This window comes from Serinus canaria, chromosome 4 (genome assembly GCF_022539315.1).
Source record: "Serinus canaria isolate serCan28SL12 chromosome 4, serCan2020, whole genome shotgun sequence".
In the NCBI taxonomy this organism is placed as follows: domain Eukaryota; kingdom Metazoa; phylum Chordata; class Aves; order Passeriformes; family Fringillidae; genus Serinus; species Serinus canaria.
Genome location: NC_066317.1, coordinates 25579083 through 25651171, shown reverse-complemented (window position 1 = coordinate 25651171; position 72089 = coordinate 25579083). Strand labels below are relative to the sequence as shown.

The following is a 72089-nucleotide window of genomic DNA, read 5'->3' as shown; positions in this document are numbered from 1 at the left end:
ATCAGTTTGAGGCACTGCATAAAATACTGGCACAAGTCACTGATCTCTGCATTAAATACACACAAAGAGCTGCAGAATTGTTTTAATACAAATTATTTCAATAACTGAATTGATAGCCCATCAAGGCCCAAATTGCCTTTGATATTAACAGGATCGTGGCTTCATGATATGATGATGTGTGTTAATCTGTGATAAAGATGCATGTTTTAATGAAAGAGATCAGCTAAAGTAGTAACAGCTTATCTCTGCTCTCTAAAGATTCCTTAAATATGGGTCCCCAGATCCTTATTTTATGTGTTCTCACATAAAGAGCACTGAGCAATTTCACCTCCCTCTGCTTTAATCTTCTGACAGTCCCTGTAGTGCAGTACTGTGAGGTTTTGGGGTGAAGGGGTTGTCAGTGTTTGGGCTTTTAAATTAAATCTAAATAAACCTTTAATGTATTGCAACCTAGGAATGTCTAGAAAAGTTATTGAAATACAACAACTCAAGCTGCACCAAATTCAGACCCTCAGATTAAATCCAGAGAGATTCCAGGGAGAGTTTCAACTCCGACTGGTTCTGTGACCTGTTCTGCAGAGCAGGTCCCAAGCTCAGAGGTACAGGTTCTGTGTACCCCAGCACACCAGCTGGAGCAGCACCCCAAATACCCTGCAGATACTATTTCAGAAGTGAGCCAAACTCTAATGGAGGTTTGATGACATGTGCCCCAATCACAGAAAGATTAAACTGTGTCCCTTGGTCCAGCTCCAGAAGGAATGACCTTAGGTGCCTTACACCAACTGCTCCTGAACAGATAGACTGAAGATAAATGCGCACACTATTGAAATATTTTAACTGGTTTTCACTCTTTTACTTGTTAAAAATTTCTTTCTAAATTAGTGTTTAGGCAAACAGTTTTACATTTCCAGCTCTTTTTTTTTCTCCAAATCAGCAGGAAAGAACTTGATTTGAAACACAAGAAAAATTGTTTCATTTTCTCTTGCTTATGGCAGACTTATGTTGTCTTAGTCTCCTTCAAATTCACTCTTCAAATTTTCATTTCTTGAGAGTGAATTCTTCTGAAGGTACAAATATGTCTGTTTAGAGAAACAAAATCATAGAATACACTGAGTTGGAATCAGTCTTTTGCCTTTCTCTCTCTTTTTCCCATTCTTTCTTCTCAATAGGCCAAGCCCAACCCCTCACCTTAGGAGCCTGAACCTGCCTGCAGCACCAGTGAAGAAGCTGCTGGCAGCACCCAGAGCTGAGCACCCCCCTCTGCAAGGCTGGGGCTGAGCCCTCTGCAGCCCCTGGTGTTCCTCAGCCCAGCCTGGCACTGGAGTGATGGATGGGGGCTGCCTGCAGCACAGCCCTGGCACTGTCCTGGGGCTGAGCCCAGCTTCCAGCAGGATGCTCAGCACGGCTGTGCCCAGCCCCTTGGAGAGCTGGTTCTGCCAGCCAGGAGTCTCCCAGCTGAGCCATGCTTGGCTTTTAACACCTGTAACCCTAGAAAGTGCTTGTCAGCCCTCTCCTCACTCACAGCATTTCGTGCCTCACACTTTTCCTTCAGGATGTTTCTTGCTCCTTGTCACTGGTGGGAGGTGCAGCTGCATCGCTTCAAGAAACTGTTCACCAGGCACCACGGGGCAGTCTGGGGGAAAACCATGAAAATTTGATTTTTGTGGCTCAAGAGTAGATCTGTCCAACTAAAGCCTGATGGTAAGAGAGGACAAGGACATGCAAGTGTATATGCAATGTGACAGGGGGCTCACCTGTGGCTTTTCTCCAGTACTCCTTTCAGTTGCCACGGATCTTTGCAAAGCAGAAAGGAGATGGATCAGGCCTGAAGGTACCATCCTGGTGTAACAGGTCCAAATCTGGTTAACAGGAATTACCCACTTACAGCAGGACTACACCAGCACAAGGATATTCAGCCTGCCTCTTGGTGTATTTCCTATGATCTATAGATACACATTATATGCAGTTAATCATGCTTACAAGAGCTTCATATTCATTACTCAGTGATATACGAAATACATTTCTTTATCTGATAAATCTTCACTATCTGTAATTATTCCTCAGGGTACAATAGATAGTGAGTCAGCAGGCACAGGTTTAATTATCAGTTTTTACTGTAAGATGATGATGTTTATTGATATCACTATCAGACAGACACTGAAATGAAGCAGATGCTAATCTGAGGTTAAGCTCCAGGAGGCGCCTAGCAGTCTGACCAAAGGGACTGATGTTCATCAGATAATAAAAGAGACTTCCCTCCCTCCCTCCCTCCAGAGGCCTGCACAGAGCTCACAGATGTACAGTCTCGTGCTGCAAATTCCTCCTCACACCATTTCCAACCTCCTCTGACAAGCAGCTTGCCCCTTACTGCAAGGCTTTCAGCCAGCTCTAGCAGACAGTTTAACCCAGCATCTTATTTTGCTTGCACACGAACTTTGTGGTTGGATTTGGTTTGCTTTTCCCCAGTATATCCTGAAGGGTGATGCCAGAGAAGTTGAAAACAGAAGTGAAGTGGTGACAAAGCTGCTGTGACATCACAGTTATGAGCAGAGTCAGTCTGTCACTGATGCCCATCACACCAAGGTCTGCCTTAAATAAACCCATAGCAAGGTAAAACACAGCTCCCGAGTTCAAATGGTACAATGTCATGGAAAAGGACCTTCTGTGGGGGAGGACAGGATGACAAACAGCAGCTTTCCATGGGTCTCAGAATGCCATCACTTTCTAGTGTTGAGTGCAATAATGTGACAGCCTATAAACTAATGACAAATATGCTGGCAGCTGACACTCTTCGAAATATATTAATGTTTAATATTGGAACTTGCAAAATGACTGGTGAGCTGGTGCAAATGATCCTTTTATAGGTAAATTTCAGTGGTACACTTCTTTCCTAGCAAGAACATATCTGTCAGTTTCAGTGAAGATAACAAACCCCACATGATCTCTTTTCTACACAGACATTTGTGCTGCATTCTACAGCAACCCCATAATTTTTATTATTACCATTTGCGGATCAGCAAAGGAATTATTAGGCCATACCCAGTTGCATTCAGATCCTTCTGTTCTGCTTTCAGCCCAGAAAAGGCATGGCCCAGCCTCATGCCTTGCCTGCCACAGCAGCTGGGTGATCTCCCTCTGGCCCTGGCTCTGGGTGACATGGACAAGTCTCTGGGCACAGGACTGCAGGGCATGGCATAGGCAGGCTTTGCACCAGAGCTGATTATCTTGAGAGGTACAAACAAGAGAGACAGAACTAAAACAGCTCATTGACCAACATCAAAGAGCAGTTAAGTGGTGAACCTGGAACCAGAACAGAGAGTTGCTAGATCACATTGATTCATGCAGTCCCTCAGGTCATTTTTGCACTCTTAAGGTCAAAGTCAGGAAGAGTTTGGCAGAATGTGAAGGTCCTCTCCTGGAGGTCCTGCTCTTAACACCACCCCAGCTTGATACCTGGATTCAGAACCCTCAAATGTTGACAGTGGTATATGTGTAAGTTAATGTAAAAGGGTTGCATTAAATTACTAGGAAGAGAGACTTAATACCCTAGAGACTAGCAGAGTTTATGAGATGGGGGAGCAATGATATTTTTTTTCAATTAAAAAGATAAAAAAAGGAGAGAGACCAACCTCTGGAATTTCAACATACGAGAAAAGATCATTTGCAAAAGGGTCACACTCAATCTCTGTGCCTAGCTGAAAGGAATTTGTGGTTTCATTTCAGGCCCTTTTGGACTGTTTTTCATGTCAAAATTACATGTTTGCTGTACTTTGTCGTTCTTCCAAGACTTACTGAAACAAAGGAAACATTTGAATGAGATTTGAGACAACTTCTTTCTCACCTGTCAGGAAGGTAATCCCCAACCTTCAGATAAATCTGGGCATGTGGTTTCCAGTATTCTCACTCCATATGTCTTCACAAACACCAAATAGATCTAAAGTAAAAGGACAGGTTTTTCCCTCTGCAGATCAAAAGGTTAAAGTGATGGACCTCGCCCAGGATGATCCAGACTTTCTTCCAAATAATGCCTTCATTTTCACTCCCTATAGAAACACAGACTCCCTGGCACAGAAATTAGGAGAAAGATTGAAGACACCAACCCATTCCAGCACTACTGACCTCAGCCATATCAGCAATTACTGGGACCAAAGCATTCTGCCCAGTTTAGGAATCGATCCTTACAGGTGAACCACGGACACATTTTGACCACCGTAACTCTGAAATGAGGTAGACACTAAATTGTTGTTGTTTTCTCCTGACTCTCATCCCTAAAGAAAAATGATGCCTAATGTTTTGTGCCAGCTCTTCCTCCAGCATTTTGGAGTAAGCACTGTACACTAAACACTATAGCTCAAACATCTCCAGCTCACATGAAACCTTGTGGGTCTGAAATCTGCCTTCATGTGCTCATGTTCCCACTGGACTTGGGGAAATATCTATGAAGGTAGAGGGATGGGCTCCAGCAAAAAAGCAAAAATAAAAGGTGGACATAGAAAGCCATGCTTGAACCACACCACACCTCCATCCCCAGTTAAAGGAAAGCTTACTCTTCCCTCCTGGAATTTTTGCTTGTAGAGCTGTTACAGTCACAAATCACATCTCTTGGCACTCTGGCCACTGTTTATACAGTAGGTCCAGCCCTTGCCTTACCCCAGAGGCAAAAATTTCCTGTGCTATAAAATATAACACAGGGTTAGAACTTAAAGCAATGAGCTCAGGCAGCCTGGATGCAACCAAAGCCTCCTTGTTTCCAGTGTGAGCTGTTGGGTCTGGCACTGGCATGGTCAGGCCAGGCAGGGAAAGCAGCAGCTGGATTGACAGCTGCCCAGCTGGCTCCACCACTCACTGGCTGGGAGTGCATCTCTCAATACCTTTGCTTTTATTGCTACATGGCTGGACAGGTTTCCAGAACAAGGAAATAGAGGGAGAAAAAATAAAGGGGGGAAAAAAAAGTGCTTTACATGGGATTTTTTCTTTGGAGAAAGATGTGGATATGCAAATAGTTCTTTCCAAGAAGGCAAACACTGAGCTGGGCAAGACTTTATTCGAAACCCCATTAAAACACCAATACAACATTGAGCATGCAATATAGGAAAGGCTGTATGACACACTGTGGTGTTTCTTTCTGACATGAATGGACAGAAGTTATACATAATGCAAATCCCTAAATGCTGACAGACATTTGCAAGAATGTTTACATTTATTTTTCATTGGCCAAAGAAATCAATCTCTAAGGATATCCCATGAGAGACTGCATTTGGCCCTGAAATACTGTCCTGGGAGAGTGTGTTTCTGTCTTCCATCTGACACATTTTACAGAGGGTATCAGCCTAGGGATTTGCACCTCAGCTGTGTCATGAGCAAAGAACTGCAATTGTTTCAATATGCTACGCCGGGACATTTAAACATTGATATTGTGAGGCACTACTTTACAATTCCCATTAGGTTTGGTGTAAAGCACACATTTATGAAACAAAATATTTCTGTACTCACCCATAAAACTCTATGTTATAACAGTATTGAGCATCTGGTTTGAATCAGAAGTCAGGAAATTCACTGTTCTAGCTGGAACTCCATCCTTTCTTAAACTCATTGTGTTTAACTTCTGCAATTCTGATGTGAAAAAGTTCTTTAAAAGTCTCACTGCCCCTACTGAAAGATAAGCACTGCAGGCATAAGGGCTTGGAATTAAATGACATTACCAGGGACATTTCTGCTTTCTGGGTCTTTCTGAAGGAGCAGCTTGAACAGTGCTAGTAAAGCAGAACAAAAAGACCACACAGAACATCATTGCTAATAGTCTACACAACGTGTTAATGTTGTGAAGCAGGCACATTTGAAGTCAACTTTCAAATCTAAATTCTATCTGAAAATTATTTATTACATTTAAAGATTCTACTTAAATTAATTTAATGCTTCCTTTCTCTGAAATCTCATTAGGGAGTTTGCCAAGAAAACACAATCAGCATTAAGAACAAAAATAATCTTTTTTTAATGCAAATCTTTTCTAAATCATTTTGTTCATGAATGAATCAAAAATCCATAGATGGAAAGGAAATAAATTGGTTCAATGCCCATAAATGAAGTGGTAGAAATAATGTTGGACAAAGAGTTTGACTGCACCATTTAATAGTTTTCAATTGATCAGCTTTTCTAGTGAATAAATGAATTTTCATTTATGGGGTTTTTGTAAGTGTTGTGCAATATATCTGGTATTCTCTCATTGATTTCTGTCCTTCTTCTTGAAGTTTTCTCTTCTCCTACAGCTAAGTCATGCTGTCAGCTACAAGTTTGATTAAAAATTGGGCCCCAAAACCCTTCCTAAGAAAATAAATGGAGCATCTAAGTACAGTTGAACCTTCAAAGGTTCCTTTCAGCTGTGATGCTACACATTCACATAACTCTTCTCTGAAGCTTAGCCAAACTCTTGTGATCTGCAAAATTCTGTGAGAAAAAAAAATTCAGAAAAGCCTGAAGGGGCCAAAAAACCCCTGTAAAACCCCCCTGAACATCTCAGATGCTGCAGGACTGGAGCTGTGACTGGAAATCTAGCAGAAAATTAACCAGCCTCTCCACTTTTTTGATTACAGATATTTATCAAGAGGGAGATGCTACCTCAAGCTCACTATCACTTCTCAGTCCAGCAGCCAAGAAGGCAAATTGTACACTCACAATTATATTTACTTCTTGGAGTTTTAAAGAAATATGTATCATGCTGCTAAGAGCACTGGTTCATCTAACATCTGAAAAACTGAAGCAATCCACTGCTGTGCCCCTTTCACCTGATAGGACAGAAAACAGTGAGGTACACATTTAAACTAACTCACAGTGGGGTAATGGGAAGATAGGAACACAAAAACATACAGAAGAGCCTCAAAACCTTGTACTAGAAATGGTAGTTTCACAAATGGAGATAACAGGAAGGACCTGTAAAGAAAAGTTTACATTAATTTATGTCACATGAGATATGATCTTAGTTTGCCTCAGGAAAGGCTGTTCTGCTTAACCACTGCCTTTAACTACAGTTTCTTCATCCTCTCTGTCTCTTTGAGAGGATTTACGAATAAAAAAACCTCCTATTTAATTTTTATGATGAGGAGATTCAAAACCTGCCAGCCATTGTCATTTGTTTCCAGTCCTCGTGGGCATTTGTTTGGCTTTCATGTTTTTGGAGAAGCAGACTCCTGTTATCTGTGCACAGCATGCAGGATAAATGCACCAAATATGACCCTTTGATTTTGCAGAGGGGAAGCAGAGGAATGCTACCCGAGTTACTAAGCCATCTAAATGTAAGGCTGCATGACCTGTAACAGAACAATAGGTGGTGAAAAAAAACCTAACAAAAACCAAACCAGAAGAAAAAATACACATTAAACTGGAAAAAGGTGAAATGTGAAATCTATCCTTTTTCTATAAACACATGTGGAAAGAATAACACCTAGCCTTTTTTATTCTTGGCTTCCCCCCGCCACCTCCTTTGCATTCCAAGAGAAGATCTGCCAACTTTTGGCCATATCCCTTTCTCTGCTGTTTGCAGTATTAGTGCACTCTAGCACACATTCTTTCCTAAGACTTCAAACAGGAGCCATTTGTTAGGTCCAACTGTTTGAAGGACCCAGCCGCCCTTCCCTCCTGTGCCTGGAGCGAGCTGGGTGGTTCCCAGGCGAGCACATCCCCCCCAGGGCTGACATGCCTGGCTTTGGCTGGGACCCTGGCTGGAAGGGCTCCTGGACCAGACTCCACAGAGCGTGCCTTGTGTCTCTGGAGATCAGAAGACCTCTCCCCAGTACATCCAAATGCTTCTAATGCTCCCTTTGTCCCAAAGGACACACTTAGGCAGGCAAGGATACCTGTGCTCTGCTTATTGAAGCTGCTTGTGCAGGCCTCCAGGACTTCTGCTCTGTAAAGCATTTCCAAAATCTTAGATCTGGGTCTGCTTAGCATTACATATATAAATAGAGGGTGAATTCACCTCTGCACTATGGTTTAGCACTGTTTCAAGATTTGAGTTGGACTCTAAGGCTCTAAACAAAGGGCTGAGTTTTTACCAAGAGAGATTAATTAACATAATTTAAAAATAAAATATTGAGTAGGTTAGGGTGTACAGTACTCTCTCTTTGCACAGAATAATGTGAGAAGGGGGTAAGATTCAAATCTCATGTAAAATGTGCCAACACAACATTTCCAAAGCTGCATCCACTTCAAACAGGTTTTAGTGTGTCCCTGGAGAAGAAAGAAATATAAATCTCAATCAGCTTGATTCCAAGTACACTGCTTTGAATGTTAGCTTTGTTTATAAGAGTAGCCCTTCTGTTGGAATTTCTTTCAAAGATTAAAAAAAAACCAAAAACAACTATCATAGCAAGAGCTATTACAATATAGGCAACAATTCTTGTGTCCTGCTTTCTCTCCCTCCCTCCCCCTATCCCTCCCCTCTCTATCGTCCTCTCTTTCTCTCCCTCTCCTCCCATGACTTTTTTCTTCTAGTGGAGAGGAAGCTTGCAAGGAACCTGCTGAGTTGTTTGCCTGAAGTGATCCCTTGAGCAGTGGAATGAGGAACAGAACCAAGAGCTCCTGAGTGCCCGCAACCACTCTGGAAGGTAGCAGTATCCTCAGCCACACAGCCCTGGATTTCCATTTTGAGGGAACGTTGTACAGGATGCAGAAGGGGAGTAGTAAGCCACTGGCTGGACGAAGACTTTAGGCTTGATTTACTTTTACATTCAGCCACAAGGCCAGATCCAGATCCAGCTGCCTCAGCATTTGGTAGTGTTCAGCTCTGGGGTCAAGGTTGCCTCTCTATTATGAAAGTGGGCTCAGAGTGTGTTTTGATGTACTTCCTACAACTCGCACAGATTATTAGGTATGAGAAAAGAGAAAAGAACTATTATGATTACAACATACAATAAGCAGTAGGGAGTGTTTTGTTATAAACCTCTGTCTGCTGAAGGTGGTGTTTAGCACATTTCTGTGTTTAGGCCAACAAAACTCTCTTAGAGGTAAAAAACCATTGTGTAGTGATTAAAGACACTGACAATTCCCAAAAGTTAATACCATGTTTAGGCTCTCATTTAAGAGATTTTGCAGAGAAGAGTGTTACTTAAAACTAACTGCTGTTGACCATTGGAGAAATGAGGAAAGATACTATAATCTTATGCAATCCCAGTTTTGGTCTGTTCCCTTGACCTGGATTAACCTTTTTCCTTTTATCTGTATTTTAATTCCAAACACCTCACTTAAATGCAACTGTATCCAGGTTTCAGCTAAAAGCTTTAATGAGCAACACTAAGGTCAGCGGAAATGTTTGAACTTTATTATTATTTCATACAAATGCTGTAGGGATCCCTGAATCTCCCACAGTTATTAGTTATTTTGGTCTCCAGTGAGATGTTCAGCATCTGGCTGTATTAGTTTATTGATTTCTTTTTTTAAATGGTTGTCTTTCAAGAGCCATTTAAAATACACTTTTCTTCTTCTTAACAAACTTACAGGCACTCAACAAAGGCTGCATGGAACTGGGTCCAACTTTCTTTTGTAAAGAAGAAGTAAACAGCAAAATGCTCTTCATAATCCTAGTGTAAATATTTCTATTTCTTTCTTTAGTGGAGAAATTATAAATTTATATATAGCATACTTCCACTACTTTTACTACATCACGGTTAACTGCTGTTAATAGACTCATGAAATATCAACTGGGCATTCTTTCAATTTGTTACATCACAATCAAATTTATTATTTTGTGCAATCAATATTAACAAGGATCATGTCTGTTTAAGTGTGCACACTGTTTTGTAGACTGAATGCAGCACATAAAACTTGTTGTCTTTAATCAATAGAGATCCCAGAGCAGCTAATTCTTCTATAAATTATTAAGTATTCTTTTAATTTTCTGCATCCTACTAATACCTAGGGAACTTACTACTAGACCAGAACTCCAGCTGTTCTGTTTCCACTATCTGCTCACATAAAAGTGAGCAATTCCCTTACATGGTGTCTTTTGACTTTCTTTTATAACCAATCCAAATTGGTTTGGATAAAGACCACATGGGTGAGGTCAATATTGCAACGTGGATTGAAAACTGGCTGTCAGACAGGATCCCAAAACCCACGGTGGGCATACAGTGAGGGTCAGGCTGGTAGGGACTGATTAGGGGTAACACCTACAAGACTATCTGCAGACTGAAGCTCCAGCAATGTGTGTGGTATAAAGCTGGGTACTTGGAAAGGTAACAGTGTCATGCGGCAGTGAGTGCGAGCAGAAACAGTTCCAGGACTCGGATGTTCTTAAATTACTCTTGGAGATGCAATCCCAGCTTCTTACCTGGAAATCAGACAGCTGCCAGGCTACAGGATCTTGATCCATGAAGTCTAGATATTCCTTTTAGGCTTTGGGCTAGCTTCAGCTTGCACCTAAAAGAATTGGAGAGCCACAACCATCCTCTCCAAAGAGAGAGTGGGCAAGGAGAAGGTATTTTGGTGGTAACACCTACAAGTGTTAACCTGGAGGGGGAAGAGGTGACAGTGGCCAAAGACCCACTGTAAAAGGACTTCTGCATCTTTATACATGATTACTGCAGCAGTTGCCTCAAAAGTCAAGTTCCAAAGTCTTGGAGCTGCAGGGTATAAGGGATGCCTAGGTCTGGTTAGAAGGGACTAAGGCTTTCCACGGGTCTGATCCTAGTCCACCTTGGTACTGAGGAGTGTCTGAAAGTTAATCCCATGATGAATGGTCTTCACAAAGTTAGCTGGTTCTGGTCCACATCAAAACTGGCATTAAACAGCAGTCTCAATAAAAGATCAGAGAAACATAAGCCAAATTAGGCTATCATCCTGGCAGATTGTGTTTGGGGTGCATTCCTGGGCTTTGGGGGAGGCTTCTAATGCCACTAACTTCTTTCCTTTTCACATGCACAGAGATAAAGATGGCCAGTTATCAGAGACTGAAGCAATAACACCAAGTGTGTCCTGAAGACTAATGGAACTCTGTAGGCATCACCCTGAAGTAACATGAGATAAAATTACTCTCAATATGACAAAAACATGATATGTATTGAGAAGGCATAGGCTTCCCCTAATTAATCCCATTCTGAAAAACTTTACACTTTTTCCATAGATTTTTTTTTGGGGGGGGGGGGGGGGTAGGTTTTCATCCTGGAAGAGATCAGCAAGATGAAAAATTTTTCCCTGAACAGATAAACCTCCACAAAGCTGCAAGGGACTGAAATAGGTACGCAAAAGCAGAGGTGTCATGCAGTTCTATGACTAGGAAACATTGCATCCCCTGTGTCCCTTATGAAGGAGCATGAATCATTCCTCACTTGTTTACAGTGAAAAAATAGCTTTAGAGGATTGAAATGCTAATTTCAATGAAGACAAGATTTACTGAACTAAACGGAGTCACTTAACTCTTTAAAATTTTCTCACTTTGGACTTGTCAAGATTTTCACCCAATGCGTTTCTAAATTCCTCTTTTACAGCTTAATATAACACAGGATAATTTCATTTTAAAAAGTCAGAGTACACCAGTAGGATTTAAGATCAATACTAAGTTTGTTACCTAGACAGAAATTCTAATAATTTTAAAAAGCATTTTGGATGAAGGAAGTTTAATGAAAAAAACTGAGCAACCACTAGGATTCAACAATTTTACTTCAACTGACCTGCATGTAAAGTCTGAACAGAACATCTTGGCAACCAATTTGAAAACATATTCTGAAGCCATGGATAATATTTCCAGATGAATAAGCAGCAGCATTCCTAAGAGTCATTTAGATGTGAACAAAAAGGATTATATGGATTTTATTGGTTTATGGGAAGATAGAAATAAAATACAAATGAAAACTTACCATATTCAAGGTGGGATCAAGGTGTGAGGTGGGATCTGGGCAGAGAAGGAGAAACCCACGATACCTGCACGTGCTGCACCAACACATCATAGACAGTGGCTGTGTGAAACCAGTGGAGCTTTCAGCTTACCTGACAGAGTCAGCTGAAACCAGAACTGTGCATTCTCATCTCTTAAAACAAGAGGGACACCAGGGATTTTGTCTGGCATTTTTTAAAATTTTATTTTATAAATCAATAACTTTATAAACATACAAATAAACCAAATATATTATATTTGTATTGAAATATCATTTCAAGTTTTTACACTAAAGATTATTTTGAATTTAGAGCTGAGTTTAGGAAACATTTAAAACTCCAAACACTCTAATTACAAAAACATATCAGCTTGGTTTCCCTATCTTATTCTGTAAAGAATACTATTAAATTTAAACTTAGATCCTTGAAAGAAAAGCAAAGTAAACAAAAAATACCCAGGATAGAATAGCAAACTAATTTTTAAGGAGTCTGAAACATCTTTATTCAGGCAAGATTCAAAGTTACAAATCTTTATTTCCTTTGATTGGGGAATCTTCCAATGAAGTGTTGACTGTCATTCCACACAACACTTGCATTTTAAGCACACAAACATACTTCACCAGAGAAACTCAAAGTGCAGGGATCAAAGTCTTTTCCCTGGAAAGCTCTCATGGGAACAAAATGCTTTTTTGGACTGGGGCCTTTAGACCTGGACTCTCTTCACATTAAAATACAGAAGATCAGTAACTGAAAGACCAGGGAATCCAAACTAGATGCTTTGAACAATGTTAGTGAAATTAAACAACACCAAACTTAAATCTATCAAATCCTAATGACTCAACACAGTTGTTGCCTGCTCCTGAACACGGTTTAGTATGCCAACACCTCTCAACTATTTCCCTTTCTGTGGAGGTACCCTTGATACCATTCACACAAGAGAGTAGGTCTTCACTGCTAGTAGTTCCAACTAAGCTTTGGAAATGAGCAATTTACAAGTTCGTTCTGAATCCAGAACTGATGTGGTTAGAAAACAGACTCAACAATGCAAAATCACTTTAGAAGTTAAATAAGTGACAACCCTCTACAAAACCAGGACTCAGTGTCGTTACTGTTTCAACAACATAAAACAAAACTGACTTCACAAAGTTACTCCAGTGTGTAACTATTTTGAATAAGAGGTAAGAGTATTTCATTACTCTTTCCCTTATTGGCTTTCAGAGCTGGTTAAAAAAAAATTACAATATTCCATACCTTTCTGGCAGGATTCAACAAGTACCAAGAAAAGCAGAATGGTAAACACAGTAATATTTGCCACTACTATCCGTCTTATGAAGTACAAGGAACATTAGTGATGGGCACCATGGCAGAGTTTAAAGGTTACAACAGCAGGCTTTAAAAATGGAGGATTGAGAGATCCCCCACAAATAATAAAATCATTATTAGTAATTCAGCTGATGCTCAGGTATCTTCCATAATGTTCTGAAAACAGCCTTAGGAAGTCAAGACAAGTTGGTGAAAATCACTTGACATCACAGAATGCTTGGAGTGGGAAGGGACCCACAAGGATCATCAAGTTCAACTCTGAAGTGAAAGGCCCATCCAGGGATTGAAGCCACAACCTTGGTGTTACCAGCACCAGGCTCTCACCTACTGACCTCACCTCTGCATGCTGCAGAGCTTTGCAAGGGAGTAAATAACCTGATAGGTGTTAGAATTGCAGTTATGAGAAAAAAGGGTTCAGCTCTCCAAGGGTTCCCTCAGGTTCAACAGGCAGCACAGATCAGTTGAGTGGAAGTCAGTCCAAACTGAGGTGGCTTTTTTGTGTTTTTGTCCCACTCCTCCTGGTCTTTTGGAACAGCAATTGACTGGAGTTCTTTCCTCACACTGCATCCCATATAATGGACCAGGTTTTGGTGCCAGGCACTCCTCTGTAAGACAAGGAGAGCTCCAGCACGTGCCTCTCCGCAGGGCAGAGGGCAGACACAAACCCACTTCCTCAGCCCAGAAATAATCTTGTTATGCTCTGAAGGACCAGTGTAGGCTGGGAAAGAAATGGAGGAATCACCTTTGCCCTCAAATGCTGCCCATGATTAATAGCATGTGCCTGCAAACCATCCTCCAGTACACAAAACCTGAGCAATTCAAGATCCTATTTGGTGCTTGCTAGACACAAGAACATCTCAGGTGGCATCCAAGAAGTTGAACTGGTCTTCCAGCAGCACTGGGGAGAGGCATATAGTGTCCAGAAAAATCTTTTAATAGGAAGGTAATTTTGAACTAATTTTTCTGCATTATCCTCCATTCCTGTTTCTCTGTCCTTGTGTTCCATTTTCTTGGCAGTTTCTAAACTCTGTGTGTGTAAAGATCACTACTTGCAACAAGCTCCCTTAGAAAATATTTATCACTGGTAAACCATCCACTTGACTCTTTTCCTCCCAGTCAATGAGGAGGCAGTCAATGAAGTTAGCAGCAGTGATACTTAAAGAGGACTCACTGCCAACACGTTCCTCACAGTAATTCCTCCAAGCAGAGATGACGGAAGGAGTGGCAAAAACTTTGTTTTGTTCTGAACAATGGTGGGGTTTTTCTAAAGCAGATTTTAATGGGAAAAAAAAAAAAAAGTTGCTTCAATGTTTGTGAGTTCCCATCCTTTGCTGACTTCCTCCTTTTCCCATTCAAACACAGACTGCTTCTAGTCTGGCTGCATCAGCAAGCTGGCTGGGGCAAGATTGCAAGGATCCCTTTCTGGCAGGGGATTGGGATGGATGCTCCAGGCAGCCTGGGGAGGGCCCTTTGCCGCTGCCGTGGACTGGCACGATTTCTCACCAGCAGGACCCTCTTCTCGGTGGCCTTGCTCTTTCTCCTCTTCTGCCAAAGTCTCTGCTGCTCTGTCACGTGTTACAGGCTGCTCTTCCTCTGGAGAAAACAGATATGTATTACTGAAAGCCATGTGAAAAGATTCACAGCTGCTAAGCGGAAGGAAATGCAGTGGCAGCTTTGAGAGAAGAAAGCTGTGAAATAAAGCACAGAATCAGGCTCAATACCTGACAGAAGAACAAAAAAGCAGGCAAAGTCAAGAACTTGCATCACATTTTAAGAAAGTATTTGTCTTAGGCTAGATTCATGGTTTTCTATTATAATACATATCAGAGAAAGGCATGCCAAGACTACCTGCCTGGCAAAATTAGAATCTCAGCTTTAAAGTCAAAAGATCTTAGAATTATTTGCTGGCATGGCATAAGAACTTCCTTTAACATGTTAAAAAAAATACCAGATTATTTACTCATCTTGTTGTCCAAGGGAGTGGAATCACTTCTGCTAAAATGTTAATGAAAAAATCAGACACCTGTCATGGGAAATTTCTGTTCCATACCTGCATCTGATAAAGCTGTAAATGAAAACAGAGTCTCCTAATGGGAAACATCAGTCTTCCTTTGCTGGACAGTGAGGTTCTACACATGTTCCCAATATTAGTGCATCTAAGTAAATGTGAGGCACATTTTCTACTGATGAATAAAGTGACTACTCAGTGTATGTCTGAGGACAGGACTGGCAATTCTGAAAATCTTGCAAGATGCCTGGATGTTTGTATCCTCAAGCATTTGTATTTGCATATTTCTAAGTGGCCGAGGCAAACTGGCTTCTCTAGTAACTTCTGCAATTAGGAAGTATATATGGTAAATAAATCAAATGTCTTAGGGTATTAGTCTTTCTCCATCAGTTCTCACCATCTGAGCAGCTAACAGATCCAAATGCCACCTAGAAGGCAGTAGCTCCTAAAATTCAGAGTGGTTCAGCTGGTAATTTGAGGGCCATGAAAGCCCATTCTGTGCTTCTGAGCCACCTGCTGCCTTTGGACCAGTGAGGAAAGGTGCATCTTCTCCATTCATCTTGTCTTTGTTTAAGCACCAGACACTGCCCAAGCAGTCAAGCACCTTGTTTAGCACAAAAAGCAGAGCTGCAGTTGCTGCCACGGGGTGAAACTTGGACTCCTCACACCTTTCCAGTTATCTTGCCTGAACAAATAAGGACTGTCAAAGTGTACTGTTCCATGGACATCCATTCCCCAGCAGTAGGATGAGCATAACTTCACCTGCAAAGCTCTGAAGGTCTTTGTTAATGCAAACATCTGATATTACTCTATCACAAGAATCCTCTGGCTTGTTCTGTGTGAAAGCACTGTTGTAGTGTAGTTTCTAATGATTAATCTGCAAAATATAGGAGTGAGTGGTCTCTTCACATCAATACAAACATGGGCTCTGCCAGAAATAAAATCTGGATTTCTCTGTCTCCTCTAGCAGCCACTGCTCCTGCTGGCACAAGGTGAGGAGAGATCTAGTAAGGAAGGACATCCTACTCACCAGATCCTGAAGGACAGGCAGGATGAGGATCTGCTGTCTCACACTCAATTAGATCAACTGCTTTAGTCTCCAGAGAACTGTTACCCTCCTTAAAAACCGCAAACTGCAAACACATACAATATGCACAGAATATGCAGGGCCCAAATTAAAAAAAAATGAATTGGTTTTCTGAAACCCAAGAGACAAACTAAAAGGGCCACACACACCAACCACAGAACAGGGAAAAAGGTCATCCTGGCTTCTGGGATGACCCCCTCCCCCTGCAGGTAATTTGAGTTGATGACAGCCCCAATCTTTGGAAAGTGCACAGTCTCAGTCTAGCTAAGAACTACTCTCTTGCTTTGAAAATCAGCATTTCCAATGGCAAGGACAAAAGTTCATGAAAATCAACCCTCTCCATAGTACTGAGGGCCATTTTTAAAGTATTAAAGATATCTTCAGGAATCTAGACATCAGAAAACCCTGTCAAACACAGGGAAGGAAGCCAGCCTCCCTTCCTGGCTCTCAGCATCTCCTGCAGGATGTGGTTCCATCACGCCACAGTGACAGTGAAAGTCAGAAGATGAGACCCTCTGGGGGAACATGCTGAAAGGACCAGGGGTAAAACAGAAAAAAATGGGGTAGAGGAAAGCAATGTGAAGCACTATGATGAAATTGTACAGAGGGAAAGATGAAAAACCCTTAAAGGGGGGAGGTTTAAAGAGCAGAGACAGGGAAGAAAACATCTGTAAATAAGATGTTCCAACCAAAGGGCTGACAGATTCAGGGGTCCAGGTGGATAACTGGTGGATTTATGTGGATAGAATACACACCTAGCAGGTGCACCTATTTAGGCACCAGTTAATTTCTGTAAAACCTGAACTCTTACATCTGCTAACCCACATGAGACCAACCCCTGGCAGAGACACACACAGTTCTGCAAAATATATTTGACTGTGCAAAGCAAAATGGTTGGTGGATGAAAAGCCTCAGAATAGCATCAAAATCCAGGCACATGCAGAAGTTACCAAGGCTTACATATCAGTAGGACTAACCCAGCCTGGCTTATGGAACTCTAATATGAATGTAAAACAATATGTAAGAATACCCTCAGCTAATTGCACACCTGCCTGGCAGAGAAGATGTAAAGGGAAAAGTGAATGATGCTTGTTCAATTTGTAGATGCAGTTTCAGTATCATGATACCTAACTTTTGATGTGTGTGATAGCACAAAATCTTGCTATCCTCTGCATCAAGCCAGACAGGCAAGACCAAGCAAGTCTTCGCACTCTCTCTCAGCAGCCTCACAAATGAGCAGTGGCAGTGAGGACCATGAATGAGTGAAATTCATGAGCTCCTTACAATTACTGCATACACAAGATACAATCCCAATATGAAGTCCTTTGTTAAAATCATTAACATTGTGTAGCTCAATAGTACCCAAAAACCTTAAAAGTTGAGCAGCTACAGTTTTCTGTCCTTGATGTAGTATAACCTTCTTTTTTTTATTTTTTACATAAAGCTCTGCAATAACCTCCTTGAAGTGAACAGCACAAATGAACAACTTCCCACAGCTTTTTGGCAGCTCTAGATGTTCTAACCTGAGTGCATGCATGCATGAAGCCCTGGTGAGCTTAACGATCAATGGCTACATCAGCACAGAGAAAATCACATGCATGAAACCACAGCAATCGTTACTGAGTAAGCACCAGTAATTAGCACAGGGTCAGTGATTTCCTCTGCCAGTGTGTGCAACAAGCCATTGCAATAAATTCCTTTATTAATGTGTTCAATGTCTCCTGGTGCACAGTGAAATGTAACACAGATGTATAGTAGATGTAAAAGCTTGATTTGTTTTTTGTTGATTCAGTCCATTGCTTAGCTGTTTAATTACTTTATATACAAGCAAAAATGTCACTGGTGACCAGCATTAACTGCAGGGTCAGCAGGAGGTGGGGACAGAGCTGATGGGCTGCAGGCCACATGGAGCACTGCTCCCAGGCAGTGAACTGTTCTCAGTCCCAACAAATGTTTCTGCTTTTCTCAACTTCAGGTATTTTACAAACTGTGGATTTTACTTCTGCTCTGGACCAGTTATGGCATTGCCATGACTCAGCTCATTTGCTGTCCAACACCTGAAGGAAAGGTGCTGATAATAAAATGTGCATAAGAGTATGCAGTTGACCAGCTAAGGAACAATATGCCATAACCAGGGTCAAGTTCTACCAAGATATGTTTGACAGTGTGCTTCAGTGGCTACCCACTCACAAGTCCTGCCAGACACTCTCACTAAATCTCTTGCAAGGCCATTCTAAGAGTCTCAGACTGAGCACAGAAGCAGCCACAGATGCCAATTATGTCACTTGACAACTTCAAGTTCCAACTGCAATCACCCAGCTGTGTAATGTTATTCTAATGCCAGTCAGAGCTAGATCCTTCAACCAGATTTTATAGGGCTAAAAACAGCTTCAAAAATGACAACAGCCACAGGCCTGCACAACCAGACCATGTCGACATTCTTACCTACACCAGTGCAAAATTGGAACTTAATATATCCTACCAAGCTGCCTGATAAAATCCTTGTTGTTTTTCTTTACAAGGCAGCAGCTTCTAATACAAGACATTTAATTTCATCAAGCCTCAAAATAGAGTTCAACATCTCATGTAGCACACACAATGCTTGGCTTCCAAGGAGGCTTTTTTTCAGCGGGCATACTTTCCTGTGAAAATAACTGTGTGATATGCCATGTCATCACATTGCCATTTCCTTAATTTAGAACACAGTTCCCCAACTGTTGTGCTCAAAGCTAACAATAACACTGGCTAATGGTTGCAATACATCCAGGCAGCTGTGAACTTTGAGGGATAACAATGAGGTAAGATGAACTAGGGTTCACAGCAAAGCGCCTGATGACTCTAGCAGTTATTTAATGTATTTAAGATGTGAATTATTTGATGGATAATCTCAAGTGGATCCCTAACACTCTTTGATCCTTCCTGATTCCCTCTCCCCTCCATATTAATATGGTTACCAGAGAGTTGTTGCCAGTAGGTGTTACGCTCTCGTTGTCAGCACGGCTGCTGGCGGCTCTTATCACTTCTGCACAGAGATTCTTCTTATACAAATTCTGACTTCTGCAACAGAACAAAAGCTGAAGCCAATTATTTTGCTTTGAGAGGAACAGATGCTTTTTTCACACATTATCCTATCAGTATTCACAGAAGTACATATATTTTGTTTTCTCTCACTGGTTTGTGTATTGCTATCCATTACCACACAGTGGTTAAAACAAATAGCTTGTCAGAAAAAGAAGTCAGCAAGAAGTGCACAAATGCTTGTTCCGATGTGACGTCTGTAAAAGGTCATTCATTGGAATGAACAATAGCCCTCATAATTTTAACTAGACCCTTCCATTTTCTTACATTATTCTATTTATAATACATTTGTCTTACAAAGATTTGTTTCAGCCAATGCAATGAAGAGTGATTGTGGGTGAAGCTCAGAAATAAAAAGCTGACTGTATTTTTGTACACTGTTGGTAGCTACAATTATGAAAGTCACTTTTGTATTCATCTGCATCATTTATGCAAAGCAACAGTTTCAGAAGTTACTATGAAATAAACAAACTGAAAGTCTCAAAAAGCTTGGAAATGAGCTCTTCCAGGAAAAAATTCATGACCCACAGAATTGGCTTTAGGGAAAAAGCTATGAGCGCAATCTGGAGCTAGAAAAGGTACAAATAATCAGCTCTAAGAGGCTACTTCCATAAATTTAAAGACTGTAATTTTTGCAGTTAAACAGTCATCACTTATAAGGCAGTATTAAAAGCCCATATAGGTCCAAAGAAAAACAATTATTTTACTTCTCTTGAGATCCACATCAGCATATCTTTATTCACTTTACAAACACATTTTTGCCCTTCTAAGCATCAGCTAAAAAAATTAATGTTATAGTCTTCAAATTCCAGAAATCTGAGTTTATAACATCTTTTTGCTTGATCTATTTTATCTAAAATTTAACAGATATTTACCAACAAAAATAGGAATTTTCCTTTTACTTAGAAATTTTCCTTTTATTTCTACACAGCTTTTATATACTAACTGAGAAAGTTCACATGGCATAATTATCATGTATTGCTCCCTTCATGAAAATACAACATAAATAAATGTTGCTCTGTGTGGCCTTGGCCAATTGAGCTGGAGGAATTGTCGGTATTGAATCTATGATTCAGGTTTGGCTTTTTTTTGTGGAAAAGAGTTCTTTTCTTTCCAAGAAAGATAAGAAACTTGGCATACTATACAGTCAGACTGCATAAACCTAACATTAAGCATCACGCAGAGCTCTTCAGCAGACAACAGTGACTGAACAAACCAACACAACTCTGCAGCACACTCGGCCTTCAGTTCCCACATTTTCAAACTGGCAGGTGTAGACTTCCATCTTCATTTCCTTCAATTAAAAGGAGATTGGCATCTCCTTTTTGCAGGGGAAGGAACAGGACTATCAAAGACTTAATCGGTACATTTTGAAATACAGTAGATTATCTGAAAAAGTGGTATAGCAATTTCAACCCAAATACTGGTTCCCAGACTCCAGTTAAATAGGGATTTTAGACCAGCAGTTTAATTTTGATCTGGTTATACTAGTAATTGCTGCAGTTCAAACTCAGTCAAGTGTGTAATTGAAAACCTGTTGTTGTGGTAAATAGTTATATTGATCAAAAGCATTCAGCAAGAAAGAAACATAAATCTGGGAGAAATTACAAAAGAGAGAGGAAGGGAAGAAATTTAATTCTTTCATACCTTTAAACAAAATGATATTCTGTTTATTTTTCATAACACAACATATGAAATATATGAGAAATATAAGAATCTCAAATTTTTCTGTTCTTTATATATCCACGGATTGGAATCTGAACCCCAGGTTATAACAAAAAAACAGGGTGCACTTTGCTTTAATTCTGGGCCCCTATCACTAATTAATAGAAAATAAGAAATGTTGCTGCTTCTCTACTCTTGTGGACTAACTGTGCCAAGAACCATCAAATAAGAATGAAATATACTAGCTTCCATAGTTAAATTCTTTTGTAGCTTAACTTTTTATATCTAGGAGAGTCTAATTTTAAAATTGACCTAAACCACAAACAAAAATCCTGCATTTAAATCAGCCTCTGAGAACAGCTGTCTGCCAAGGTCATGACCAAAAGACTCTAGCTTAAATGCTTAATACTTTCCAGTCTAAGGGACACCGATGACATTTAATTTCACATCAGACTGGGTTCTTAAATAGTGACCATTGGAATTCTTTCTGCCCCAGGAAGAATCCCAAATCAGTGCAATTCATTACAGCCATGGAAAATGCCAGGGAGTACTTTTACAGCAGATGTGCTTAGACTCACTCCCCTGATTTTACTCTCTCTCCTGCCAGGAAAACTGTTTCCATGTTCACTGCTGGAAGCATCACTCTGTAAGTTTACCTTGGGAAGGTTAGTAGGCAAAGAAATTTTCAGGTGGAATTCTACACTGGGGAACAAAAACCAACTCATTGAATAGCTGGCAGAGAAGAGCCAACATCCACCATGAGAGTTTCAGACATCTAGAGGTGTGAAGGGAAACCCAGGAAGAAGTAAATGGCATCTCCCTGAGCTCTAGCAAGGTCTGCTCTCCATCCCTCCAGACACGTTTGCCCACTAACACCAAGGTGGGTTCTGCGGGCAGGGGACACGCCAGAACTTTCTCTGTTATTCCCAGAGCCAGTTACTGAAAAGGAATAGAAGAGGAGCTCCCATCAGCTGAGGGGTAGCTCACGTTCTGATCCCCCAGCCCTCGGTGAAAGCAGCAGCAGCAGCAGGGGCAGGAGCAGCAGGGCCCCGCGGTGCTGGCGGCAGTACCTGCGGCAGTAGGCGGCCAGGGCGGCCAGCAGCAGCAGCAGCAGCGCCAGCGCGGCGGCGCCCGCGGTGATGGCGATGCTCCGCACCTTGGCCCGGCCGGCGCGGTGCTGCTCCCACCACTCCAGGTCGCTGAACTGGCAGCGCTCGCCCACGTAGCCCGTCACACAGCTGCCGAGGAAAGAGGGACACGCTGAGCGGCGGCAAGGCACAGACCCAGCCCCTTCCATCCATCACCTCGCATAGATGCACCACTGACCACCACTACAGTAACGTCTGGCTCATTTTAGCATGGGGAAGACAAAATCGTTTTAAAGGTATGCGGTTGAAACCTGCAGAATCCAATATTAAAAGTCTTTTTATTTTTCTTTTTTTTTTTTTTCTGTACTGTTATTTTTTACTGGTATTGAATTGCCTACAGAATTATACAGAAAGGTTGTCATTACCAGATTCCTACGGGTTAAAAAGTAGGAAAAAAAGTTTCTTAAATCCTGTAAATCCTGCTGTGTGATTAGTGTTTCCCTAGGATTTTCCATTAAACTTCTTTCAGCAGCAAGCTTCCCTTTCTTTAAAGTAGGCAGGACAGGAATGACTTGTATTTTCAGAGTGATTCGATTAAGAGAATCAAATTTTAATCTGAATCTTTACTGAAAAATTAAAGAAGAATGTGTTTAAAAAACCCATGCGTAACAAATATCTTCATTTAGAAATATCTTCAAAACTTACTTTGAATATAAGCTTCTTCTGTATACAGTTTTTGTTTATTTGATTGGTTTTACCATTGTAAAACCCCAAACAGAAATACCCTATCGATGCATGAAACCCTCAAATCAAAATTACTAGAAAGTGAGAAATACATCAAAAAAATAATCTCAGCCTAGTTTTACTACACAAGGCAAGACATAAATAATAAATGGAAAAAAGGAGAAGTCTATTCAGTTCATAGCAATCCCTCAGCAATGTAGGCTCAACTCATCACAATTCTAATTAGTCTCATTTTACTCAAGTCCACGAGCTAGTCCAAAGAAGAAAATGAAGCAGGATTTGACCTGCAGCAGCTTTTACCCAATGTCATGAAAATATTATATGAGCTTTCATTATTAAGTCAGGCACAAGCACTCTCATTCTGTTAAAATTTAGAATGCATATGTGCATTCTAGCAGAAGGCAGAAAAAATGCTAATTTGTTAATGTTAAATTACAATGAATTTCAAACATGCTGGCAGATCTACTTTCTAGTGTAGGGTCTTTAATAAATTAAAATACAAATCACATTTGTTATGTGGTTTTTGCCGGATAACATTTTTCCATTCCTTCCCTTCTGTAGTTAATACATCAGAGCCTACATGAATGAATGCTGCCATCTAGTGAGGATTCAGCGGGGACAGAATCCAACAATGCCCACGCACAAATCCCAACACCATGGCTGAGCATGGTTGCTCTCAAATTTTTTGACTGATTCCACTTCCAAAACTGAAAAATATGTACATTTCAATTCTCATTTAGCACTAACACCTAACAAATAAAAGGTAAAAAAAAGTGATCCAATTTGAAAGTTCTGCAGGTTTAGAGTCTTCAAGAGAAGACACTTCTGAAGTGAAAAATGATAGTTTACTCTGACTCTAAAAGTTACAATAAAAATCCAAATCCAGAGATAGGTAATTCAAAAAGTACCAGAGACGACCATGAGTCTGTGTCCTGTAATGACTTTGCCCAAGGGCTTTGCTGAGCTCAAGTGATCCACAGCACAAAGCATTGATTTCATTCCCATATGTGCACATGAGACACATTCCATTCATATTCTTACAGGTACACAGGTCTGTAGGCAGGGGTGACCACTCATACTTTAAAAAAGGAAAGCCTGAGACACAGAGAGAGATTTTCCTACCCTGGAACAGCATCCACCCCCTGTACAGGTCTCACTTACCACCTGTGACCCTGGGGGAGGAGGCAGGCATTGGATTTGTCCTATTGTAAAGATCTTATGCTTGATTTCAGAGAAAGATTCTGAGTACAGCTCCAAATATAATCAGGTTACACACTTAAATGCCAGCACTAATTGTTTTGAAGAAATGATTACCCCATGGGACTAGGTTGTCACATTGACCAAGCCAAGGCTGACTTCTGGAGAGATGAGATTCTCCTTGCTTTTATCAGTACCTGCATTTGGGGAACCCAGAGTTAGGCTTCACAAAAATATTGACAGGGGAAGCAGGTCTCAATTTTGAGGTCTCATTGTAACTCTCCCTGGTTTTAAGAGGGCAAGTATATCCTACCCATTTCTGCCTTTCTGTAACAGAAGATGCTGACACTAGAAGATTGCTCCCTGGCCCCAGTCAGAGAAGACCAGACAGAGGTGTCCTCTTCCATCCCAGTGAATGCTACACATGAACAGCAAAGCCAACAGGGAGGTGCAAGTCAGCAGGACATGTACAGGAGACAGAGAAGGCACCTCTTTCAAGTAATTTAACAATTTACCTCCCATTTCCAAAGTAAAGAATCAAGTGCTCGGGGAACAAATCCAATCCTTGCAATATTGATGACAATGGGTGTGAATGGAGTGGCCATGCACCAAAAATTACTCTGATCACTTACAGGAAAGAGGAGATTCAAATGCTAATGAGTGACATGAGGGATGAACAGATCATTCATGGCCAAACTCTTCACTGCCTGCAGTAAACTGAGGGTAGCATTCCAAGGGTGCCATTGTTCAGCAGAGAAAATACAAATTTCTGTACTTACTTGCAGGCATAGTCTTGTAGGTCAGAAACATAATTGCACACTCCACCATGGAGGCAGTAGGACTCGTAGGAAGGAGGGCATCCCACAACATCACCTTGCACAGCCCTTGTAGGGTACTCACTGCTGACAGCAGCTGGGGGAACAGTAGATTCTGAAAGAGATGGTTTCACAAGGACATCTCAAACCTTTGGCCTCATTGGCAACATAATCTTACTAAGGAGTTCCAGAACTTCAAGGTACCAAACTAGATAAAAATATCCAATTTCTATTAATTACTTGGTTTTACCTATTTTATTATGTTGTTATCAAACTTAGGCAAGCAGAAATATGGATAAAATTACTAAATATAATACAATTATATGGAAGTATTATTTATAAATAGACCTTATTATTTATTATTATACTTCATTATTTAGAAAACTATAAATATTAATTGATCATATTATTAGCATGATACAATAATATCTTAACATCTTAATATATTAATACAATATATAAATATCTAAATATTTTAGATTTACAGTGAAAAACTGACAGTGATTGACTGAGTTCTGTGTGTTTAGATGTATGAGCCCAGCCCTGTAGAAAAACTGCACCAACTGTCTAGGAGCTTGCTCTGAAAATATTTTTGCAACTTATGCAGCTTGGTCATATGGTAGATCTCTACCATGCATAAACTAGCAGGTGAGAGGCAGAGGTGAAGGGTGACTGTATTTCATGCACTTGGATCTCACACTCAAAAGCTTTGACAAGAAACTTGTCATTCTTATGCAGATTGTTTCTACTCTGCTGCCATTCAGTTAATTGCACCTATGTGTGATGGCAGATCACATTTTTTACTGTTTCAGGCTAGCTTAGGTACAGATAAGATTATCACTGGGGGAGCAGGGAGCCTGTGGTTCTGCCAAAGCATTCTGCAGCCTGCTCTGAATCACACTTGCTCCCACCTACACACCTATCCAAACTTGCTAGTTTTAAAGGTGGCACTAATATCTCTGCACAGCATGAGCACAGTGCAGACATGCCCCCACAGAAAAGGAGTGCTTTCATGCCTACTTGGATGCCACAACAAACCTGTAGGTCAGAACAGAACAGCTACGTGGCAAAGAATTTCCGGCAGTATGGATTAGCAGAGACACACCCAATCATTCTCACACAATTACGGGGTCAGTTCTATGACTCACACCAGTTTTATTGCAACATGACCTTCAATGACATTTGGGTTTTAAAATTTCATTTGCAGGAGAACTGCCATGGCAAAGAGCCTGAATGGAAAGGGATGAGTGATTATAGTGAACCCCAGGTGTGCATGCATTCAGCAAAGAAAATTTCATCTCGCTAAAAGAGCTTATTAGGCAAAGAGCTATGTGTGTTAACATCTATAAAGACATGGGATCAGACTGACACGTGAGGGACCTAGGAAACATTACTTCCAGGTCATGCATCATTTAAAATCATCATTTCCTGAGTGACACCTGAAACTACTGAAAGATTAAGTGACTGAAATGGGAGTGGGAGTCCTGATAGGTACTCTATTCAAGAAAGCCATAATTTCCTTGTTTTTCTGAAGAAAGAGCTCTGTGACAATGTCCCTCCATCATCAGAAAGTCACTCAATCTTGAGTAAAATTCACCCTGACCAAGAAGGTTGATACAGAGTAAAAGAATGAGTCACTCTCATTTTCAGAGAATGCTGCTACCTCATTGAGGCACCAAAATGAAGGCCAAATAGTCACTAGTGCTGAACTTTTAGCAGTTCCCTTCAGTAAATTGATAATCAGATTTTCTAAGGAGTTTCAGAGCCCTTTTGAATAATTAGTGACTGGAACTGAAAGACAAGCTTATACTGAAGAATGAAATGGCACTTAAATCATGTGCATTTCCTCTGCTAGCCCTCTGCAAAGTAACAGAAGGCACGGAGAGTTTGGAAAATGGCACAGACTGAAATTACTCTCAAAAAATCTTACTTCCAAGGAGCATTAACTTCTGCTGTAGATTGTAAATGACATTTGATAGATTTGTTGGTACATTTAGATAGTGAAAAATTTACATTGAACCTTAATGTACATATTTCCTTACTAAACTTGGATCTGTTCTCCTTAGTTCACCACAAAACAGCTTCCTAAAGGCAATGCTAAATGGATCCACAATCTGGTCAGGATGTTACTATACATGGATGACTTAGTTTCCAGATATAACAATTTATCCAAGGACACAGCTCTTAATTTAGGGCCGCTTTGCTTTATTGGCTCACTCCATTTACTCACTGCAACCGTCGCCAGTTCCTGAAGCATGATCAGCACACGAGCAAGTGAAGTTTCCCTCTGTGTTTGTGCAGGTCATGTTCTCTCCACAGGTGTGGGACCCCGTCTTGCACTCATCAATATCTGTCAGCCAAAGAGTCTGCAGTTAGAAGAATGAAATGCCTCAGAGCATCGGCTAAAAGGGCAGCAGTAGCAGCACTGCTCTCCCCAGGCAGTGGGGAAAACACCAGAGACCTCTCCCTCTGCAAGTATGCCTTCATGGAAAGCCCAATGGAAAAGCAACCAGCCCACTTCCTATAGCAAAAGTATGCTGGGCTGCTGCAGAAACTCTCCTCAGGGAGAAGGAGGGTTACATTTCCCCATGAAATGTAACAAATACAGCAGAGTTGAAGAGGAGACTTATTTGTACCAGATGTATTCTCCTGGCATTGCTAGTCCTAGCATGCAGCCTGGATCCATATGTTGGCATTCTTGCAGAAGGGTTTGGGAGGGGAGAGCTGCCCACCCCTGTACCACCCACCTAGTTCAGCCTAACAAGAGTTTAGGCAGAAAAAAAGTGTCTAGAAACCTACATGTTTATTCAGTTTGTGTAAACACTTCAATGAGTGAGGTTTTGAGTGACTGTGAAGATGCTCCCTGACTACAAGGGTTTCCAGGCTCAGAGAACATGTTAGGTTCATGCACCTCTCTCACCCCCATTCTGCTGCACACCCTCCTCCTGCCCCCACATCTTCTCTCCAAAGCCCACGGCAGCAGCTCCTGCCAGGCTGGCCACCTGCACCTTGCTAAGTGCCAAAGCACCCCCTCAAAGGTGAAACCTTTGGTTCACACAGCAGAGTTTGAGAGCTTCTAATTCATTTTATGAACCATCAGCAGAATGAATGTGCCAGGTCTACTTCAGGGAATCCCAGATCTGCTACCCCAATTTTTGTGAAATGATTGCTTAAACTGCTTAGAATTTTTCTACAGCAAAATTAACACGATCTAGCTCAAAACAGCATAAAAAATTCAGAGCACTTAAAAAAAGGGGGGGTGGGAAGGGGAACACAACTGCTGCAGCATATTTCAAGAAATGTGATTTCACCAACACCACATGAACTCATTGTGTGTTATCACTGAACATACCACCACATTCCTGAACACTGTGCATGTATGTGGGTGCTTACAACTGAAGCACAAAATCACTTACCAATTTCTGGCTTTCACAGTACATTTCAAGTCATCAAACACAAAATTAATTTCAGTTATGTTTACATCTTAGTAATACTACATCGTTTATCTGCTGAGAGTCTATTTTCTGGACTTAAGGACTTCAGGAAAATAATAGACTATTTTTCAACGACAGTGGAAGCTACTACATCCTGAACAACTATTCCACAGTATAGTGGTAAGACAGTAAGAGCCCAGGGCTGCTTGAGGGCTTGCCTTCTAGTTTGTGCTGGGTCAGCAAGAGGACCTTGTCACTTCTGAGAGCACTTCCATCTGCACTTCCAAACACCCTCAAAGACATGAGCTCTGTCTCTGACCTCTGCAGGCAAAAGGCCTCAATTCTTCTGCCTCTGATACTTTCCACATTCTACCCATAATAATGATATTGTTTTTAATTTTTCAGTCATCCTAATCAGTGTTGAAGAACCAAGCCCAGTAAAGATTATGTAAGAATTAGTTCAAACGTACTGGGCTTTGAATTAGGCTATAAAGGAAAAAAGTAAAAGAAAAGGACAAAAGAGAAGGCAAGACTCTCATAAAGCTCTGCACAAACTGTGTGCTCATCAAATACTGGAGAGAAAAAGCTTCCTGTTCATATTTACCACTAAAATGGATTAAGAATTTAAGAGACGTAGGGAATGAACTAAAGACCTGGCATTACAGCTGGATGGGAAAATCAGTGGGTCTGATTATTAACAAGACTCTAAATGTACTCAAGTTGTCAGTGTCACACCTTGAACCTCATGCCTATTAAACAGACCTGGAATTATTTGATGAGTATTATGACACACTCAATACCTGCTTTCGTTTATATTCATGGCAACGATTTCCAATAAAGCCCTACTGCTTCACCTCCACTTCCCTCCCCCCTCTCTCCTTCTGCAGCCACTAAAAACAGTGCAAACACCGAGAGGAGATATTCACTGACAACTACAAGCTTTGCATATTGATCAACTGCTGATGTTACCACGCTTCAAACAGGGAGGATGGAACCACCGAGGCAGAAATGCCTTCCAGACAGGGCAGAGCCCTCTCACATGCCCCTACCATGGCAATGGACTCCATCTCCAGTGTAGCCCTCCAGGCACCGACAGACGTAGCCCCCTTCCGTGTTGATGCAGTCGGACACGCTTCGGTTGCAGCGGTCCGCGCGCACCGCGCACTCGTCCACGTCTGGGGACACAGCAAGGGACAGCACACGGGGGTCAGGAACCAGCACACTGCTCAGTACACTGAGGCATCTGCACCATGCATCTCCCTCACTCTGCTGTCACTGGGCATTTGGGCACATGAAGCAAATGGGAAGAGAAGGACTTTGTGGGGTTTTTGGTGTGAAGTTTGATGGGGGTGTTCTAAAATCCAAGTGAGTCAATGAAATGATATCACAAATATCATTTGCTTAAAAAAAAACTGTTCAGACGAAATTAGCTGATTCAAAAATACTTTCATGTTATAGAATCATATAATCTATTAAGTTGGAAAAGACCTCTAAGAGCATTTAGCAACTTTGTTTTATAAAAGAACACACAGGCTTAAAAAACGAAAAAGTACTACAGTGGAAAAAATGTGTGCCTATTTCAGCTTACAATTTTTCCCTTTCCATAGTAACACAGATTCTTCTGAGTCTCTTCATGCTTAGCCACGAAATGGTATTTTTTTTCTGTTTCTAACATCTTCCTCTCTTGACCTTTGTGAGAGCAAAACAGTTATTCCATTTATGTTGCAATCAGGACCAGAAACCTAAAACCACCCTAAGCAATGTTTCACATGGCTGTTGGAGTCTTTCTAGTGCTTGAAAGAATTAGAGCAGCACTTTATATAAATATTACATCAGGAATACTAATTTTGAAGAGCTTCCTTATGTTTAAATTATACATTAATTTTCATGTTTATGGACTGAGCTTTTATAGTTAGTCAATTTTTACAAATAAATACATTATACCTTCTATTATCCATGTTATTGCTTGTTAATATTAATAGGATTAACACTCATGGCTCAAAGGGAGAAAAAGGCATGTGATAATTGGCCATTTCATCTCACATGCTTTCTGCTCATCATCCTTTTCATACTATTGACCTTTCTCGGCCTCACACAGCAGAGCTGCCAATGTGAAAGGAGAAAGATTTTCTTCCTCCCCCCCAGTCTACAATTTTTGAAAAGTTATAATAATGTTTTTTATTACCATAGCATGATTTCCCCTTCCTGGTAAATCCTTTCAAACACTGGCACATAGCACCATCTTCCAGCAAAACACATTCTGCATTGACATAACATTCTAGTGCAGTGCAGTCATCTTCATCTATAGCATCAGGAAAAAAAAAAATTAGATGTATTTGGAAATATCAAAGGAGGTAGTGTATATCTATATTACAGAAAAACTAAGAAAACCAGAACAATACAGTCAGAGGTTGAAACTTAGGTCTCCAGGATTAATAATGACAAGCCAATACAATCACTGCAGCTGTTCTCTTTGTCTAGATGGAGTTGACATGTTGCTTAGTATCAGGATTTCTGAATATTTTATTCAAAACCTATTGCAAATGTTAATGATCTAGTGTCATCAAAGATATGTAGAATTCAATAGGCTTATTTTAACTTTTTCAGAGGAAAGCAATATAATTTAAAAACCTAAGGGAGAGACTTTCTCAAGTGTTCCATATTAGAAATGTTTGTTCTCTAGACCAGGATAATATTATCAATTTTTGTTGATATAGCCAAGGAATAGAGACACAAACAAAAAAAGCCGCCCTACCTGGAATAATTGCACAGATCCAAGTTCTCGTTAGAAGCTTAAGAGAGTGAATACCACCAGTCTCAAGGAACCTTTCTTTCTTTAAGGTCTATTACTTCTTTCTGTTCTATAAGGCTGTTCAGAGCCTCAGAGCAAGCCTAAGGAAGATAACCATCAGACTATACCTGATACCATGATTTCAGCTGTAAAAGAAATTATTTTCTGCTTTTCCCCATTGTCTGCATCCTTAAAAATCCCAGTACTCCGTGTGCTCTGGAGCACAGTCTCTGGTGGTGGCATTGGCATTATCTCCTTGTGCACAGAGACACTTCCTGAAAAAGACAAGATAAAAATGACATGGACTATTTAAATCCACTGAAATAGCCATCTGATTTTCAAATACTTGTGCATTTTCCAATAATCATGGTGGTTTCCTTTTAAAACAAGCCCCAGGATCCTCTCAGACTAACCTGCTTCTGACATCAAATTATTCCTAAAGGCACTCACTGGTGAGTTTTCTCAAATACAAAAGAGAGGAAATGTGACTCATTGCTCACAATAATTGTCTGCATTGCACACACTTTTTTCACTGCTAAAATGCCAGGGAAAAATTACAGTGTTCAGACAACAGGTCTGTTGCCTTGTTGTCCCAAGGACAAAATTCCAGCATTTTCATTCTTCAGAGAAACCTCATTCCTTATGTTAGAGCAAGGTGAATTTTTCCAATGCTAGCAATGTAGCGATCCAATGTCAGGATCCTCAAGGGTTTGAGGGGAGGGGATCTTTTTGGGAACTGGAGGACTGTACCTGCTGTTGAGTTGGAAGAATCCAGAGCATGACAGGATTTTCCACCTTGAGTTTTCACAAATCCTGGATAGCACTTGCAGTGGACAATTCCAAAACTGTTTTCACAGATGTGATCACAGCCTCCATTCTCATAAAGGCAAGGATTTGCCCCTAGTGAAGAAAAACAGGAAAATTAACCAGCTGCTTCTTCAGTAAACACCTCTGTTTAGATATGCAGAGTTGAAGAAGTTGGATAAAGAATAAGGGCTGACAAAAACTAAGATACAATTTAATTTTTTTGTATATAACAACATATGCATATAGTAAAGCATAGATATTATCACCTAGGCCCTGTCAGGAAAAGAGATTCATGTACTCTGTATCTAATGCATGTACCACATTTTTAAATTTTATTTCCTTTATTGTTTCTCCTTTGATATTTAGAGTCCTAATATTTCAAGGACATAAGGAACCTGTGATTACCTTATCTCAATCCTGGTCTATGAATTACTTATTTCTGCTTACAGGGAGATTGTTCCCCACAGAAAATCAAATTATTTGATCAAAACCTAACAAATCTCACTAAATCTTTCCCCATGTCATTTGTTATTATTGGTGGTGGGGGGGAGGTGCTAATAGACTAGGATAAATAGGAATTAGAAGACTGTGGTAGCTTCATGGCAATTGATCAGCATCTATTCTTGGGCATGAGCATAAATCTGTCAGCATTCCTAGGACACATGCCCAGATGATGCTTTCAATAAATGCCAGTCTGACTACGCAAGGCTTTTTAAAGAGCCTATTTCTGAGAAGATAATCCTCTACCCAGGGACATCTATTCTACTGGTACCAGTGAACAAGAGGAGGCTGGAAGGGAATGACTGCTCGGTTTTTGCAGTGTACCTGGTTTCGCCAAAGGATGAGCTACAACCACTGCAGAGGGTCTCAGCATGCTGCCTCGCAGACGTACCCTGTTTTGGCCGGTCTTCTTGTCCACCCTCACTAGAGATGGCCTAGCCCAGTCAGAAAACCACAGGTGGTCCTCAAACACCGCTACAGCAAAAGGGTGCCCTGCAAAGACATTGGGTTTGTCGTTTCCACTTCTGTAGAACACACACAAGAAACCCTGCAAAGGAAAGCGTTATCTGCATATAGATCAACTTCTAAGGGGGGCCATAGCTTCTAACCTAGCCATAGCCAGTGCTCCCTTTGATTTCCCATGGGGAGGGGGACGTTTTCATGAGCTGTCACTGTCATATTTTCTGAAAAATCCCTTCGCCAGGATTTCTTCTCCTGGGAAGCTGAGAAGCCTCAGAGAAAAAGAAAAACAATATTCCCTCCTTTGCTTCTCCTGTGTTCTGCTGCTTTGGAATGTGGTTGGAGATTGTTTATCCAACATGTGAATTGTTTTTACTTAATGACCAATCCCCATCCAGCTGTGTCAGGACTCTGAGGAGTCAGTCACGGGTTTTTCATTAGTATCTTGTTAAGCCTTCTGTAAGTATCCTTTCTCTACTCTTTAGTATAGTTTTAGTATAGCATTCTTTAATGTAATATCGGTACATAAAATAATAAATTAGCCTTCTAAGAACATGGAGTCAGAGTCGAATTCTCAATTCCTCTTTTGTCCAGGGGACCCAGAAAATACCACAATGAGCAATGGACCACAGGCAGAGGTTACTTGTGCTCTTAGCAAGGGAGGTTGGGACACTTGCCTGGCTCAGTACACACTCTATGCTTCTGGTGACAACCAGATCTAGTTCACAAGATACATCATCCTTTCTTGAGGCAGCCTTGGGACCAGCCTTTCAGAACTAGAGCACCTCACTCCTCTGCCACGACGTGGCCTGGCAGAGAGCTGCTGAGCTGCACAGCCCCTTTTGCAGTCCTCACAATGCAGAGAGGAAAGGAGCTCATGGCATATGTCATCCTGCACAAGCACCCTGGCACGGGACAGCCTGGGAGATGCAGACACTGCAGCCACTGACTCCTGGTAGGGCCCCAAAGCCAGTGTGTGACCTCTGCAAGTGCCAAAAGTACACACGAGTGCAATGCACAGGGGCATACAGCCAGCTAACATGAACCACAGGAGGCAATAGGCCATCCAGGTAACTTCTTCTCTTTACACTGATGACAACAGGATCCTAGACATCAGCTTCAACCAGGCTCCTAACAATTACAGGACTAATTGTAGCTGCAAGAAATTCCACCCCAAGTTCAGACCACAGGAATTTTTCTTGGTATCACAATATTATCTGCACTAGGAAAACTCAGATCCTTAGTTTGACTTCCAGAGATAAGCTCAGCAATTCAGAATCCAAAGGGAAATTTCATATAAATAATGGCAGACATAAAGGTCTTAACAAAATTTTTCTGACTCTTTTGAATCTCTCATGATAGAAAATTGTCATTAGTCCACATGGGACAATGCATTTTTTCTATACACTCAGAAATCTCCTGCTTTCAAGGTAGCCTTTGGGCAAGCTTTTTGCAATGGAAGGTAAGAACAATGCTGTTCTTCCCTGGATGTACACCTGGCTTCAGAGTGGATGCTTCCTGGCTGAAGCAGGTTTGCTTTGTTGTGGTCTCTAGAGCCCCACTGGCACTGTACTCTACCACTGCAGCCTGAGCCCCTCTAAAAAGGTGTTTTTTAAGCACATGATTTTTATGGTCTGTGCTTTTGCTTCTTGATGTAGACCTCAACTATGTGGTGTTTAATTTCAGTAATGAAATTGTGATCCCAACATGTATTAGCTTAAAAAAAAAAACAAAAAATCAAAGGCAAGCAAACAAGAAAACAAAACAACAGCTAACCAATACAGATAACAATTAGAACCTTGGGGAAGGAGTATGCATTGGTACATCTTAAATTAAAAGCACAAATAAACTGAAAAAAAAAAGTCCTTTAAAAAATTTTCTAGGACACTGTGTAAATGTTCTTTAGTGTTATTTGAAGAGTGAATTATTGGCACCTAACTATCTCCACTGACCCATGCTCAATTACTGATCTGGGTTCTTACCCTTTCTTCCCATTAAATTTGAACAACTAGACCAAGATCTAGATACTGCCCCCAAACAACCAAACATTTCCTCACAGTTTGGGATCTATAGTTTGCACTATTTACAAACAGCACCCTGCTTTGACCAACACTTTATTAACCTCTTATTTTGCAAATACACCAAGGATTAAAATCAGAAGCCTAGAGTCAGTCAGTGGAGAGAGCAGGAACAGTGCAAATGCGACCCACTGCATAAACAAAAGGGATGGTTGTGTTCTTCATTGCCTCGGGCAGGTTGTTATGGGCTGCTGTACTTACAGCTGAAAACGGGGTTAGGTGGAAGAGCCAAAATAATTTATCTGTTTTGTATGCAGCTCTACTGAATGAGCTCTCAGTACAGGAGCACTAGAGGGAGCTGCTGTAATAAAAATTCATGTTACAGCAGAACACCCATGAAGAGGAGCCACCTTCCCGTCCTCCAGTGAACAGCTGGTCAACAACAAAATCTGAATTCTATTCTTCACTAATAGCATTAGCAAATGATGATTACATGCTTTTCTAAATTCATACCCCAACAGGCCTTCATCTCTTTCACTTCCTTGCATACAGATCTCTCACCTCCAAACAGCTGTATCACTGCTCCTTTCACATAATCCATGTTTCTGTGGTGCTCCTAGCTCTCCTCTTTTTTCTCCCTGCAAGACACTGTCTTACTCCTTGTGCAGAAACAAAATGAAACTTGGATCAGATTTTAAGGTCCTCCTTTGCAAATCTGCCCCATGCCTGGAAGAGGCAGTCACCGTGGGGGCAAAGGGAGGAGAGAAGAAAGCTGGAAATTACTAGGAAATTACTTCCTGGGCCTTTTGATGTCTTATAAACTGGAGAACACTTATTGCTCCAGGACCTCACTTTGCTCACCTCCAAAAGACTGGGAGGGTATCTGGCTTAGGTGATGAACACAAGCCTTCCCAGAGCACAGACTAGAACAGAGGCTGCTCGACAGAGTAACCCTAAGGTTACCCATGGCAGTCATGGCATTGAGCTATGAGTCCTCAACCTGCCCATGTTTTGTATGCACACCTACAAAATGGTCCCCAGAGAGATCCCATGATCAAAAGAAATTGTCCTCTCCAGAAACTAATTTGCCATGTACAAGTTTCTTAAGCACATGGTTTACTTTAGATGCGGTACAACATCAGTTCCTTGTTGCTAACACCTCTGTTCTTTTGCTTCAGAACAACACAGTTATGTGTCAAGCCATCTTTGCCATAGAAACTTTGCCATAAAAACTACCAGCACATTGTAAAATCATTTTTCATTTGGTATCTATTGTGTGTTTAGAATCCTTCCAGTGCTCAACACTGCAGATACAGGTTTGCTGCTCAAGGACCTTAACGACCCAAATTAATTCCATTTCTTCCTATGTCAATATAACTCACTGACACAATAAACACAGCAAAACGTGAATTAAACTAATCAGCCATGTATGGGAGAAGCAAACCACATTTTAAATTTTTTGATTCTTTCATTTTTCTGTGTAGGCAGGAAAAAGGCATCGCACAACGTTCTCTGTGCAATGAAAAGTGACTCATTAATAAAAGCATAGAGTGAAAGAAAGACATGTTTTTGCTAAAATTAATAAAGGTCAGTTGGGTAACAGAATGAAGAACTCAAGTGCTGTCATTAACCTCAACATAGCATGGGATATGTAGGACAGCAGCTGGCCAGTAGTTTTCATGCACATATGCAGACACACACACACACACATGGACAACCAGCAGTAGGTAATTGTCAACCCCAAAGCCTCACCTACATCATTCTGTGCAAGAATTCGACGAGCAGAACCATCCAGGTTTGCGCTCTCAACCACGGCCTGTTTAGCATCACACCAGTACACCTTGTCAGCCAAGTAGTCCAGGGCTATTCCACTGGGCCACAGCAGGCCAGTGCTGGCTACCACCCGGCGATCGAAGCCTTCTAACGAAGAGCTGTCAATCCGCGGATTGACCCCCATGTCAGTCCAGAATAATCTCCTTCAGAAAACAAAATGAATACGGGAAGTCAGTAAGTAAATGTTTGTCCTCCTCTCCATGGAGTTCTTTCAAAGCAGAAAGGTCAGATCAGAGCAACCCAGCCCTGACTCACAGGAGAAAAAGTGCACGCGTCAAGAAAACATATTGGCTGCTGATCTTTCCACACTTGCCATAAGACTCCAGAAGATTGCACTGGGACTTATGCAGAATCCTCACTCTGCTCACTGGCATGAAACCTTTGGAAAACAGCTCCTGACTATGTTACCTGCTTTTTGTTTTTCCATGTGACAGCTGATGGTGTTTTAGCAAACCCAGACAACAGAAAACGATGCATTAGCCAGACCCTTGACTAAAGAGGAGTACAACAATAAACAAATGAAACTAAAATTACCCATTATCCATGGAAAGCAAGCAGAAATAGGCAGGTTGCTTAAAAAATCTACACTAGTATCAGGTCCAGAATCCTTCTTCCTTTAATAAAATCATGGTTGTCAGGGTCTCCCTCTGGAGTCCTGTGTGTTATTCACTGAGTGTTTAGCAGTTTTCAGTAAACAGACAATGCTAGATGGCAACTCAAAATGGGGATAGCTATAATTGCAAATATTGTCTGAAGTTCAGGCTCATCTTCCCAGGCACCAGTTGCCTCTGTCAGGTTTACTGAAATAACCCAGGGATTCATTTAGCTTTAGTTACACAAGCAGTTTTGCTCTAACTAATGCAGGGATCAGTATTTTCAAAAATTCTAATTGTGTTTCATATCCCTCTTTAATATTTATAACTATGGGCATTGCCATAATGTCTGTTCATCCTTTCACCATTAACTTTCTAAAAAGTTAGTTTTTAATGATGCTTCTTCCTCCCTTTTCCTTTGCATGCTTTGCCTCTACCAATAATTCTAGTAAACAATCTGTCAGAACCTACAATTTTTTCAAAGTTTTCCCAAAATGTTTCTATAGCATTCAAACTCTACTGAAATGTTCTATGGGCAGAGGCAAGCTAGCAAAACACGCTCCCCAAACCCGCTTCTTTCTAATTCATCAGGACTTAGTAATAGTAGGATATGAGCATCAAAGCAAAATTTAAAGGACCAGATTTAAAATGCTCCTACTACAAGCATATTGACTAAAAATCCATGGGACTTTGCCATCGATTGAAACAGCCAGAATTTCATCAAGAGTGTAAACACATGGGATCATTTCAACACCAGCTGAGAAGATACAAGGTGCATTTAAAACAACGAATCTCCAGAACAGTAAATTAGGTTTAGTTTCCCCTGAAACTGAAACATGGATCAAAAAAAGAGAAGTTTTGTAAGCACTGCTGGTTAAAAGTGATTACCTTCTTCTCACTACTAGATATGGAGCCATGTAAGTTTGTAGTGTGGCACCTACAGCTGTCAGTGACCTCAGTTGCTCATGCTTATCTTTAGCTAAAATTGCATGTAGCATCATTAATGCTCCAATTACTTTCTTCTAAAGTCTATATGAGAAATGAACATGTCCCAGCTCATGAAAGAAACCCTGCAATAAAACATTACAATTCACACAGCTCTGCGAGGAAATGACTAATCCAGCATGAGACTAATGCAAATTTTGACTGCCAAAGTTTACACATTCATTTTTAAAAATCATCCACAAGCATTACATGATTTACTGTGTTTATCACTCCTTACTTAGCAAATGGGTGAATGGCAATCCCTCGGGGCTGTGAGAGATCCTCCCAGATGATCATTTTTCTTTGCATTCCATTCAGATTGCTCCTCTCAATGCTCACCTTCCTGCAACACACAGAGCACTGTCAGGTCCTCCCTGCCATCTTTTTAATTGCCTTCTTGGGCTGAATGCACTAAGATTTTGCATTGCTTTAGTTTTGCTGTAATAAATAATTTCACAGCGACAGGAAGTAATCCTGCTGATGTAGGATGTCTAGTTGTTTTATCAGCAAGTAATTCATGTTACAGCTTCATTATCTGGTCCAGGGCATGATGATAAAATACCTGCTGGTCTGCAGAAGACATGAAGTTCTTCTTCTTTGGGTGAATAATGAATTGCAAGTATGATCACTAATAGATAAATGCTAGCTTTAAAAGGATTCAGGAGAAAAACCAGCTCCTAACTGAATACCATTACCAAATGTATAAAGAATTTTTTAAAAGAGTACTTTTACATAGCATTTTTCATCCAGAAATCAGTGGTCATTTTACATATTACATCTCTTTTGCAGGAAAGAATGAGGCTAAGGTTCTTAACATTGCTCATAAAATCTGTGGCCAAGTCAAGTATAAAATTTACATTGCCAATCTTTCAATTCACCTTTTTTTCCAGAAAACTGATTTTATTGCTGCAATATTCATCTTCTCAAACAAATATCAGCCTCTAACTGCAAGCAAACCTACAGCCTTCCATGCCTCTTTTAACCCTCAAAGAAAGGCCCCACAGAGATGGAAGGAGAAATATATTCCTGCAAATGTGGAATACAAACAGGTAAATGCAGTGGGTGAGAAGGAATTTGCAGATTCAAATTGTCGTATTCCCCCTGAATATATCCTGTCTTATGGAGAGAAGCACCATAATCTCCCATTTCACAAGAAACACTGGCATATTTCTACAGCAGCTCAATCATGTGACAATATTGGAGCTAAAAGCAAGGAAGTGGACTAGCAGAATATTCAAAACATAGAAGGAGGGTGGTCTAAACACTCAAAATTACTTTCTATTGACTAACAAATTATGGATCATGTTGAAAGCTCATGACCACTCTTAAAGGAGTCTTCATTATCTGTTGTGATCTGAAACTACCTTTTCATCAAAGGTCAGTTTTGTTTCCCTCTGCATATAAGGTTAGGTATCAGCTGAAAGGTGGTCACATTGTCTGGCAGCAGTCATTCCTCTTTTATCAGAGATAATTGACAAAGACTCTCCAATAACACGATTCTAGCTGCCAACAACACTGACTTCTGCCCCAGATGTACTCAATACCATAAAACTCTTTTTTATCTGTATGTATGTATGTATGTATATACAAAGAAATACCTATGCACACACACTCACACACAGAGTATGTGTATAAAAAACAGTGTGAGGAAATACATTCACATGCACATGTGCACGTGCACATATGTACGCATGCAGTGCATGCTTTAGATTCCTTGCAACTGAGTCCAAATCCTTGTTTCTTGGAAAGACAAAGATAAAAACACAATACAGACTGCACGTGAACTTGTAGCATTTGAGTTTTACAGAACCTTCCAACTGTATACACTTGGGACTAAAACTACCCAATCAGAATGTGAAGCGCTACTGAACTAGTGATATCTCAGCTATTTCTGCATCACCAGTCATTTATTCCAAATATTTTATGGCACGCTGCAGCATAAATGCCCTGTGGAGCATGTACCCTCTGTCTGTCCAGTACAATTTACGGTTAATCCAGTCCACAGCAAGGCCCTCGGGTGTATCCACAGCTCCATGAATAACCTTTTCGCGACCTGAGCCATCCAGATTAGCTCGTTCTATCCATTTCAAGGCAGTGTGGGCAAAGTAAATCTGTGAATAAATAAGAGACAAGATGTCATTAGGTCTCATCTCACTTTCTACTCTACCTCCTCTGTCTAGTAACTCCATTCTACAACACCTTTTCATCTGGAAAATTCCCTAAACTCCTTATTCACAAAAGGCTACACAGGTAACCCGTGATCCCTGATCAAATAAAAAGACACTTATCCTTCAACCAGGATGACTTCTACAGGCAGCTTGTGCTTAGCTGTAAATCCTGGTTGCCCTATATACAGCTCTCTGAATATCCTGTAGTTTTGTTTCAGCCAGCAGATACTTCGCATGAAGCACAGCTGAGGAAGCAAAAGTAGGAACAGGCAGAAAGAAGCATGTTGTCATTTCACTGGCTGCTCATGTTGAAAAGGGAGAAGTGTGGAGAAGATAGAAACACTCTGTGTATATCAAGGAGCTGGGAAGTGAAAAAGAGTTGTAAAATTTACTTGTATTTTTTCCACTCTTTTATCCTGCAGATATCTTAATTTTTTACTAGGTGTCTATTCTATAAGGCTCCAGCATTTCCAGAAGAGATTCCTTAGCCTGGGGTCAAAAGTAAAGTTCTTTGCTGGTAGGGAAACTAGGTTTGCATTTTCAAATGATGTGTAAATTTTATCTTGTATCCAAATACCAGAGGGAGGCAAACATTGCATGGCACAACCATACCAAAAGCAGTGCTGAGGCTTTCTTTGGAAATGGTAACAGCGAAACAAATAACTTTGCTTTGATGCTGGCCATGAGGTCAAACAAAACAGGAGGGAGCCTCTAGCCTTAGCCCAGCTAATTCAACACCCTGGGAGCACAAAGGGGTTCTGCCTTGTCACTTGGCTGACACAACCAGGCTCCTGCAGCCTGGCTGGCCCCTGCGTGTCCCCCCACCTCTGTTCTGCCACCCATCACCACAGGAGGGGATCCCTGGTGCACACCAGAGTCACTGGCACAGCTGATCCACTCTTGGCACAGCACAAGGCAACTGCTGCCTCTCCAGCAGGGCCCTATTTTGGGAGCAAGTGGAGATGTTCCAGAAGTGCCTGAAGTGCTCCTCCTGTGAATGCAGATCTGGTAACATTCACATTTGTTTAGCTGTGTCCATCTGGGCCTTGAGGTGTTTCCAACAGCTTAACTGAGCTCCTCATCAGCTTTCACTGTACCATCCAGTATTTCTTTGCAACACTTTTACAGTGGAGGTAAGTCTCTCCATGGGAAAATATAACTGTGCCACAGAAGGCACAGCTGAACTGCTATTCTTCCCAACTCTGCAGGCAAGGAGTGGGACACTAGGATGTGGCCACACAGACAAACAGGTCTTTATACAGAAAAGATTCCTGTTTCCAACAGCACTATCTAGTATGTGAGGAGTGCATTTTAGAAGAGCAATAGACTCTGGGAGCATTCAACAGTTTTGCTCAATGATATCAAGACATAGGAAATAATTCTTGTTAAGATTACGCCAACATTTAGTTGTAAATGTAAATTTACAGATTTACAGATTTACATCTGTAAATGTAAATTTACAGATCTGTAAATTTACAGATTTATCTGGATAGAATAAAAGATACTTTTGCTTGTACCACTACACAGTGAAAAAAGCTCACAATATATTTCCAGAAAACACTAAAGTCTTAATGGAGAAAACTCACGCAAAAGTTCTTTAGCATTGAAATCATGCCTGAAGTGAATTTAGACATCTAAATTCTCTGTGAACCATCATTTTCAGTGTACAAAAAAGAAATAAATAAAGGATGGAACTCTTCAGCTAATGTTTGGCAGCCTATACCAGTTGTGCCCCTAGACAGGCAACAGAACAACGAGCAGCATAATGTGTAATCCAGATCACTGACAGAGGAAAGGTTAAGGCACATGAAAGCTCAATCCTTTTGTCCTTGCAACACTCCAGAATCCTCTCATTTTTAATGCCTTACCTTATTTTCCACCGGGTCAGAGTCCAGTGCTAAGACTACTCCCATCTGCCAGTCAAGTAAACTTGTGTAATCTGTTCCATCAAAACTGATCTGGCGGATATCTTGGCCATTTGCAAATAACAAAAATGGCTTAGGACCTGTTGATTAAAATTTGCCAATGTGTTAATTGCACTAAGTTCAACGGGATCTCTAACTCACATTACTACCTAAGTAGCCTTGTAAATAAATAACAGTAAAAGACAAAATAAGGAACAGAACCCAAAAGAAATTACAGCAATTTTCCTACACTCCACTTGCCTAAGAAATTGAAGATAAATGTGAATATAAGTTTACAGGATCAGCCTCAACATTTCTGACAAAAGGAGTCACTAGTCCTGCTGCATTTCAAACTGAGTGCCTTAGCCTTGAGGCAACCATCTCTCTACATTTCACTGCATCATAATAAATGCCAAAGTAACTTGGATTTTGCATATGGAGAAGTATTTTGTAGTAAAAGCAAGAAAGATACTGTCCTCTAAAAAAAAGGAAAATACATAGCTTTCCCCTTATTTTGGGCACAAATCAAAAGCTTCTTTTTCCTCCTCTCTCTATGGTAATTGCTTATACCTTGCTGATCACCAGAGTCTGCCCTTTTCTCAGAAAGAGCAGAAGGGTCTGGAATCCAAAAGTGCACATCAAACACCTCAGCTTCCTGGGGCCAGTGGGGGAGAAATATCCTTATATGGAAAGTCCTTTGCAGAGTATTCCCTATCCTAGTCACAAACAGAGACTTCAGCCCCAGTTCTGTAACACTGAGCAGGAACTATGCCCGTATTTATGTGAAGGCACAAAACCCTCTGAACTGCAGAACAGACCTCCACAGTATGGAAGCCTGGTGTGAAATGCTAAAGATGGATCGCAGACTGGACTTTCTGTGAAGGAGACAGAACCATGTGCTGGTGCTTGTTCTGGTTCATTTCCAAAATAGGTTGTCTTTCCTAACAACTAATACTTCCCAAGTTTCACAAAGTAACCTAGAATCTGCGCAAAAAGGGATCCCTGTTGATCCACCTTAAAGAACTCAAAAAAGTTTGCTGTTATTGGCAGAAATGTGCAAGCATACCAAGACACCAACCTATAGCAGTGCAGTGCTTTCTGTCCCGCTGAAGCTTATATCCAGGAAAACAAGCACACTCCCAGGAGGATGGGCTTAAAGAAGAGCATATCTGACTGCAGCCACCATTATCTGGAGATGTACAACCTTAAACAGAGCATTTGTAAAATTTTACTGTGCCGTTCTAAAAGAAAAATAAAATACAACAAAATCAGAGGTATAAGAGAATGGTTCACTCTGCTCAGGATTTCTACAGTGCAAATCATCTCAGTGACTGGTAGATTTACCTAAAGGCCTTCTGCTGAAAGCAGAAGCTTAGAGAAGTGAAAGAAAATGAGTAGTAACTTGTTCCAGAGTTTTCCTGAAAATTACAACACAGGATGTTGTGCTGTAACACAAAGTGGGAGGGAGGGATATGTAAAGTGAGAGGGTCTTTCATGTGTTTCAGAGAACTCTTCTCCCATGCAAATCTCACCCCATCTACAACAGAGTGATACACTTTATCAGACTTTGCTCTCCTTGCAGAGAAACAGCAAATTAATGCAATTGTCTCCCCAGAAGTTAATCAGGCTAGGATGACAAATTGATACTTTTTAAGAAAACAAACCAACATTTCATGTAAAAAAGAAACCATTCTTCTGTTATTTTTTTCTGTTGTATTCTCAATATCAACATGAGCTAGGGAAACAAAAATAATGATTGAATCTATGTATAAAGTACAGTCCACAATATGAAAGGGATTAAAAGGGAAAGATTTTTCACAGCATAAGGCTGTCAGTAATGGAGCTATGTGGACCCCTAAGACTGAAAAGATGCAGTTGAGAATCTACAGTCCCCTGAATTTGGAAAATTGCTGAAGTGTGGAATGACAGATTGAGTGTAGCAACTTCAAGTATTCTGGCAGCAAAAATTCCATTTGTGGGTAGTTTAGGGTGACTCTGAACATGGGGTGCATGACATCAATAAAATTATCACCTGAGTTTTAATTTTGTACTTCTATGACCTCTCAAGTATAAATTTTAGATCTCCCACAGCAAAAATCTGAGACATGCCTTGATCTGTGCTGCAACAAAAGAACTTGGCAAGCAAATATTGGGTGTTGCTGCTACTAAAAATCTATTAAAAAATGAAGGTGAATACTGCTCATGTCAGGACTCAAATCACCTTACATTCTAATATCTTGTACAATCATTTACAGCTGTCCAAAATTAGTGTAAAACGCCTTCATTCACTTCTGGCTCTTGGTGCCAAGAATAAACAGAGACTGGCAATCACTTCAGCTAAGAAAAATGTTCCTTACCTGTGCATGTTTTGCCATCCACTTTGAGCACAGATCCTTCTGGGCAAAAGCAAACAGGGCCTTTGGATGTTTGAAGGCAGCCGTGACTACATCCGGTGTCATTACTTGTACAGGTAATTAGCTCTACAGTAATTTAAGGAGAAAAAAAAATCCTAAATGATAATGAAAACTTTTACTAAGCCCCCAGTAAGAGATGTTAACACCTTCTTAAATAGCAAAAGAAGAAGATAAAAAAAAGGAAGGAAAAGAAATGTAAAAATAAAAGTGCGATGTTGAGTGTACAACACTTCTGCAGTCTATCTGTGGTTTGTTATGTTGTGTTTCTGTTTCTCTTTTTCAATTTTTTCCACACCTCCTCCTGATTACAGCCCAGGAGAAAGCCAAAATTGCTGAGTCCTGAAGCCATTATACTTATCAGCCCTAAATTTTCCAAAATACTCTGAAGATTTGTTAGCAGAATATAAGTAATTTTGAAAATTTTCTTTCTTGTACTTCATCAAAAATAGATCAGGTTCTAAAAACTGCAAGGAATCTATACTGAAAGAATAAGTATAAAAGACCAAGAGAATGAGGAAGAACTACTTTCCTACTACTCCAAGTATAAAAGAGCTTAGATCAACCAAAACAGGAGGTGAACCTTCCAGAAACAAAACTATGTTCCTAAGTGTCAATTTTAGCAGTTATAAGGGCAAAATCATCTGAGGACTTGGCAAGAGCTCTCCATTACTTGCCATTAGAAATGTTGCAGTGCCAACATCTTTTTTTAGTATTTCTTCAATGCAGTTTCACAAGATGGGCTCCTTCCACCTTCTGCATTGCAGTGCTCCATCTCTTTGTCTGAATTCTAGCGCCATATGACTGGAACCAATGTAAGAGTTCCACAACTGCTTCTGTGAATCAGCTGCACACATTGGCCTAAATGGTGCAGAGCTCTTGCAAGTATTGCTTCTGCAGGACAACTGCATTCTGGACTGGAGTGTGCCAACCTCCTCAGCACAGAGAATGGGGTCCAGAAAATTCCTTCTGACCAGAGCTTGTGGCTTTAGGTGAAGAGCTTCACAAAGGACTTGGAGGACAAAGCATCAAAATCTCTGACCAGGGTTTGGACTTCTAATCCTCTGTGTGTGTGTCTCTCCAGCTGCATAGCTGGTGAACACCTTCCTTGTGCTGCAGGTCACATTGTCCATTCTGCATCCCTGGCCTGTGCTAGAAAAACATCATTTTCTGTCTAATTTGAGCCACCCAAAATGCAGGCATAGAGTTCAAGCTGGTCATCCAAAGCAGGACTGAGTTTCACAGTGTCTCAGTGTTGTTTTGGATGGAAAATGATATCCCATCTCCCTAGAACCTCTGGCTGCAGCCCTCCCCTAGCTCTGCTGCTGCAGCTGGCTGCCTTCTGCAGCAGTCACACACACCCTGGACCCCCACACTGGGGTCACTGGATCCTGCTCCTGGCTCCCTCCAAGGAAGAAGTGGCTCTTACAGAATCACAGAATATCCTGAGTTGGAAGGGATCCACAGGGATCATCGAGTCCAACTCCTGGCCCTGCCCAGGACTCTTGGAGTCTAAAATAGACTGATTGTTAGAGTCTGTTAGATTCTATGGCTATAAATACTCTCCAGTAGTGATATTTAATATACTCTAGATCCTTATCCTGCCATGATCCACACAGAACTCATTGGTGTGCACTGGCACTCCTGCTTGGGCCTTATACCAATGCTTAATTTCAAATAAACAAAGTATAAGGACCTTTTTCCATGCATAAGCTTCACTACAAAACTGACTGACAATATTCCAAGACCTCAAAACTTGGAAGCTTTTGATATTTTATGTTCTAGACTTACTTCAGAAAAGCTTAGTTCATTTGTAGGCTGAGCATAAACATTTAATTCAACTAATGTCATGCATATTAGCAATGCTGTCAGCCCTGATCTGAAAAGAAAATACAGGGTGCTCTTAGATGCTCTTTCAGAGACTGGGCAAATCCTTAGAGAGTGAGCCAAATTCAGAGACCACATTTAAAAATACAAAACTGCTTATCCACCTGGAATTTGTCACCAGGCCTCATCTGAGAAGAGGTCTCCCTGGAGACATGACTTGTTTCTTTTTTCCTCCTCTGAAGCAGTGCACACAATTTCCCACGTGTAACTTCTGCTTGCTTGAACACGACACCTGAAATCAGTTCGCTCACTTTAAGCTGATCCTGCTTACATAACATGGGATTGGAAGCAGCAACGCAGTGCACACAACTTTCAGCAGTTCCCAGTGTGAAATGAGGGCTGTCTCCAGCAGGATGCTCCAAGTGTTTGTGTGGTACAGCTCCTTACCATGGCACGTTTTCCTGTCAGGCAGCAGAACAAAGCCTCTAGGGCAGGTGCAGTAATAGGAGCCAGGGATGTTCACACAGCCCAAAGTGCAGCCGTGGTTCCAGAAGCCACACTCATTAATGTCTGCAAAAAAAAAAAAGAGAATTTTTTTGTGTCAGAATAACCTCATCAGTCAATGTTAGGGAATAGATTAATGAAACAAAATAACAGTCTGAAAAAGTACATCCTTTTTTTGCATTCATTTCACAAAAATGTGTTTTTTCTAATGAACCATAAGAAAACAAGTTTGCAGACCTCATTCAAATCAGTGTTAAAAACCTTCTAGCAAAACAAACTCGTGCTCTATGTGTCCAGCATAGCTGCCTAGAGGACTTTGAAAAAGATGACTTTTCATACAGATTCCAGTGTCATTTAAATCCTGTGCACATCCAAAATAGGTACATTAGACACTTGCTTGCAACATAAGTTCTTTTTAAAAATTTGGGTTCAACACGACTTAAGTAAAAGCCTCAAAACACAAGTGTTTTAAAAGTTGAAATTCAGAAATCAAACCTGAGAATTTCCTGAGAACTGGAATGCTGGTGCTCAGGCAAGTTTGTAAATCCTGTAAGCTAGGAATTCTGATGCCATTATGTCTTATAAAATCTGGTCATGTGAAAGAGATGCTTTAAAAAGCATTATGTTATCTATTATTAATAGAAATTTTTGATTTTTAATAAAAGAATCCAGATTAAAGTATTTAGAAGCATCTTAAGTATTTCTGTCTTTTTTGAAATGATACTTCAGACAGACTTCTTGTTGCTAGATTATTCCATGTTTCACCTTTGGTGGCACATCCAATTTCATCCTTCTTTTAAAATTAAATTAGCATACATAAGCATTTCTACTTATCTGAAGCTCCTTTACCTATGACCTAAGACCGAAATTTCTCACAAGAATAGCGTCTGTGACACTCTCACAGGTCTTGTTTTAAACTATTTCAGACTTGGAAGGACATAAAACTGAAATGGCACGCTGAAATTTTTAAAAGCTCATAGTAATTTTTCAAACTCAAGATTCTAAGTAAAAGAACAGAAGAATTTTTTCATGTGATGGAATAAAGTGGATGAGAAATTCATGTATTACCTTCACAAAACTGTTTATTTCGACTTAAAATAAAGCCACTAGAACATTTACACCGATGACTCCTTAAGTCTGGCCTGCAGATTCTTCTTCTGCACTTTTCTCTGTTCAAATCACAGATTCCTTTTTCTGAAAGAACAATTACAGTGTAAGTAGACTGGAGTTCTTATCATATTAACCCTCCAGTAGAAAGATAGTAAGAGATGTATTTTCTTGTCAACATCTGCTTGCTCAACCAAGCTGAGGAGCTTCTTATTAATGCAAAATAACTTCTTTTTTTTTTCCATTGGTAAAATCAGGCAAAAAACAGTCACTGTAAAAATGAAAGTACTTGGAATACTAGGAGTAGGTGTATCCAAATGATCATTTTGAGCTCTACGCCAGCGCAACAGATTTAGAGAGAGCATGAGCTAGGGGATGGTTTGGTTTGGGCATACCTAGAGTGACTATGAAAGGGAAAATCCAAGTTTCCTATGCCCCCAGTCCTGCCCAGTATTATATATTACAACACTCAGAAATAAGAGCAACAGTGTTGTTGTTGTTATTATATTGGAGTATTATGACCACATTATTACTCATATTATTTAACAAAAAAGAAAATGGGAGCTTTTAATGACCATGTGTTTCATTTGGGCAAAAGGTCCATTTGGCCCATTCTAGAGTATCTTTGTGTTGGTGGTGTGGCTCTATGAGAAATACAAGTATTATAAATGCTGAGCTCAAATTTCAAACTCAGAACCTTTTTTCAAAGGAAGAAGAAAAAAATGTGCCCAACAGGCTCTCAACAGGAGCCTTCCTATTTCTCCTGCTTCACAGGAAAAGCTACTCCAGTATCCTTTCTCATGAGAAGGATTTGCAGAGCCTCATGTCTGTGCTCAGCTATCTTTCAGGGCTGGTGCTTTCACAGATATGCAGCACTCCTGATTTTATTTTTGTCTCCAAACTGGTTATTTTTGTTTGAACTGTTGCTACTGAATGTGGGTGTGCAGCCACACAAAATGCTGTCTTTGCCCTGGGCTGTGTGTGTAAGACATCACAGGCTTGTACAGGCAAAGAAATGCATATGTGACCAACTTTCTTCTGCTGTTTCCCATTCACAATCTAAACTCCAAGAGATGGTAAACTGCATCATATTTAAGCTCCAAGTTCATTCTTCTGCTAGTCACAACAGAGAAAACGTTGCCCCCTTGGTGGAAAGAGAGATCCCATCTATAAATGTAATAATATATAATTTCCCAGACAGACACTGCAGCTTGGCTACAGGCTCACCTTGCATGTATTTGGTTAACTGGTTAAGTCTTCTCTAGCAAAGGTCATAGCATTAAATGCAAAATTATGAATGGATGACTAGGTAGATATTATCTCTGTTATTTAGCATGTTATCTTTTAAGACACTAGAATTTTGTGTGGTTTGAGGTGAGCCTCTTGTTTTGTAGAATTAATTTTGAATTGGACACAATCTTTTTCTACTGCAACTGAATTGGGAACATACAGAGTCTAATCTTCAAATAAAGAACTCATTAGAACGGCAGAAGTGCAAGTGCATGCAACCACAAAGAAACAGAATCCACAAACAAGATCACATTCAAGGCTGCATCATATGTTCATCATTGTTTCTCATTTTTCTCCCCATGGTTGTACCATTATTGATCTAGTGGTCTAAAGCGACCTATGACACCTTGGAGATACAGAATAAATAATAGAAGCTATAGTTTTGCCATCTGGACAATCTCTGGAGGATAATAATTCTTAACTTGGTATTAGAACTCTCTGTAGCCATATCAATACACAAAACCCCAATCACATTTTAAAGTTTAATGGTGATTAAATTATGAATCACAAATGTAATATAATGTAATATTTTCTAGAAGAACACCATTACAAATCACTCTTCTGAACTTATTTGTGTTTTAGGGTTTTTTTCCCCTCCCATCACCTGTCTTACATGGAAATACATACACTCAGATATTAGCCTGATGCTTGTATCTTACACTGGAAAGAAATATAACATAATTTCTCAAAAAAAAAAAAATTACAATTGTGCTGAATATCATTAATGTGGTAGGAAAGATTCTCTCAAAGAATTCCAGCAGCAGTATTTGAGATTTTAAGGTATTTCAGATATTTTATGAGCCTTGATTAAAAGGGACACACCAAAGTTGTTCTTTGGGGTTACAGCAAACCCACAGATGAATTAATGTTCTTCTCTTTACTAATTGGCCCTGACCAATCCAAGGAAGTAGTTTGAAAGAGAAAGGGAAGAGGGAACCTGAGGAATTTAAGTAGCAAAGTAAATAACTGAAATGACAGTAAAAAAATCAAATCATATCAGTTGCACACTTCACCTAAGTTCCCTTTTCATCTGAAGGAACTCACTAGTTATCTGCTTTAAGAAGGCTTGATAATTCACAGCTGACACTACATTGCAATGTACATTTTCTTAGCTTGTACAGAGCATCCAATTAGTCTAGGTATGCTTTTATCTCCAGATTTCTCTGTCGTAAGATCAGCTATAAATCTCATTTGAACTCCAGGCTCATTAGTCCTCCTTTCATCCCTGTTCTTGCATTGGATAAGCCAAGCAATGCACACACAAAGTCCAAAAGGTTCATCTGGATTCAGCCTCTTAAGCTTCTTTCTTTCTACTCCACGATTTCCCAGACATTTTACAAGAAGTTATTTGGCATTATTTTTAAAAAGCCTACCGCTGACAATGCTTTCTATTGTACAAAAATTTACTAAACATGTAGGAAATATACATACATTCGAAAACATTGGTAGGTCATATATGAACAAAAGCAGGAAAAGCCAATTTTCATGGAAAGAGAAATGCCAGAAAGCAGAATGTTCCAGTGGAAGAAGTGGAGTAAATCTTCTGAGAGAAGAATAAAGGCTAAGTGCCCACAGTCACTGAAATTAAGCTGCACATTCTTGCCCTAGTTCCTCGATGTGAGGGCACCAAATGTGTCAGCAGAAAAAAGTGCTTCCATTTGCCAGGACAGCCATTTTCCCCAAAGGAAGGACAGATCAAGTATTGTCTCTGAATAGAGACTCCCTGTGCTTACAAGGCTAAGCTTGATTTCCAGGAACACTATCTTCTGCATCTCAACACGTCTTGGCACTGCAAAGAAAGCATTTGAGGGGGAAAGCTGCTTTGAAGGTTTTGATTTTCCCACTCAGACCAGTTTTCATAGGGCACAGACTGCATGGTACAGCTGTTGGCTGGCATGAAGAAAGACAAAGCCTATTTTATAGTAGCTATTTAGAAATAGTTCAAAGATACATTTACAGTTTGATTTTTGCTCATATGAACTAAAACAAACACTATGTTCTCCCCATGTCTTTATAACTCTGGGAGTCCATGGCTGTCTTCCCTTGGGAGCTGTGCAACCACTGCTTGGCACACAAATGCCACCACACTCTTTGCTGCATTGCTCTTATCCAAGCAAAACTGGTGACAAAAGCTATTCCATTAAAGCAAGAATGCTCTGCTCCCCAGAGACTAGGGGACAAGACATTATTTATTTCCCTGGACATCCCCCCACTTCCTACTTCCTCAGCAAGAATCCCCAAGGAAGGTGAACTATTGATAGTTAATTATCTTCACTTTTGGATCCACAGTGAAAGGCAGCGAGATGACCAACTCACACTGCGGGCTGCAATTGGTATCAATTTAAGAGGCAGGAGTCTCTTATCCTATAGTTGTATAGCAGCTTCAAAACTGTCTAAGATCTGCTGACTTTTAATGGAATCATTTCACAACAAAGCTGAGACATCCATTTGTAGAACGTTCTGTGTGCTCAAAATTCTTCGCTGCCATAATAGTCAGAGTTGTTTACATGCACCTTAGACTAAATTCTCCAGAATGAAGCAGATATTTGGTGAGGATAATGTAGGCAGGAGGTTAAAAATCTGTATGCTTTGTGCATTTAGCAGAAAAGCATAAAAATATCTTTGTACGAAGAAAAGCTAGAGAATGAGAAAGTCACATTTATCCGCATGTGTGTATAGATTAATGAAGCAAGCAGTTCACGCTTTCATGCTTCTACCCTGATACCCAGCTGGAACTGCACACACCAAGTGGAGCTGTGGACCACTGAAGTGAAAAAAAAAAACTTCTTCCTTTATTTCACTGAGGCCTGGAATTTTGCCAAAGAAAATTCTTACTGCAGAGAATCAGAGTGTATGACATTATTATTCTGACACACAGCAGCATTACATTTACTTACCCAAATCCTGAGAACCAATCCTTGCACCTGGCTGCTTAAATGGGTGTACTATTTTTATTTCCACTGGTGGGAAAAATGATGGCTTCAGGCTAATTGTGACTACAACGTTCCCAGTATATTTGTTGGCTCTCCATATCATGCCAGACTTCAAATCTGAGTAGTACAGGTGCTCAGCAAAGAGAGACATACTGAGCAATTGATGTCTACAAGAGAAGAGAGCAAAGTGGCACATTACCTGATCCCTATATATTTACTCACTTAAACATTTTCTGAGTGCCTAGTTCAGTCAGGTTCACTAAAAATTATCTTTTTGTAATGTTGTGTATGTATATATTTACAAGATATATTATCTGCTATATGTGAGAATCAGAGAATCAGAAGAGGTGCAGAGACATTCCCAAAATAATTCAGCACTCAATCCTGCAAATTTGCAAGAAATAGACCCAAAATGGATAACCTGCATTTCTCACAGGTTTAATGATCTCTTGGTCAGGACTGACTTAACCGGGAGAGAAAGCCTGTATGTGACCCTGCTTCTGGTGAATCCAGCAAGCAAAATGGAAACTTGGTCTGTTGAAGGATGTAGGTCAGGTAAGTTCCACTGTTTCCCAATATCCAGTGCCTGCTCTGACAGTTCTGACTGTCTGAGGAAATCAGGGTTGAGATGGAGTTGTAGGAGTAGGACACTCTTAATATTAATATTCTACTGCTTCTTCTATCTCAGGAACATTCACTGGTCTGTTATAGCAGACAGCAGAAATCACTAAAGGGCCAAGTTTTAAATTAGAGAAAAATCAGAAAAAATACTGAAAAAGGTATTTTTGTCTTCTGCTTTCCAGGAAAACATAATCCAGGTGGAAAACAGAATCCAGGTCATCCAGGCTAAAGGATTAATACCCCAGTGAACAATCAACTCGAGGGATAAAGGGAAAAAAAGTAAGGAAAAATCCAAACTGACAGCTGGCATTGTAGGGAGAAGCCAGCTTTGTGTTCATCATATGAAAATGGTGGACCACATATTTAAATAAACAGGTCAGCAAAACTGAATTTTTCTCAGTCTAGTGTCATAAATCCCTTTTCCACACATGGAGACCCAACCATACTGGACGACAAAGTGGTGACAACATTTCCTGCTTCCCTCACTGACCCATGGCCACCACTGGGCACCTGTACCCCTGCACAGCATGAAGACCAAAAGGACACTGAGGGGTCTAAGAGCCCCCTCAGCCATGCTCAGCACTGGCACTGGGGCAGGGCAGTGCTCTTGCACAGCACGGTTTTCTCCACATCTGCTGATGCTTCTTGGAGAGCCTGAGCACAGGCCAAGCCTCCCCAGGGAGCAGCAGCTAAGGAGGACAGCAGGCTTAGATGAGGATGGAGTTCAGTCTCCTGAGCACAGCTCAGACACCTGAGCTCACCCCCTGTGACCTTGGATAAATCATTTAATCTCTCTTTTTGGCTCCTCTCTCTGCAGAAAAAGGCCACCAATAAACACTCCAAGAGGATTTCTAAGGATTAATTAGTTATCATTTGCTAAAAGCTTGGAAGTTGGAGAGTGCTGAGTGGCAGTATTATCCTTATAACAGTGACGTTTTCCCATTTTCCTTGCGTTATTGTTACGTTTACAGTCATAGGCCAATTGCATTACTCTTTATACTCCTCATGTTGTGAACTGATCCAAGTAAAGGGAGGATGAGGGGGAGAGCATAATTGAATCCCTGAAATGAAGGTTTTCTTTCTGGCAAGCTGAGGAAAACTCACCGGACAGAATTTCTGAGGAAACGAACAGCCCCACCGTCATAGTCACATGATCCAATGTGGGAAATCTCTTTCCCGTGGTCATGCTGGATCCAGTAGAGCCTTGTGTCAACCAAATCTAGTGAGATGGTCTTTATTTTTTCTGTAGTTTTCAAAATATTTATCACATCACTTCCCCTGAGGGACGCTCGGTGTATGCTGGAAACTGAACCATCTGAAGACAAAAATAACAGCCTGCAGGCAAGAGAGGTGTGTTTAAAAATACAAAACAAAACACAACAAACAAACCCTACGTTTTTGAAATCACATCACAGCTACACACTCTTTACTAAGTTATTTAGTTGCTCCTGTGTACAGAATTTCTCAGGATGAACTCACTAGAACTACAAGTACTGCTGGAGGTACTAGAAACCAGCATTACTAGAGGTAGTAGCAATTTCCCTCAAGTAGGTCAAGCAGGAATCAGCCCAGCTTAACCACAAGGCACTATTGTCTGTCCCTCTACTTTGTTCAGCCGTGCAGTCAAGGAAACTGGAATTACTTCTCAAATCTATGGGGAGCTCCTGCATATTTGAGGAAAGGCAGGTCTGATGTCCAGGCCCTAAATCCCACAGAGATGGCAAGATTCCAAAGAGTATTAGCAATGCTAATCTATCTATCATCAGAAGTTTGGTTTATGTACAAATGTGTTAGGAATGGACCATGAGTCTTAATATTGAAAGAGTTGCACACACCTTGAGCAGCTTTATAGAAAATCAAAAGTGGCAACAAAGACATGCTCTTGCTAAACAAAACAGAAGCATTTCCAATTCTGCTCAAGCTTTTCTTTTTTTTTTCTTTTTTCTTTTTTTTTTTTTTTTTTGCAACTTTAATGCGAGAGGTTTTTGTGTAAGGGGAAATTAGCACAGAGAGACCACTGTGATGATTCACACTGGTAACCCTTGAGGAGCCAGGCCTGTCATGTGAGCATGGCTCTCCATGTATATTACTTGAAGCTGAAAGGAGCATCTCTATGAAGGCCAAACTGCTAGCGATGCTAAGCAGCAGCAGTGGATTCAGAACCAATATTTGGAGACACTGACAAAGAAACAAGGGAAACAGCACCAAACTGTCGATTTTGACCTTTTTTTTCAGAAAATATACCAATTTATGTTCTAAGTGTGCTGGGTCTGAAGCACAAGTGACTCCCAGCATTTGGAGGCATCATTACCTTTCCTTCTTCAATACTGCCTTCCTACCCAGAAACTTTGTTGGAAGAGGGTAGATTGAGATTGGATATTCTTTACTGTGAGGGTGGTGAGGCGCAGGAATAGGTTGCCCAGAGAAGTTGCAGATGCCCCACCTCTGGAACTGTTCAAGGCAGGTCAGATGGGACTTTGTGCAACCCGATCTAGTGGAAGGTGTCCTGTCCCTGGTGAGTGAGTTGGAACTAGATGACCTTTAATGTCTCTTCTAACCCATTTCTATGATTCCATGAACCACAATACTTTACATATTTGAGTCTAATTCAATGAAATTCTGACCCCTTTAAAATTACCTTTGCTCAGCATCAATGGCAATCCTTGTGGGACGACCAACAGCTCTCAGAAGAACTCGGCGTTTCTTCCCATTCATGTCAGTTGCTTCTATGGTTCCTTTCTGTCTGTTGGCCCAGAGAATGTCTTGACTTATCCAGTCAATAGCAAATCCTGAAATGCCTTTGTCTATGTAACATAGTCTCTGTAAGCAAGAAAAAATAAGTTGACAAGAGGAATCTTAATGACCACTCTAAATTTGGCTTTCGTTACAAGGAATAGAAGACGCAGCTGAAACTTTCCAGTTCATTCCTTTGCCTGCTTCATTTTCTTTCAGACCTGTAGCTATTTCTCTTTCTTTTTCTTTCATGACTTTTATTTGGTCTTTGTGCTTACACATACCCCCTCTGAACTGAGTGACTCCCTGCAAAAGGAGAAACTGCAGCACACAGGAAATATACTGGATTAACATTTAGTTAAGTTTTTTTGCATTTGGCACACCATGAAGCACCCAGGCCTGTGCTGTTACAGATGGAAATCTCCTAACACACTGCTTTTCACTGATTTTAAGGGACCCAGATCCCTTAAAATCAGTGCAAATACACGAGTGAAAACTCCACAGAGGTAAATGATACTGGCAACTTCTCTCAAAGAAAAGAACACTCTCACAGCAATAATGTTCAGCCAGAACAGCCTGTCTGCCCTTCCTAATCAGCCAGGTGCAATGAACTACACTTTTTTTTTCTGAGCAAAGAAGAAAGTGCTAATGGCATTTATGCAACCATAGAAACCAATAAAAGGTTTGAGAAAAAATCAGTAGGAATTCAAGCACATTCTTTGCATAGCATTTGTGTCAGCTTGCATTACAATAATCTTGAAGACAACGTTGTAATGCCAGAGAATAATCTATAACTGATAGAAACATCAAAGTCTACAAGGCCTTAATTTGTTTGAAGTTCCTCTCCTGCATTTTTAACTCTATCCTCTCCTGCATTCACCTGATCCTGCATGTACTGAATGTGAATGCCAGTAAAACAGCCTGGGGCTCAGGGTCAGAACCATTACAACAGCAAAAGCAAAGGCGTAATCGATGAACAGTAAAGGCAGAACTGTACCCAAGGAGCAGGTGGTTTCCACAGAGGGGTTTGCACCACCAAAGAGGAGAATTCCAAAGAACTGATTACTTTACCTCTTGTTTTGTGCCATTTAGATTAATTCTTTGAAGTAGTCGCCTTTCGGAGTCTACCCAATACACTTTCTCTTCTATGTAATGAAAATCCATAAGTGTTGATGGACCAGTATCAGAAACCAATCTTTCGTGATTTGTCCCTTCAGTGTCAATTCTAAAGATGTCATTTCCATGGCTAAAAAGTAGGAATGGTGCTGGGTCTGGTGTGAAGAAAACAAAATGAGACTAATTAATTGATAATCATTGCATTTTTGCTGCACTAAATTCTCATCATTGCATACTAGTCAAAGAGAAGGTTCAAGATTTAGATGTCTCATTTCTTAATAGCAACTTTCTAGGTGTATCACAGAGAACCAGTAATATATAAATGTAATGATCCGTTCATATTTGATGCTGAAAATTATGGTAAAAATCTGAGTTAGGAAACTGAAACGACAGTGGATGTTAGCACTTATCCCAAATCCTACAGCCCAGTCAGAGGTCAGAAAAACTGCTGCATGCTTGCCAGCTGAAGTTGAAAGAAGTTTGCCATGGATGTGCCTCCAAGTTTAAGATCACTTCAAATTATTGTGCTATAGCAAGAATTTATCACAGAGAGGTAGCCTGGAACCTTCCTTTAACTATCCAAAAAAGGAAATTGAAGATCCCAAGACAGGAAAAAGGAAGAAACTGGAGATTGGGGAGGTTTCTTGTGCTGCAGAAGGCTGAAGGAAAACAAAAGACCTGTACTTAAAACTCTGACAGCTCAAAACCAACAACTTCTTCCAGACAAAATCTCTGTTTGTAATGAGCAAAGGGTAAGAGTAAAACAGTAACTTAATATAAAATTTGTTAAAATGAAAGGTGCTCCAATTATGCCCCATACTCCAGAAAACCAATTAAGGCTGAAAGTGGTGAGCAGCTAGGATGATCCCAATAGCCTTGATGCAACCTTAAAACAAGGTGATAAGTATGGAGGTACAATTAGTATGGCATAATGATTGGGGCTGATCCAGTTTTATCAAGTCATCTTTGTTATTTTTAGGGTATCACTGTAGAGCACAATTAAGATTGTACAAGGAACCTTAACTACATTTAAGATTGCTCAAGGAACCCTAACTATCTTTCCAAACCACAAGGGTTTTCATTTAGGCTGTCTGTCAAGTGCCTATAGCAAAGCAGATCTTATGTAACCAACACATTTTCACTTTCATTTTGAAACTAAACCTGGGTATGTTGTTTGCCTTTTGGTTTGTTTATCTATCTATATCTATCTATCTATATCTATCTATTCTATATATATATAGATATATATATATATATACTATATATATATATATACACATTATTATATTTGTGGGAATCAAATCTATTCTTTAATTTACTGCTAAAATATCATACAAAACATAAATTCCATTGCGTTAGCAATGTTGGAATTTTAGAACATGGTTGCCTGAAACAACAGATCCTGGCATACAAGTAGTCCTCAACCCAGCTGCGTTTGAAATGCAATTATTGATATAGATCCAACAGAATGACAGCTTTCAAGCCTCTGTAATCAAGAGCTGAATTATTCCACAATGAAGAAGCAGCTCTCCATTTATTGGGAATGGATGCCATCAAAGATGCAATATTACCAGTTTTCTTACACATGCACTTTTAAAAATTAAACTGGTGTTATTGACAAGTTTCACATATTTTTTTAATTAAATATCTTTACTATTAGCATGAAAACTGAGGCTTTAAATTCAACAAAAAGCTCTTCCACAAAATTGAGGCAGACGCTTCACCTTCATAGTTGCAAGGTTGTTAAACTCTTTTTTCAAAGCAGAGGAATGAGACAAATTTTGATTTCTCCAAGTGAAGACAGTTCTGATGAGCACCCAAGATGTAATTTTGTCTTGTTTGCAGGGAAGATGATCAGTTCTCTGTTTCTATGTTGGCAGAATGTTTTATATCTCAAATTTTAAAGCTATCACCTAATTGTAGCAGCTGCTTACAGGATTTTAATTGCTCCCTTTTCCTGCTGCTACTTGAACTGAGCAACCCCATACTTGAACAATGAAGACTTGCTTCATGTGAGCATTAAATGAATGCTGAAGAGTGGCCAGGATGATTTATCGAAGGGATTTAACAGCTACTGCCTGCAGTCTTGCCAATTAGTTGACCAAGAACATTTATACACTTTGGTTTTCTCCTTTCCACTCTCTGAGTTCCCTACCAGGTACCTGTGAATGAGGGCTCTAAATGGAACAAGAGCTGAACAAAGCCAACTTTTGCCACAGAGGCACCAGTCAGATTTAGGACTCAATTTTGTCAGGGGTTTAATTACCAGGTAAACCTTATCTGCACCAAAGGTCTTCCTGCCTTTATACCATGAGGGTATTTCACCTGGTATATTCCCCACGGAAGGGTTTATACCTTACTTCAGGGTTCCTTATCCACCACAGTATCTCTATCTGTCACTTTCTGCTGTCACTATAAATGTTAGTAACTACAGGTAAAAAAGTTGAAGCACTCCAATATGAAGGAAAGATTGATCTTTGAAGGATACCTGCGCACAAATATCACTGGAAAACAACACATCGATTTTCACTTCAGAAGTGGAGAGCTTGCAAAGAAACTACGGATGTTTAGGCAGGACCACCAAAAATCCATTTTGGGTCTGTGTGAGTTACATGTTGCTGACAATTATGATGATTCTAGGGCCTGGACTAAAATAATTGTGTTGATGACAATTTGGGAGGTCAACAGAATAATTTTGGTTATGTTCATGGTCCCAAAGTCTACACATATAGGGACTCAAGTACAGCTCCCACTTCTTAGGTCAGAAACATGCCTTGTCACACCCCTGCATTAGCAAGATAAACACCACTCAAAAAATACTAGCCAAAAAATAGAAAACTTGGGGTCCTGGATCAGAAGGGAGTATGGTGTATCCCAGGCAGGAACCAAAGCCAAGCATTCAGGGAGTCAAAGTGGAGAGGTAAGAGATGAACTTCAGAGCACTCCCCCCTCATGCTCTAGATGCAATAATTTATTGATTAAGCTAATCAATAAAATCCAACTCTTTTTTTTTTTTTTTCCCTGAGTAGCATCAGTTGAGGACAAAATGAGGATTAATCAAAGGCTGCAACTGCAAATATTTTCTTCTTAGAAGAGCTAAACACTTTTAAATTTAAATGCATCTCCCACATTTAAGAATCAATTTATATGCTTGTGTCAGAGGAAGGGAGAGAGATAATTCACAGTAGGACTCAGGTGTTTTAACTGCCAATGGGTGAAGGCAAAAATAAGGGCTTCATGCTTCTAATCATACAGCACTGTCCCTAGAACCTAAACATTCTGGGAAGACACCCAGGCCAGCAGACTGAAAGCAGCCAAGGGAGCAGAATCTCATGTACTGCCATGTCTTCTTGGAAGTAAGGATGGGATAAGAGAGTTCACAGTTTTAAACTGGCAGAGAGGGCAAATAGGAAGTAATTGTTAAGTTTAGTGGTTTGTTTTCATATGTTCATTCATCTTTCTACCACCATAATTTACATTCTTCACCATCCTTCTTCTGTGGCACCCATTTTTGGCCTTGCCTCTTACCCACACAGTAGCAGAGGCAGTTTTTTGTCAGCAAACCAGAGAGCCCCAGCCACTGACAAGGAGGGACCAGCAGGCCTGGTTCACTTTGCAAAGGAATGCTAACTGAATCTCCAAGGCATTTTTTCAGTTCTCAAAAAAGAAAATGCCCTTACCGTTCACATAGCAAGACTGCTTGTCAATACCCAAGGAGTAGCCAGGCAAACAGGAGCAGATGTACGACCCTGGAGTATTGATACAGGTTTGGCCACAGGTTCCCAAACCACCTTCAAGGCACTCATCAATATCTGAAATAGGTATTTGAAAAAGATCAGGACAATTCAGCTAGCAAAAGCAGCAATGAACAGGGGGAATGAATACCTTTGACAAACTTATCTAATAATAAATTGTCACAAAATTTAATATCCCATCATGAGAAAATTAAATGAGGATGGCTATGTAATCCTTCATGCATTGGTTTCAGAGTTATAGGGGTGTGTGTGGGGGGGGTAATTTATCATTGTCACATTCAGTGATTTTGCAGGGTGTTGGGTTTTTATTTTGGGTTTTTTGATTGCCCGGGGAAATTACCCTTTTCCCTAGTGTCTGGGCACTGGTCTCTAATTGCTCAAACACAGGGAACAGACTTGTCTTGATTTGTGTTATTATTTGCTATGCAAATGCAGCTTGCAGCTGCTCGCTTCTATCTTTATCCCTTTTTCAACAGTAATATTTTCGCCAACAAATTAACAGACTTTGCAAAACAGCAAAGCAGAAAACAGATTGCCACAGCACTGAGGTCAACACTGAGCTCATTTTTGTTTGAGTCAAATCTCACACAGACATACAAAACACTGAAATTCCCACTGTATTCTGACAGAAGCAAGCCCAAACCAAGGCACTGAGCAAATTAATTAAAAACCAGGCTTTTAACTGATAGGTTAGGCCAGAAGGTTTAGGAATTGAAAGCCATTTGAAGTATTTATGGTGTTTTGTCAGGGCTTGAGGAAGTGACTATTAAGTACTAAACAAAGGAATCTGGTAAAAAAAAAAGACTTCCACCGAGGACTGTAGTTTGAGGGGGAAAGAAATTTGCAATACCATGGATAATTGTCCCACAAAATTGAGATAAATTTTAGTTCCTGCTCTAAACAAAAACATCTGATAGCAACTTCCCAAGGTACCACACATCTGACAGTACCATATGATGGCATATTTCCTTCTTGATGGTATATTTTCCTTCTTCAACTGCTGTGTGATGGTTGCTCTATGAAGCAGCTTTTTTCTTGCCCAAGTTCTAGTTGATGTCGGTGGCTTTTTTTCTGTACTTTACCATGTGACTCAGCACATGCAGGAATCAAGGAATTAATACATTTTGTTTTAAAGAGATGCATTTGAATAAGTCACTAAAGGACGTTGATTCATGACCAAAACCAGGTCTGTGTGTGTTATTTGAGAATTCCCTTAGTTTAAGGAACAACACCTTGACTACAAGGAACAGCAATTTAACCAACTCACAAAAGACTTTGAAAGAAACTTTCTCAGCAACTGCTTTAAGAAACTATGCTTAGAAAGAAGTGTTCCAAGGGGTTTCATCTGTGCCCAAGTACCAAAGGTGTTCAAAAAGAACGTCAATGCTTTTCAGCCACCTAGTGTGTCTGTACCAGCTAGGGAAAGCTTCCATATTGTTTGCAGAGTTTTCCCACAAGTTTGTGCTCCAAAGAGCAGCTGAAATAATTTGACAACACATGAAATGTAGTCAGAGCACCTGCAGCTGACTCTAGTTTGATTACCAAGATAAAGCAGAAGCATTTTCAGCAATGTAATTCCTTAAAGTACTCTAATTCTAACCCCCAATTTTCTCCAAACAATCAGCTTTCAGCAGCATATTTTCCCACATGTACTAGGATTGTACATTCCATTCCCCACGGCATTAAAAGACAAACTCTTCCAAATCCCCTCTAGGAAGGGTTGATGGGCTTAGAAGTGTGTTAATGTGCTACAGACACCATGGGCTCCAGGTCCCCACTAAAACCAGATACTCCTGGCAAACGCTGCCTGGGTGCCAGTGACACTGAAAGGCTCTTTGCTGGCCCAGGAGGGAGGGCTGTGATGACCTCAGCTCCTTGTCCAGCTGCTGGCAGAGTTAGACATGAGCACTGTTTGCCACTCCCTCCCTGATGCACTGGTTGTTAAATCAAGTAACTGGCTGACTAAGCTGGACACTTGACCTGGTCCAGCCACCAGCACCACAGCAGGTGTGAGAATGTGTTGATAATGTAGCTTATGTTTGTCAATATACTTTTATTACAGTAATAGCTTGCTAAATGGGGTTATTTCTCTGTGGAAATCACAAGTATGGGTGAAAAAGGCAACAGTGTAGATATAGGATTGCTAAAGAGAGAGGTTTTTTGATTAAGCAATGTGAAGCACTGATGAGCTATTGTTCAATCACAATAAAGAGCACATTAACTAAGAGTAAAAAAAAATAGGCCTGGCCTATAGATTGGATCTGAAAGACTCCTTTCTCTGAGAACGATTTGGGTCCATAATGGACAGAAAGCTGACAAGAAAATTCAAATCCCAACACAAATAAACACAGGAGAAATTAATGATTGTGAGGAAAAAAAATGCTTTTCTTTATGGCAATGGTCAGACTATATGGGCATGGTGTTGTATTTTTCAGATAAAGGTCATCAAAGGATCATGAAAAATTAGAAAGTGTATAAAACAAGGATAGAAAGCCTGATTTGCAGGTAAAGAAAAGTGGCTTTCTATGAGAAATTCAAGAGCTCAGAATGCTTAAATTATCAGAAAGAAGCTTGGAAGAAGGATTAAGCACCACAAATTAATACCTTCACGAAGAAAATGCAGCAGATTTTCTAAAAGACACCAAAATCTTTTTCAGGAACAATTTAACAAGCACAGGTAGCTGAGAACTAAAGCCAGGGAATTCAAATCAGACATTAAATTCACATTTTAACAGGAAGAGTGAATCACTAAATAAACTAGCTCCCAGGGAAAACCCTGAAGGCAGTGAATATTCTAAAGGCAAGGTCAGACTGGGAAGACATGCTTTACCAAACACAGGTTACTGAGCAACAGACCAAGGTAAAAGGACAGTGACCCTTTATTTCCAGGGGGGATTTCCCAGATTTATGTGAGTATACAAAACTGACTGTCCAAGAATGAGAACACTGGTTGGTCAGGCTACAGGAATTCACACTCTTTCCCCAGTAATTGTACTTGAAGAGAAGATTTTGGTTTTATCAGCCTGTCCATTTTCATCACCACCAAAATTCACACAGTCAAAGCAAATCCCACACGTACTGAAAAGCAAGCTGTGGCTGCAGCTGAGGAATGGCTCTTGTGGAAGGAGAGGTGACCAAAAACAGAGCAGGGCCACAGAGCCACAGGCAGCTCAGCCTCTGGACAGTGCCCTTCCAGTGGTAAGCAGGAAGAGCCAAGAGACAGTGTTATTGTGAAACAGCCCACAGCACTGTGAATGTTTAGCTTTTATGGGTTTAACAATTAAGAGGATCCTATACTTAACACCTTTTCTTTGTTGTTTAAAGTACGAAAAAATCCTAACCAAAAAACCCAAACAAAATCAACCAACCAACCAATCAAACCACCAACCACAAAACAAAATAAACATAAAAAGACTGGTTTTTAAGGTTTAAGAGAATAAAACCATCCATCAGGTGTAACTAGCAGTTCCTTCATCTGCACTTTTAGTGCCAAAGGAAAGCATGGAGTTGCATCCTGTTGAAGCTGTTTTACGTGTCCTGGCAACCACATCCCCCAGTGGGAACTTTACCCTGTGAAAGAAATCGGCTTAGTGAACACAAAAGCTGTCTGCAATGCCCTGACAGCCAGTCCTGAAAGGAAGAATGAGGTTCTGCTTAGTTCTCAAAGACTTCTTTATGCAAAAAATGCCTTGAGAATCAGCAAAAACGATGAATCATGTCATCACGATGTTGGCAGCTCTCAAAGACTTTGCATACAAATATACTACTTTATTGAGAGTCCTGAGAAAGGCTCTGGTTGCAGAAGGTTGAAGCATTAGTATGCCTGGCAGGGACACAGAGAAACCACAGTGAGCCAGAACTTGAATTTCATTATGGCCCCAAATACATACATTATATACATAAAGTATACGTGCAGATACATACACTCAAATAACCTCATGCAAATTTAGTTCCTGGTGAGCTGGACTCATGATTTATTCAATCAGCTGTGTCCAACCACCACCATAATCATTTCAGCAAGGCTGAACATGAAAATTCATCTGGGTGACAAAGCAAGCAGCCCATTGCTTTTATCAATTGTGTTTAAAGCATCCAGCTCAAAGAACAGAAGTCAGATAAAATGGAAGAAGACACTCCAGCTATCAGCAGGTCAAAATGAAACAGATGATGCACAGTTTAATATATTTTATCTCCAGTTTTAAATGAGGCTTAAAGTACAACCTGATCACTCACAATTTTTGAGAGGGTAGAGGTTGTGAAATGCTCATGTACGACAGTAAGAAATACAGTATGAGCACAATGAGGGCGTTACAACTCCTGGTGTTTTCCAGCCCAGAGATGATCATGTCACAGATATGACACCAAGTGACAACATATGATTTATCAAGTATAAAATTGAATTAAATTTAGAATTTAAAAACAATTTAGAAAACAGTTACTGACATCTTGTAGAGAAAGGGCAAAAAAGATCCCCAGGAATGACAGCATCTTTTTTTTTTCCTTTCTGGACTCTGATCTCAAGTGTTTGCTCACTAGAATGGAAAAAATTCTACCCTTGAAATAAATTCTATGTAAAATAAAGCCTATGTGTAAATTAGTAGCTACAAAACAGGCCTCTACTTCCTGGATCACGCAACTTCCAACATATTATTGCTGGCTTGCCTTTCAAAGATGGAGGCCATGAGGCATCATCAAATACTGTCATCCAGCTCCCTTTAAAATCAGATTTTAAATTAGGTACTAAAAAGTAGCCAGGTTTTTTTTAGAACAGAATACGAAATTAGTAACTGCTATTTTACACTGGGCGAAACAAAGAGTTTTTTAATATTAGCTACTGGCTGGGGAGTCTGCCCCTTAGCCCTCTTTAGTATTAGGCATCATGTGAGGGGTGATGCCATTTCTGTCTTTTCTTGTAACATATTTGCCTCCTTCCTATTTTGATCCAAGTTTTCACAGCTGAAGATAGTATTTCTCCACATTCAGCTGGATCCAGCTCAATGGGAATCTTCTCAGGAACTGGTCTGTGGCTCAGACCCACAGACTTCAAGAATTCCTGACTACTATTTGGTAAAAATCTTTACAAGCTCCTTTCCCCACGTCAGTATAATGAGAAGTGAGCTAGCTGGAAAACAGCTGCTGAAAACAAGGAGAAAACACACCTCCACTGCAGCTCTTCTGAAATACAGAGGGAAGCACAGGCATCTCATCAGGTTTATCCCTGTCATGACAGGGGTGGGGAGCAGCTGCCCATTTCATTGGCTCTTACTGCTCCTTATGAGATGCTTGCAAAGAAAGAAAGGAGAGTTAAAAAGGTTTTGGCATTTCATATTTCTCAGAATACACACAAGAAGTTTTAACAGCCTGTCTTCAGAAGTATGGAGCAAAGTGGAGACAGGATTTAGATAATTAGGAGGAATTTGAAGATGTGAAACAAAGACTAATAATTTATGTTCCTCATCTCAGTTGTAGGAGAGAGGTGAACAGGAAGAAAGAAGAGAGTAAAGCTTGACACACAGAAGGAAGCATGTGACCAAAAGAGCTGACCTAGATAGCTGCAGTTGTCACCTTCTAATTGCAGGCTGTAGCTCTGTAGGAATGAGCAGCATGTTAGCCCTGTAGAAGTGACAAGGGCTCAGCAGTCAATGTCAGAATTTGGTAGAGATGTGCTGAGCTTAAGAACCTATGATTAGGCAAAACCTCAATAATATGGGTTTTGTTTTGCCTTCATCCAAGACTTTTTTACGATACTGTTGGGTATCTTAAAAATTATTATCTTTCTTCATTTTTCAAACTTACAGAGTATTTAAAGTCAGCCCTGAAGCCAAAGTACAGTCTTGAAGTACCCAGAAGATAATATATTTACCTAGGGTAGCCCAAGACTAACAGACATTAGTGTCTACTCTAAAATTGATAATGCAAGAGGCTGCTCTAGGATCTTCTTCTGACAGATGTGGAAAACTTTTTCAGTCTTGAGTAGGGAAAGCATCTACGTTCCTAGAGAGAATAAAAAATACTGTTGTTAATGTGGTGTTTCAGGGGGGCACAAGGAAACTGGTTCCAGCAGGCAGAGGCCCATCCTCTGGTACACGGTGTTACGCTTACATTTTCAAACATGTTACAAATCAAAGCTATCCTGGGACGAGCTATGCATGTGTTTTTTTCTTTGTAGCAATAATAGCTCCTCTGTAGGCCAGACTATTTGTTTTCAGAGGTAGAAGGTTCAATGTTTCCGCTGGGGTCTACAAAACGAGTTGTTGAAGGCAACTGATCCACAGTCCTCACAGCATCTTAAAATAAGATATTAATTCAAGATGGCATGTCAAAATTTGCAGAAGTGCTTCCAATTCTACCATAACTTGTCAATATATTGATGCATTCATTCATCAGGCCAGTTTTGCTCTGACCTTGTGATCTCTTCTCCCATACTTTCTTTCCTGTAAGCCCTGCTGTTTGGGACTAACAGTGCCTCAGAAAGGTCCCTTCTCTCTTGTCATAATAAGTCAGGATTCAAATAATCTCTCTTAAAATAACTGTATAAAATTATGTGAGACATTTAGGGTTAGATTTCATCCTACTTCCACAGGATGAGGAGGTCTTTGATGTTTGAATATCTATAGAAATAAAAGGAACTAATTAAGGAGTGAGCTATTTAGCAATGTAAGAAGAGGACCTAGACCTTCGTCTTAAGCCGCAGTGTGGAAACCAGATCTAGAAAAGCCTACACACATTCTGGCATGTATCACTCGTAGCAGCTCACTAACAAAGAGCAGACACCTTCCCAATTCAGGGGAATCCTTGTGGCTGGCAGGTTGCCACCACAGCCTCAGATGATTAAGAGCATTTTGCAATTGTATCTATTACAGCTCGCCAGGAATGGTGGCCAAGCCACAAATCAGCTTGCTGTCATTGTTCACAGTGCAGTGGTATGAATCACATCTCCCACTCACCACTTTTATCTCCAGTATTACCTTCAAAGCCTGCCTCCAGCTTCCTGCCACTTGCTCCCACTGCACCCTCTGTCCCACATCAATACTGAACTAGAATATCACACGTCCTGTCTTCTGCTCCGAGCACCAGTTGTGTACAAAGGAAAGAGAAAGGGAAATCCCTTACACCAGAGCATCCTGCAGTCTCACATTTCATGTCAAAATTTCACCTTTGCTTAATCCCCTGTAATCCAGTGGCCTGTAAGTGAAAAATTACCTTAATGCTTCTCATTTTTCACTTACTCTGTGTCACATGGAATTGCTCAGAGTATGTCACAGTAACATCAACTCTTATGCAGGAGAATTCTTCTGCTGCTATTTCTTGATGAGTTTGCTGAGCTACCGGCCAATCTGTTTCAGTGCTTTATTAGAGTTCTTCACTCATACAGCAGCTAATTTTCAACAGAAAAGACTTTATGCAGAGCTGGTAATGTCTTCATTAATGGAAGAGCAATATGCATCAATGTGCAAAATAAGTCCACTGGGGAAAAAAAGGCCTTTGCAGCCTTTTGCATATTAATATTTAGAGTGGGTTTTTGACTCACTGAACAGTTGCCAAGCAATTCCCTTCATCTCAGTAGGATTCTCCCATCATACACAAGCACTTAATTGGGAAACCCAGTAATGCAGAAGCCATAACTAATGGACATCCTGAAGAGCTCTTGGAGGCTAAGTACATGCTAGCAAATGGTATGGATCTATAGGAAAGGCTGTGTAAACAGCAACAGCTGCTAAGGATATGGCACACCCACTGCATGTATCTCAGCCTGAACTTACAGAGAACCAGGCCTAGGCTGGTCCCACAGACCAAATGGCCACCAACACCAAAAAGAGGGAAGATGATCCCTACAGGGACATCCTCTGGTTTAAGTTTGCCTAAAGGGGGTCCAGTCTGTGCACTTTGAGAGTGTTTTTCAACATGAAGCGAACGTAGTAAGAGGTGGCAATATGGAGATTAATTTCCGAAGTGTGCTTGTCGTTTGAACTGAAGCACCAGGGTAGGAGCACTCCAGGTTTGTTTGGCTCTCAGATAAACCTTCAGTTGGGTTTACAATTTGTGCATAAAAAATGCCCAGCTCCTCCCCCCTCAACTTGACAGCATTTAACATGCAGGCTTCTATTTTGTGCTTACAAGATGATATTTCTTGGCAGAAAGCACAGAGGAAGCACCTGTTACTGCATCACTAGAATCATGACAAGAACTGAGTCAGAGCCTCTGAAGCCCAAGGAATCAAAGGCAAAAGCATTAATCTGCTTGAATCCTTTCAGAGCATTTCCTCATTTCCCAACTGCAAAGCTCAGGACTTCATTGGCTCCAGATTTCTTGAAAAAATTGGACCTCATGGTAGCAGGGGAGGGAGAAGAGTTCTGTCATCCTTTGTCTTACACTTTGTAAAGAATTGGAACTTGCATTTTATGAGCTCCAAATCACTGGAGATGATTACAGGAATGTTAGTGTTGCACATTTTTCCCAGACCTTTCTACCACAGTATTAAGCAACCTGCTACCCATGTATTGTATGAGATGCATTATTAGCATGAGCACACACATCTATATGTAATAATAAGCATAGAAAAAACAGCTTTTAAAGTCATCTAGCCCACATCTAAATGCATCCTAATAAATAATCATTAAAACATTCTTCATATATGTATACAGAAATAAAAAATACACCTATACTCAAACTTTTCATATATTGCAGCATGAATACATGCATGCTCATGTACTGAAACTATGGAGACACTAAAGCTATGGCAAGGACTTTTGGTAACTGGAGAGCAGTTCCTATCTCTTAATGATCATATGAAAACCTATTCTGCTTTCTGATAGTTAAAGCAACAGACAAATGCTGATTTCTGAAAGAAAAAAAAAATGTGATCTGTTCATTTTGAAATGCAACAGATATTGAGAAGCTGATTTATCAGTTCTGCCAGTACAACACACAATCAATCTGTAAAAAAAATTTTCAAAAATTTTAAAGCCATATTAAGAGAATAAAAATGCAGTTTTCTTAAACTGGGAATGTTCAGCAACTTACCTACACAAGCAGAGTTTTCAGGCTTTAATCTGTATCCATTAGGACAGTTCCAGTGCTGCAGAGCTGAGAGGCTGACAAAACCAATTTTAAAAACCACTGGCAAAAAAGCAACAAGGAAGAGAAACATAATCTTGAGGGTTTTTTTGAGCTGTCACTAGAAAAAAACTAGCTTGTATTCAGTCATATCCAGGACAAGATGAGCATGTGTAATCCCAAAAGTTTTCTGCAATCTGTCACTTTAGACTCAGACATCTTATCGCAATTTCAAGTTTTATCTTTGCCTTGCTTTTCTTGTCACTTTAGACCTTACTGTGTCTTACTACAACCTTGAAGAAATTCCTGGGAGATTTCTTCCCCACACACATCAGGGCTTTTTTCTCTCACTCTTTCTTTCTTTTTTTTCTCTTTTGGAAGCCAAGTATGAAATGCCTGACACTCTTGTCACAAATTTAAAACAGCTCAAAAGCCGTGCTCGCAAGGATCGCTTCAAATTTCCTTGCAACAAAGCTGCTGTTTAAATCTCTAAAGCAGAGAATTCAGAAAACTCTTCAGCACAGCTCTCAGTGGAGTGCAGGGAGCAAAATCTCCAGGTACCGTCCTTCTCCGACACGCAGTTGTTTTTTACATCCAGACTTGGATGGGCTCCTCTTTTCTTTTTAAAGCTCTGCTTGCCCCACCTCTTCTCTTTTTAGTACCACTTGAGTGAACCCTGTGTTTGCACATAGTAATGTGGTCAGTTCCTTACTACAGGGAACTGAGCCAGCATGCAGATATCCAGCCACCCATAATAAATACAGTCTCTTTAGAAAAGCAACTCCTCCTGCTTGAGAAGTACCTGCAGCTTGCCAGCTAGGTTTTTTTCCACAGAGATTGTAGGCAAATCAATTCAATTCCTGTTCATTCTCAATTAGTTGCATTCCTCTTAATATCATCATGTGTTTTACCACCAGAAACGAATTTTTCCATCAAAACATTTCATGCAAAAATCAGGGGAAAAAATCCCTCTGGTTACTCTGATATATTTTTACTGGAAACCCAAATCAGCTTAAGGTCAAGTTCAGATTCAGGCTATGTGTTTGTAATTTTGGACTGAAGCTCTCTCTCTCAGGTCTGAATTTCCAGAAGAATACCTGTTGTCAGAGTCTGGGGTAATGTGTTCTGAGCCTGCATCACCCACAGATGTTGCAGAGGTTTATATGTGCACTGATGCTGCACAAGGCTGCTGTTGGGGTGCAATGCTCTTTTACACCTGTTCCACTGGGGTATAAAAACTAGACAAATTCCAGATGCCCATAATTCTTCAGTATTGAAAAAAACCTCCTTTTCCCAGTCCATCAGCCTAGACCAACAAAGCTCTAAACCACAAGTTTGTGCTTCTAAGATTTACTGAATTTTCAAAGTGCTGAGATTTAAGCATGTGTTTAAGTGGTTGACTGTGCCAGGCTTTGATGAGCTAACTACTGTGAGGCAATCTGGTTCTGTCACTTTTTTCTTCCCTTTGATTTTATAGAATTTTATTTCTGGAGTGCTGTCCTGGAATGAATACTAACACAACACCTGGATACAGCAGCAGCATCAGAAGGTACCTATAACTGCGCAAGTTCTGTCTCTCAGAATTCTCCTTCTCCTATCCTCTCCCCAAATTTGTCTGAATCAGAAAGAGTCCAGACTTGTACTGCCAGAAAACAGGATTAAAACCTGATAATGAATTGGGCCACTCTCCATTAAAAGTAACTGTTTCTTGATGTTTCTGTCTGTGTGCAGGCACATTCTGGTCTCTCAATCTTCACTGCTACAGCCACTGCAATTAAATCCAGACTGACAAATGGCAGCCACATTTCCATACACTCTGTTCAGAACCCAGTCTTTATCCCACATGCTATGCTATAAAATACAATAACAGTAATGTAAATTATGCAGGGCCAGACTCATGCCAAAGAGCATTTGCTTCTCCAAATAGTCCCTGGGAATACAAAAGGGCAAACAATGTGAAAGCACAGTATAACCCCATCCCATCTAGGATTACAGAATCCTGCTCAGGAGCTGTGGTATGTTCCACATGAACTTCTTTTACTAATTCTGCAGTCATCAGCTCCTCCTCACACAATTTTCTTCGCTGTTCAAGCTGGGAGCAAGCAACCCTGACAGTTTCAAAGGAATGTGTCACTCCTTTGTGAGCAGCCACCAGCAGAATGTTTGCCAGACCGTGAGGGTGGCCATCCCAGCACATCCCTGACCTCTTCCAGGGCAGACTCAGACAAACTTGTTGGAGGAGACAAAGTGAATAGGCTCTCCCTTTCCTTTTAAAACCAAGAACAATTTCTGTCTCACATTCTTTTCATCTCTCATTTACACACATTGTATTTTCTGGACATCTCCCTCAATTTTCCCCCACCGCTCCATTTCCAT

General features: G+C 40.5%; 1 protein-coding gene across 1 annotated transcript; it reads right to left on the bottom strand.

The window, feature by feature from the left end:
- Positions 1-13648: 13648 nt before the first annotated feature.
- On the bottom strand, positions 13649-69807 carry EGF (epidermal growth factor). The gene is made up of 25 exons (XM_009101542.4): positions 69681-69807; positions 60582-60713; positions 56857-57056; positions 55691-55872; positions 54157-54387; positions 52396-52598; positions 48170-48295; positions 47045-47167; positions 44717-44839; positions 43438-43563; positions 42324-42460; positions 40250-40398; positions 38526-38630; positions 36630-36853; positions 32725-32892; positions 31843-31992; positions 31221-31367; positions 30487-30603; positions 29351-29476; positions 27098-27217; positions 24832-24982; positions 22094-22261; positions 19235-19337; positions 16224-16326; positions 13649-14778 (listed from the first exon to the last, which is right to left on the bottom strand). Exons 1-25 carry the CDS (start codon positions 69805-69807, stop codon positions 14555-14557), a joined length of 3765 nt encoding a protein of 1254 aa, XP_009099790.3. The 3' UTR covers positions 13649-14554.
- Between the last annotated feature and the right edge of the window lie 2282 nt (positions 69808-72089).

Bases quoted from the DNA above. Each gene is read 5' to 3' on its own strand.
- EGF (XM_009101542.4), bottom strand. From the start codon at position 69,807: ATGTTTCTCTTCCTTGTTGCTTTTTTGCCAGTGGTTTTTAAAATTGGT. The intron at 36,854-38,525 runs GTAAGGAGTGAT...TGTTTTCTGAAG, and splicing joins GCCATTCACCCATTTGCTAA to GAGATTATTCTGGACTGACA. The intron at 29,477-30,486 runs GTAATAAAAAAC...CTGTGTCCCCAG, and splicing joins GAAGGGGAAATCATGCTATG to ACGTGGACGAGTGCGCGGTG.